This window comes from Struthio camelus, chromosome W, assembly GCF_040807025.1.
Source record: "Struthio camelus isolate bStrCam1 chromosome W, bStrCam1.hap1, whole genome shotgun sequence".
Lineage (NCBI taxonomy): Eukaryota > Metazoa > Chordata > Aves > Struthioniformes > Struthionidae > Struthio > Struthio camelus.
The window spans coordinates 11,507,598-11,571,608 of NC_090981.1; positions in this window are offsets into that span (position 1 = coordinate 11,507,598).

A 64,011-nucleotide genomic window follows, 5' to 3' on the forward strand; every position below is an offset into this window, starting at 1 on the left:
GGCGAGAGAGGGCGAAGGCGAGAGAGAAGGGGGCGAAGGCGAGAGAGAAGGGGGCGAAGGGAGCGAAGGCGAGAGCGAAGGTGGCGAAGGCGGCGAAGGTAAGAGAGAAGGGGGCGAAGGCGAGAGAGAAGGGGGCGAAGGGGGCGAAGGCGAGAGAGAAGGGGGCGAAGGCAGCGAAGGCAAGAGAGAGGAGGGGGCGAAGGCGAGAGAGGAGGGGGCGAAGGCAGCGAAGGCGAGAGAGGGCGAAGGCGAGAGAGAAGGGGGCCAAGGGGGCGAAGGCGAGAGAGGAGGGGGGGAAGGGAGCGAAGGCGAGAGAGAAGGGGCGAAGGGGGTGAAGGCGAGAGCGAAGGGGGCGAAGGCGAGAGAGAAGGGGGGGAAGGGGGCGAAGGCGAGAGAGGAGGGGGCGAAGGGGAGAGAGGAGGGGGCGAAGGCGAGAGAGAAGGGGGCGAAGGCAGCGAAGGCGAGAGGGGGCGAAGGCGAGAGAGAAGGGGGCGAAGGCGAGAGAGAAGGGGGCGAAGGCAGCGAAGGCGAGAGGCGGCGAAGGCGAGAGAGAAGGGGGCGAAGGCGATAGAGGAGGGGGCGAAGGGGGCGAAGGCGAGAGGGGGCGAAGGCGAGAGAGAAGGGGGCGAAGGCGGCGAAGGCAGCGAAGGCGAGAGAGGGGAGATAGATGAGTGCGAAGGGAGCAAAGGCCAGAGAGGGCGAAGGCGACAGAGAAGAGAGCGAAGGCGAGAGAGAAGAGAGCGAAGGGAGCGAAGGCGAGAGAGGGCGAAGGCGAGAGCGAAGGGAGCGAAGGGAGAGAAGGCGAGAGAGGGAGAAGGCGAGAGAGAAGAGGGCGAAGGCGAGAAAGAAGAGAGCGAAGGGAGCAAAGGCCAGAGAGGGCGAAGGCGAGAGCGAAGGGAGCAAAGGCCAGAGAGGGCGAAGGCGAGAGCGAAGGGGGCGAAGGCGAGAGAAAAGGGGGCGAAGGCGAGAGTGAAGAGGGCGAAGGGAGCGAAGGCGAGAGAGTACCAAGGCGAGAGAGAATGGAGAGAAGGCGAGAAAGAAGAGAGCGAAGGGAGCAAAGGAAGAGAGGGCGAAGGCGAGAGCGAAGGGAGCAAAGGCCAGAGAGGGCGAAGGCGAGAGCGAAGGGGGCGAAGGCGAGGGCGAAGGGGGCGGCGAAGGCGAGGGCGAAGTGGGCGGCGAAGGCGAGGGCGAAGGGGGCGGCGAGGGCGAGGGCGAAGTGGGCGGCGAAGGGGAGGGCGAAGGCGGCGGCGAAGGGGAGGGCGAAGGGGAGAGCGAAGGGGGCGAAGGCGAGGGCGAAGGGGGCGAAGGCGAGGGCGAAGGGGGGAGCGAAGGGGGCGAAGGGGGCGAGGGCGAAGGGGGCAAAGGGGAGAGCGAAGGGGGCGAAGGGGAGGGTGAAGGGGGCGAAGGCGAGAGAGGAGGGGGAGAAGGGGGCGAAGGTGAGAGAGAATGGGGCGAAGGCGAGAGAGAAGGGGGCGAAGGGGGCGAAGGCGAGAGAGGAGGGGGCGAAGGCGAGAGCGAAGGGGGCGAAGGGGGCGAAGGCGAGAGAGGAGGGGGCGAAGGCGAGAGCGAAGGGGGCGAAGGGGGCGAAGGTGAGAGCGAAGGGGCAAAGGCGAGAGAGAAGGGGGCGAAGGGGGCGAAGGCGAGAGAGAAGGGGCGAAGGGGGTGAAGGCGAGAGAGGAGGGGCGAAGGCGAGAGAGAAGGGGGGGAAGGGGGAGAAGGCGAGAGAGGAGGGGGCGAAGGGGAGAGAGGAGGGGGCGAAGGGGGCGAAGGGGAGAGAGGAGGGGGCGAAGGGGGCGAAGGCGAGGGCGAAGGGGGCGAAGGGGGCGAAGGCGAGGGCGAAGGGGGCGAAGGGGGCGAAGGCGAGAGCGAAGAGGGCGAAGGGGGCGAAGGCAAGAGCGAAGGGGGCGAAGGCGAGAGCGAAGGGGGCGAAGACAGCGAAGGCGAGAGAGAAGGGGTGAAGGGGAGAGAGAAGGGGGCGAAGGCAGCGAAGGCGAGAGAGAAGGGGGCGAAGGCGAGAGAGAAGGGGGCGAAGCGGGCGAAGGCGAGAGAGAAGGGGGCGAAGGCGAGAGAGAAGGGGGCGAAGGGAGCGAAGGCGAGAGCGAAGGGGGCGAAGGCGAGAGAGGAGGGGGCGAAGGGGGCGAAGGCGAGAGCGAAGAGGGCGAAGGCAAGGGCGAAGGGGGTGAAGGCGAGAGCGAAGGGGGCGAAGGCGAGAGCGAAGGGGGCGAAGTGGGCGAAGGCGAGAGAGAAGGGGGCGAAGGCGGCGAAGGCAAGAAAGAAGGGGGCGAAGGCGGGAGAGAAGGGGGCGAAGGCGGCGAAGGCAAGAAAGAAGGGGGCGAAGGCGGGAGAGAAGGGGGCGAAGGCGGCGAAGGCAAGAAAGAAGGGGGCGAAGGCGGGAGAGAAGGGGGCGAAGGGGGCGAAGGCGAGAGAGAAGGGGGCGAAGGCGGCGAAGGCAAGAGAGAAGGGGGCAAAGGCGAGAGGGAAGGGGGCGAAGGGGGCGAAGGCGAGAGAGAAGGGGCCGAAGGCGGCGAAGGCCAGTTAGAGGAGGGGGCGAAGGCGAGAGGAGGGGGCGAAGGCGAGAGAGAACGGGGCGAAGGCGGCGAAGGCGAGAGAGAAGGGGGCGAAGGCAGCGAAGGCGAGAGAGGGCGAAGGCGAGAGAGAAGGGGGCGAAGGCGAGAGAGAAGGGGGGGAAGGGAGCGAAGGCGAGAGAGAAGGGACGAAGGGGGTGAAGGCGAGAGCGAAGGGGGCGAAGGCGAGAGAGAAGGGGGCGAAGGGGGAGAAGGCGAGAGAGGAGGGGGCGAAGGGGAGAGAGGAGGGGGCGAAGGGGGCGAAGGGGAGAGAGGAGGGGGCGAAGGGGGCGAAGGCGAGGGCGAAGGGGGCGAAGGGGGCGAAGGTGAGAGCGAAGGGGGCGAAGGCGAGAGCGAAGGGGGCGAAGGGGGCGAAGGTGAGAGCGAAGGGGCGAAGGCGAGAGAGAAGGGGGCGAAGGCAGCGAAGGCGAGAGAGAAGGGGGCGAAGGCGAGAGAGAAGGGGGCGAAGGGGGCGAAGGCGAGAGAGGAGGGGGCAAAGGCGAGAGAGAAGGGGGCGAAGGCGAGAGAGAAGGGGGCGAAGGCAGCGAAGGCGAGAGAGGGCGAAGGCGAGAGAGAAGGGGGCGAAGGCGAGAGAGAAGGGGGCGAAGGCAAGAGAGAAGGGGGTGAAGGCGAGAGCGAAGGGGGCGAAGGCAGCAAAGGCGAGAGAGGGCGAAGGCGAGAGAGAAGGGGGCGAAGGCAGCGAAGGCGAGAGAGGGCGAAGGCGAGAGAGAAGGGGGCGAAGGCGAGAGAGGAGGGGGCGAAGGGGGCGAAGGCGAGAGAGGAGGGGGCGAAGGCGAGAGAGGAGGGGGCGAAGGGGGCGAAGGCGAGAGAGAAGGGGGCGAAGGCGAGAGGGAAGGGGGCGAAGGCAGCGAAGGCGAGAGAGAAGGGGGCGAAGGCGAGAGAGAAGGGGGCGAAGGCGAGAGAGAAGGGGGTGAAGGGGAGAGGGAAGGGTGCGAAGGCGAGAGAGAAGGGGGCGAAGGCGAGAGAGAAGGGGGCGAAGGCAGCGAAGGCGAGAGAGAAGGGGGCGAAGGCGAGAGAGAAGGGGGCGAAGGGAGCGAAGGCGAGAGCGAAGGGGGCGAAGGCGAGAGAGGAGGGGGCGAAGGGGGCGAAGGCGAGAGCGAAGAGGGCGAAGGCAAGGGCGAAGGGGGTGAAGGCGAGAGCGAAGGGGGCGAAGGCGAGAGCGAAGGGGGCGAAGTGGGCGAAGGCGAGAGAGAAGGGGGCGAAGGGGGCGAAGGCAAGAAAGAAGGGGGCGAAGGCGAGAGAGAAGGGGGCCAAGGGGGCGAAGGCGAGAGAGGAGGGGGCGAAGGCGGCGAAGGCGAGATAGGAGGGGGCGAAGGCGGCGAAGGCGAGAGAGAAGGGGGCGAAGGCGAGAGAGAAGGGGGCGAAGGCGAGAGAGAACGGGGCGAAGGGGGCGAAGGCGAGAGAGGAGGGGGCGAAGGGGAGAGAGGAGGGGGCGAAGGCGAGAGAGAAGGGGGCGAAGGCAGCGAAGGCGAGAGGGGGCGAAGGCGAGAGAGAAGGGGGCGAAGGCGAGAGAGAAGGGGGCGAAGGCAGCGAAGGCGAGAGGCGGCGAAGGCGAGAGAGAAGGGGGCGAAGGCGAGAGAGGAGGGGGCGAAGGGGGCGAAGGCGAGAGGGGGCGAAGGCGAGAGAGAAGGGGGCGAAGGCGGCGAAGGCAGCGAAGGCGAGAGAGGGGAGATAGATGAGTGCGAAGGGAGCAAAGGCCAGAGAGGGCGAAGGCGACAGAGAAGAGAGCGAAGGCGAGAGAGAAGAGAGCGAAGGGAGCGAAGGCGAGAGAGGGCGAAGGCGAGAGCGAAGGGAGCGAAGGGAGAGAAGGCGAGAGAGGGAGAAGGCGAGAGAGAAGAGGGCGAAGGCGAGAAAGAAGAGAGCGAAGGGAGCAAAGGCCAGAGAGGGCGAAGGCGAGAGCGAAGGGAGCAAAGGCCAGAGAGGGCGAAGGCGAGAGCGAAGGGGGCGAAGGCGAGAGAAAAGGGGGCGAAGGCGAGAGTGAAGAGGGCGAAGGGAGCGAAGGCGAGAGAGTACCAAGGCGAGAGAGAATGGAGAGAAGGCGAGAAAGAAGAGAGCGAAGGGAGCAAAGGAAGAGAGGGCGAAGGCGAGAGCGAAGGGAGCAAAGGCCAGAGAGGGCGAAGGCGAGAGCGAAGGGGGCGAAGGCGAGGGCGAAGGGGGCGGCGAAGGCGAGGGCGAAGTGGGCGGCGAAGGCGAGGGCGAAGGGGGCGGCGAGGGCGAGGGCGAAGTGGGCGGCGAAGGGGAGGGCGAAGGCGGCGGCGAAGGGGAGGGCGAAGGGGAGAGCGAAGGGGTCGAAGGCGAGGGCGAAGGGGGCGAAGGCGAGGGCGAAGGGGGGAGCGAAGGGGGCGAAGGGGGCGAGGGCGAAGGGGGCAAAGGGGAGAGCGAAGGGGGCGAAGGGGAGGGTGAAGGGGGCGAAGGCGAGAGAGGAGGGGGAGAAGGGGGCGAAGGTGAGAGAGAATGGGGCGAAGGCGAGAGAGAAGGGGGCGAAGGGGGCGAAGGCGAGAGAGGAGGGGGCGAAGGGGGCGAAGGCGAGAGCGGAGGGGGCGAAGGCGAGAGAGAAGGGGGCGAAGGCGAGAGAGAAGGGGGCGAAGGGAGCGAAGGCGAGAGCGAAGGTGGCGAAGGCGAGAGAGGAGGGGGCGAAGGGGGCGAAGGCGAGAGCGAAGCGGGCGAAGGCGAGGGCGAAGGGGGCGAAGGCGAGAGCGAAGGGGGCGAAGGGGGCGAAGGTGAGAGAGAAGGGGGCGAAGGTGAGAGAGAAGGGGGCGAAGGCAAGGGCGAAGGGGGCGAAGGGGGCGAAGGCGAGAGAGAAGGGGGCGAAGGTGGCGAAGGCAAGAGAGAAGGGGGCGAAGGCGAGAGAGGAGGGGGCGAAGGGGGCGAAGGCGAGAGAGAAGGGGCCGGAGGCGGCGAAGGCGAGAGAGAAGGGGGCGAAGGGAGCGAAGGCGAGAGAGGGCGAAGGCAAGAGAGAAGGGGGCGAAGGCGAGAGAGCAGGGGGCGAAGGGGGCGAAGGCGAGAGAGGGCGAAGGCGAGAGCGAAGGGGCCGAAGGCGAGAGAGAAGGGGTGAAGGGGAGAGAGAAGGGGACGAAGGGGGCGAAGGCGAGAGAGGAGGGGGCGAAGGCGAGAGAGAAGGGGGCGAAGGCGAGAGAGGAGGGGGCGAAGGCAGCGAAGGCGAGAGAGAAGGGGGCGAAGGCGAGAGAGAAGGGGGCGAAGGGAGCGAAGGCGAGAGAGAAGGGGGCGAAGGCGAGAGAGAAGGGGGCGAAGGGGGCGAAGGCGAGAGAGGAGGGGGCGAAGGCGAGAGAGAAGGGGGCGAAGGCGAGAGAGAAGGGGGCGAAGCGGGCGAAGGCGAGAGAGGAGGGGGCGAAGGGGGCGAAGGCAAGAGAGAAGGGGGCGAAGGCGAGAGAGAAGGGGGCGAAGGCAGCGAAGGCGAGAGGGGGCGAAGGCGAGAGAGAAGGGGGCGAAGGCGAGAGCAAAGGGGGTGAAGGGGGCGAAGGTGAGAGCGAAGGGGCGAAGGCGAGAGAGAAGGGGGCGAAGGCGAGAGAGAAGGGGGCGAAGGGAGCGAAGGCGAGAGCGAAGGTGGCGAAGGCGAGAGAGGAGGGGGCGAAGGGGGCGAAGGCGAGAGCGAAGCGGGCGAAGGGGAGGGCGAAGGGGGCGAAGGCGAGAGCGAAGGGGGCGAAGGCGAGAGCGAAGGGGGCGAAGTGGGCGAAGGTGAGAGAGAAGGGGGCGAAGGCGGCGAAGGCAAGAAAGAAGGGGGCGAAGGCGAGAGAGAAGGAAGCGAAGGCGGCGAAGGCAAGAGAGAAGGGGGCAAAGGCGAGAGGGAAGGGGGCGAAGGGGGCGAAGGCGAGAGAGAAGGGGCCGAAGGCGGCGAAGGCGAGAGAGAGGAGGGGGCGAAGGCGAGAGAGGAGGGGGCGAATGCGAGAGAGAACGGGGCGAAGGGGGCGAAGGCGAGAGAGGGCGAAGGCGAGAGAGAACGGGGCGAAGGCGAGAGAGAAGGGGGCGAAGGCGAGAGCAAAGGGGGCGAAGGGGGCGAAGGTGAGAGCGAAGGGGCGAAGGCGAGAGAGAAGGGTGCGAGGGCGAGAGAGAAGGGGGCGAAGGGAGCGAAGGCGAGAGCGAAGGTGGCGAAGGCGAGAGAGGAGGGGGCGAAGGGGGCGAAGGCGAGAGCGAAGCGGGCGAAGGCGAGGGCGAAGGGGGCGAAGGCGAGAGAGGAGGGGGCGAAGGCGAGAGCGAAGGGTGCGAAGGGGACGAAGGCGAGAGAGAAGGGGGCGAAGGCGGCGAAGGCAAGAAAGAAGGGGGCAAAGGCGAGAGAGAAGGGGGCGAAGGCAGCGAAGGCAAGAGAGAAGGGGGCAAAGGCGAGAGGGAAGGGGGCGAAGGGGGCGAAGGCGAGAGAGAAGGGGCCGAAGGCGAGAGAGGAGGGGGCGAAGGGGGCGAAGGCGAGAGCGAAGCGGGCGAAGGCGAGGGCGAAGGGGGCGAAGGCGAGAGAGGAGGGGGCGAAGGCGAGAGCGAAGGGTGCGAAGGGGGCGAAGGCGAGAGAGAAGGGGGCGAAGGCGGCGAAGGCAAGAAAGAAGGGGGCAAAGGCGAGAGAGAAGGAAGCGAAGGCGGCGAAGGCAAGAGAGAAGGGGGCAAAGGCGAGAGGGAAGGGGGCGAAGGGGGCGAAGGCGAGAGAGAAGGGGCCGAAGGCGAGAGAGGAGGGGGCGAAGGGGGCGAAGGCGAGAGCGAAGCGGGCGAAGGCGAGGGCGAAGGGGGCGAAGGCGAGAGTGAAGGGGGCGAAGGGGGCGAAGGTGAGAGAGAAGGGGGCGAAGGTGAGAGAGAAGGGGGCGAAGGCAAGGGCGAAGGGGGCGAAGGGGGCGAAGGCGAGAGAGAAGGGGGCGAAGGTGGCGAAGGCAAGAGAGAAGGGGGCGAAGGCGAGAGAGGAGGGGGCGAAGGGGGCGAAGGCGAGAGAGAAGGGGCCGAAGGCGGCGAAGGCGAGAGAGAAGGGGGCGAAGGGAGCGAAGGCGAGAGAGGGCGAAGGCGAGAGCGAAGGGGGCGAAGGCGAGAGAGCAGGGGGCGAAGGGGGCGAAGGCGAGAGAGAAGGGGGCGAAGGCAGCGAAGGCGAGAGAGGGCGAAGGCGAGAGCGAAGGGGCCGAAGGCGAGAGAGAAGGGGTGAAGGGGAGAGAGAAGGGGACGAAGGGGGCGAAGGCGAGAGAGGAGGGGGCGAAGGCGAGAGAGAAGGGGGCGAAGGCGAGAGAGGAGGGGGCGAAGGGGGCGAAGGCGAGAGAGGAGGGGGCGAAGGCGAGAGAGAAGGGGGCGAAGGCGAGAGAGGAGGGGGCGAAGGGAGCGAAGGCGAGAGAGAAGGGGGCGAAGGCGAGAGAGAAGGGGGCGAAGGGGGCGAAGGCGAGAGCGAAGGGGGCGAAGGCGAGGGCGAAGGGGGCGAAGGCGAGAGAGGAGGGTGCGAAGGCGGCGAAGGCAAGAGAGAAGGGGGCGAAGGCGAGAGAGAAGGGGGCGAAGGCAGCGAAGGCGAGAGGGGGCGAAGGCGAGAGAGAAGGGGGCGAAGGCAGCGAAGGCGAGAGAGGGCGAAGGCGAGAGAGAAGGGGGCGAAGGCAGCGAAGGCGAGAGAGGGCGAAGGCGAGAGAGAAGGGGGCGAAGGCGAGAGCGAAGGGGGCGAAGGGGGCGAAGGTGAGAGCGAAGGGGCGAAGGCGAGAGAGAAGGGGGCGAAGGCGAGAGAGAAGGGGGCGAAGGCAGCAAAGGCGAGAGCGAAGGTGGCGAAGGCGAGGGCGAAGGGGGCGAAGGCGAGAGCGAAGGGGGCGAAGGGGGCGAAGGTGAGAGAGAAGGGGGCGAAGGTGAGAGAGAAGGGGGCGAAGGCAAGGGCGAAGGGGGCGAAGGCGAGAGAGGAGGGGGCGAAGGGGGCGAAGGCGAGAGAGAAGGGGCCGAAGGCGGCGAAGGCGAGAGAGAAGTGGGCGAAGGGAGCGAAGGCGAGAGAGGGCGAAGGCGAGAGCGAAGGGGGCGAAGGCGAGAGAGCAGGGGGCGAAGGGGGCGAAGGTGAGAGAGAAGGGGGCGAAGGCGGCGAAGGCGAGAGAGGGCGAAGGCGAGAGCGAAGGGGCCGAAGGCGAGAGAGAAGGGGTGAAGGGGAGAGAGAAGGGGGCGAAGGGGGCGAAGGCGAGAGAGGAGGGGGCGAAGGCGAGAGAGAAGGGGGCGAAGGCGAGAGAGGAGGGGGCGAAGGCAGCGAAGGCGAGAGAGAAGGGGGCGAAGGCGAGAGAGAAGGGGGCGAAGGGAGCGAAGGCGAGAGAGAAGGGGGCGAAGGCGAGAGAGAAGGGGGCGAAGGGGGCGAAGGCGAGAGCGAAGGGGGCGAAGGCGAGGTCGAAGGGGGCGAAGGCGAGAGAGAAGAGGGCGAAGGCGAGAGAGAAGGGGGTGAAGGCAGCGAAGGCGAGAGGCGACGAAGGCGAGAGAGAAGGGGGTGAAGGCGAGAGAGAAGGGGGCGAAGGCAGCGAAGGCGAGAGGGTGCGAAGGCGAGAGAGAAGGGGGCGAAGGCGAGAGAGAAGGGGGCGAAGGGGAGAGCGAAGGGCGCGAAGGGGGCGAAGGCGAGAGCGAAGGGGGCGAAGGTGAGAGAGAAGGGGGCGAAGGCGCGAGAGAAGGGGGCGAAGGCAGCGAAGGCGAGAGAGAAGGGGCCGAAGGCGAGAGAGAAGGGGGCGAAGGGAGCGAAGGGTGCGAAGGCGAGAGAGGAGGGGGCGAAGGGGGCGAAGGCGAGAGCGAAGGGGGCGAAGGGGGCGAAGGCGAGAGAGAAGGAAGCGAAGGCGGCAAAGGCGAGAGAGAGGAGGGGGCGAAGGCGAGAGAGGAGGGGGCGAAGGCGAGAGAGAAGGGGGCGAAGGGGGCGAAGGCGAGAGAGGAGGGGGCGAAGGGGGCGAAGGCGAGAGCGCAGAGGGCGAAGGGGGCGAAGGCGAGAGCGAAGGGGGCGAAGGGGGCGAAGGCGAGAGAGGAGGGTGCGAAGGCGAGAGAGAAGGGGGCGAAGGCGGCGAAGGCGAGAGAGAAGGGGGGGAAGGGGGCGAAGGCGAGAGTGAAGGGGCGAAGGGGGCGAAGGCGAGAGCGAAGGGGGCGAAGGCAAGAGAGGAGGGGGCGAAGGGGGCGAAGGCGAGAGAGGAGGGGGCGAAGGCGAGAGAGGAGGGGGCGAAGGGGGCGAAGGTGAGAGCGGAGGGGGCGAAGGCGAGAGAGGAGGGGGCGAAGGGGGCGAAGGTGAGAGCGGAGGGGGCGAAGGCGAGAGAGGAGGGGGCGAAGGGGGCGAAGACGAGAGAGGAGGGGGCGAGGGCAAGAGAGGAGGGGGGGAAAGCAAGAGAGAAGGGGGCGAAGGGAGCGAAGGCGAGAGAGGGCGAAGGCGAGAGAGAAGGGAGCGAAGGCGAGAGAGGAGGGGGCGAAGGCGAGGGCGAAGGGGGCGAAGGCAGCGAAGGTGAGAGCGAAGAGGGCGAAGGGGGGCAATGTGAGGGCGAAGGGGGCGTAGGGGGCGAAGGCGAGAGCGAAGAGGGCGAAAGGGGCGAAGGCGAGAGCGAAGGGGGTGAAGGGGGCGAAGGCGAGAGAGGGCGAAGGCGAGAGAGAAGGGGGCGAAGGCGAGAGAGAAGGGGGCGAAGGCGAGAGCAAAGGGGGCGAAGGGGGCGAAGGTGAGAGCGAAGGGGCGAAGGCGAGAGAGAAGGGGGCGAGGGCGAGATAGAAGGGGGCGAAGGGAGCGAAGGCGAGAGCGAAGGTGGCGAAGGCGAGAGAGGAGGGGGCGAAGGGGGCGAAGGCGAGAGCGAAGCGGGCGAAGGCGAGGGCGAAGGGGGCGAAGGCGAGAGAGGAGGGGGCGAAGGCGAGAGCGAAGGGGGCGAAGTGGGCGAAGGCGAGAGAGAAGGGGGCGAAGGGGGCGAAGGCGAGAGCGAAGCGGGCGAAGGCGAGGGCGAAGGGGGCGAAGGCGAGAGAGGAGGGGGCGAAGGCGAGAGCGAAGGGGGCGAAGTGGGCGAAGGCGAGAGAGAAGGGGGCGAAGGCGGCGAAGGCAAGAAAGAAGGGGGCGAAGGCGAGAGAGAAGGAAGCGAAGGCGGCGAAGGCAAGAGAGAAGGGGGCAAAGGCGAGAGGGAAGGGGGCGAAGGGGGCGAAGGCGAGAGAGAAGGGGCCGAAGGCGGCGAAGGCGAGACAGAGGAGGGGGCGAAGGCGAGAGAGGAGGGGGCGAAGGCGAGAGAGAACGGGGCGAAGGGGGCGAAGGCGAGATAGGAGGGGGCGAAGGCGGCGAAGGCGAGAGAGAAGGGGGCGAAGGCGAGAGAGAAGGGGGCGAAGGGGGCGAAGGCGAGAGAGGAGGGGGCGAAGGCGAGAGAGGAGGGGACGAAGGCGGCGAAGGCGAGAGGGGGCGAAGGCGAGAGAGAAGGGGGCGAAGGCGAGAGAGAAGGGGGCGAAGGGGGCGAAGGTGAGAGTGAAGGGGCGAAGGCGAGAGAGAAGGGGGCGAAGGCAGCGAAGGCGAGAGAGAAGGGGGCGAAGGCGAGAGCGAACGTGGCGAAGGCGAGAGAGGAGGGGGCGAAGGGGGCGAAGGCGAGAGCGAAGCGGGAGAAGGCGAGGGCGAAGGGGGCGAAGGCGAGAGCGAAGCGGGCGAAGGGGGCGAAGGTGAGAGAGAAGGGGGCGAAGGCAAGGGCGAAGGGGGCAAAGGGGGCGAAGGCGAGAGAGGGCGAAGGCGAGAGCGAAGGGGGCGAAGGCGAGAGAGGAGGGGGCGAAGGGGGCGAAGGCGAGAGAGGAGGGGGCGAAGGGGCCGAAGGCGAGAGAGAAGGGGGCGAAGGCAGCGAAGGCGAGAGAGGGCGAAGGCGAGAGCGAAGGGGCCGAAGGCGAGAGAGAAGGGGTGAAGGGGAGAGAGAAGGGGGCGAAGGGGGCGAAGGCGAGAGAGGAGGGGGCGAAGGCGAGAGAGAAGGGGGCGAAGGCGAGAGAGGAGGGGGCGAAGGCAGCGAAGGCGAGAGAGAAGGGGCCGAAGGCGAGAGAGAAGGGGGCGAAGGGAGCGAAGGCGAGAGAGAAGGGGGCGAAGGCGAGAGAGAAGGGGGCGAAGGGGGCGAAGGCGAGAGCGAAGGGGGCGAAGGCGAGAGAGAAGGGGGCGAAGGCGAGAGAGAAGGGGGCGAAGGGGGCGAAGGCAAGAGTGGAGGGGGCGAAGGCGGCGAAGGCAAGAGAGAAGGGGGCGAAGGCGAGAGAGAAGGGGGCGAAGGCAGCGAAGGCGAGAGGGGGCGAAGGCGAGAGAGAAGGGGGCGAAGGCAGCGAAGGCGAGAGAGGGCGAAGGCGAGAGAGAAGGGGGCGAAGGCGAGAGAGAAGGGGGCGAAGGCGAGAGCGAAGGGGGCGAAGGGGGCGAAGGTGAGAGCGAAGGGGCGAAGGCGAGAGAGAAGGGGGCGAGGGCGAGAGAGAAGGGGGCGAAGGGAGCGAAGGCGAGAGCGAAGGTGGCGAAGGCGAGAGAGGAGGGGGCGAAGGGGGCGAAGGCGAGAGCGAAGCGGGCAAAGGCGAGGGTGAAGGGGGCGAAGGCGAGAGAGGAGGGGGCGAAGGCGAGAGCGAAGGGTGCGAAGTGGGCGAAGGCGAGAGAGAAGGGGGCGAAGGCGGCGAAGGCAAGAAAGAAGGGGGCGAAGGCGAGAGAGAAGGAAGCGAAGGCGGCGAAGGCAAGAGAGAAGGGGGCAAAGGCGAGAGGGAAGGGGGCGAAGGCGAGAGAGAAGGGGCCGAAGGCGGCGAAGGCGAGATAGAGGAGGGGGCGAAGGCGAGAGAGGAGGGGGCGAAGGCGAGAGAGAACGGGGCGAAGGGGGCGAAGGCGAGATAGGAGGGGGCGAAGGCGGCGAAGACGAGAGAGAAGGGGGCGAAGGCGAGAGAGAAGGGGGCGAAGGGGGCAAAGGCGAGAGAGGAGGGGGCGAAGGCGAGAGAGGAGGGGGCGAAGGCGGCGAAGGCAAGAGAGAAGGGGGCGAAGGCGAGAGCGAAGGGGGCGAAGGCAGCGAAGGCGAGAGGGGGCGAAGGCGAGAGAGAAGGGGGCGAAGGCAGCGAAGGTGAGAGAGGGCGAAGGCGAGAGAGAAGGGGGCGAAGGCGAGAGAGAAGGGGGCGAAGGCGAGAGCGAAGGGGGCGAAGGGGGCGAAGGTGAGAGCGAAGGGGTGAAGGCGAGAGAGAAGGGGGCGAAGGCGAGAGAGAAGGGGGCGAAGGGAGCGAAGGGGAGAGCGAAGGTGGCGAAGGCGAGAGAGGAGGGGGCGAAGGGGGCGAAGGCGAGAGCGTAGCGGGCGAAGGCGAGGGCGAAGGGGGCGAAGGCGAGAGTGAAGGGGGTGAAGGGGGCGAAGGTGAGAGAGAAGGGGGCGAAGGCAAGGGCGAAGGGGGCGAAGGGGGCGAAGGCGAGAGAGAAGGGGGCGAAGGTGGCGAAGGCAAGAGAGAAGGGGGCGAAGGCGAGAGAGGAGGGGGCGAAGGGGGCGAAGGCGAGAGAGAAGGGGCCGAAGGCGGCGAAGGCGAGAGAGAAGGGGGCGAAGGGAGCGAAGGCGAGAGAGGGCGAAGGCGAGAGCGAAGGGGGCGAAGGCGAGAGAGGAGGGGGCGAAGGGGGCGAAGGCGAGAGAGCAGGGGGCGAAGGGAGCGAAGGCGAGAGAGGGCGAAGGCGAGAGAGAAGGGGTGAAGGGGAGAGAGAAGGGGACGAAGGGGCCGAAGGCGAGAGAGGAGGGGGCGAAGGCGAGAGAGAAGGGGGCGAAGGCGAGAGAGGAGGGGGCGAAGGCAGCGAAGGCGAGAGAGAAGGGGGCGAAGGCGAGAGAGAAGGGGGCGAAGGGAGCGAAGGCGAGAGAGAAGGGGGCGAAGGCGAGAGAGAAGGGGGCGAAGGGGGCGAAGGCGAGATAGGAGGGGGCGAAGGCGAGAGAGAAGGGGGCGAAGGCGAGAGAGAAGGGGACGAAGGGGGCGAAGGCAAGAGTGGAGGGGGCGAAGGCGGCGAAGGCAAGAGAGAAGGGGGCGAAGGCGAGAGAGAAGGGGGCGAAGGCAGAGAAGGCGAGAGGGGGCGAAGGCGAGAGAGAAGGGGGCGAAGGCAGCGAAGGCGAGAGAGGGCGAAGGCGAGAGAGAAGGGGGCGAAGGCGAGAGAGAAGGGGGCGAAGGCGAGAGCAAAGGGGGCGAAGGGGGCGAAGGTGAGAGCGAAGGGGCGAAGGCGAGAGAGAAGGGGGCGAGGGCGAGAGAGAAGGGGGCGAAGGGAGCGAAGGCGAGAGCAAAGGTGGCGAAGGCGAGAGAGGAGGGGGCGAAGGGGGCGAAGGCGAGAGCGAAGCGGGCGAAGGCGAGGGCGAAGGGGGCGAAGGCGAGAGAGGAGGGGGCGAAGGCGAGAGCGAAGGGTGCGAAGTGGGCGAAGGCGAGAGAGAAGGGGGCGAAGGCGGCGAAGGCAAGAAAGAAGGGGGCGAAGGCGAGAGAGGAGGGGGCGAAGGGGGCGAAGGCGAGAGAGAAGGGGCCGAAGGCGGCGAAGGCGAGAGAGAAGGGGGCGAAGGGAGCGAAGGCGAGAGAGGGCGAAGGCGAGAGCGAAGGGGGCGAAGGCGAGAGAGGAGGGGGCGAAGGGGGCGAAGGCGAGAGAGCAGGGGGCGAAGGGGGCGAAGGCGAGAGAGAAGGGGGCGAAGGCAGCGAAGGCGAGAGAGGGCGAAGGTGAGAGCGAAGGGGCCGAAGGCGAGAGAGAAGGGGTGAAGGGGAGAGAGAAGGGGACGAAGGGGCCGAAGGCGAGAGAGGAGGGGGCGAAGGCGAGAGAGAAGGGGGCGAAGGCGAGAGAGGAGGGGGCGAAGGCAGCGAAGGCGAGAGAGAAGGGGGCGAAGGCGAGAGAGAAGGGGGCGAAGGGAGCGAAGGCGAGAGAGAAGGGGGCGAAGGCGAGAGAGAAGGGGGCGAAGGGGGCGAAGGCGAGATAGGAGGGGGCGAAGGCGAGAGAGAAGGGGGCGAAGGGGGCGAAGGCAAGAGTGGAGGGGGCGAAGGCGGCGAAGGCAAGAGAGAAGGGGGCGAAGGCGAGAGAGAAGGGGGCGAAGGCAGAGAAGGCGAGAGGGGGCGAAGGCGAGAGAGAAGGGGGCGAAGGCAGCGAAGGCGAGAGAGGGCGAAGGCGAGAGAGAAGGGGGCGAAGGCGAGAGAGAAGGGGGCGAAGGCGAGAGCAAAGGGGGCGAAGGGGGCGAAGGTGAGAGCGAAGGGGCGAAGGCGAGAGAGAAGGGGGCGAGGGCGAGAGAGAAGGGGGCGAAGGGAGCGAAGGCGAGAGCAAAGGTGGCGAAGGCGAGAGAGGAGGGGGCGAAGGGGGCGAAGGCGAGAGCGAAGCGGGCGAAGGCGAGGGCGAAGGGGGCGAAGGCGAGAGAGGAGGGGGCGAAGGCGAGAGCGAAGGGTGCGAAGTGGGCGAAGGCGAGAGAGAAGGGGGCGAAGGCGGCGAAGGCAAGAAAGAAGGGGGCGAAGGCGAGAGAGAAGGAAGCGAAGGCGGCGAAGGCAAGAGAGAAGGGGGCAAAGGCGAGAGGGAAGGGGGCGAAGGGGGCGAAGGCGAGAGAGAAGGGGCCGAAGGCGGCGAAGGCGAGATAGAGGAGGGGGCGAAGGCGAGAGAGGAGGGGGCGAAGGCGAGAGAGAACGGGGCGAAGGGGGCGAAGGCGAGATAGGAGGGGTCGAAGGCGGCGAAGACGAGAGAGAAGGGGGCGAAGGCGAGAGAGAAGGGGGCGAAGGGGGCGAAGGCGAGAGAGGAGGGGGCGAAGGCGAGAGAGGAGGGGGCGAAGGCGGCGAAGGCAAGAGAGAAGGGGGCGAAGGCGAGAGCGAAGGGGGCGAAGGCAGCGAAGGCGAGAGGGGGCGAAGGCGAGAGAGAAGGGGGCGAAGGCAGCGAAGGCGAGAGAGGGCGAAGGCGAGAGCGAAGGGGCCGAAGGCGAGAGAGAAGGGGTGAAGGGGAGAGAGAAGGGGACGAAGGGGGCGAAGGCGAGAGAGGAGGGGGCGAAGGCGAGAGAGAAGGGGGCGAAGGCGAGAGAGGAGGGGGCGAAGGCAGCGAAGGCGAGAGAGAAGGGGGCGAAGGCGAGAGAGAAGGGGGCGAAGGGAGCGAAGGCGAGAGAGAAGGGGGCGAAGGCGAGAGAGAAGGGGGCGAAGGGGGCGAAGGCGAGAGAGAAGGGGGCGAAGGCGAGGGCGAAGGGGGCGAAGGCGAGAGAGAAGGGGGCGAAGGGGGCGAAGGCGAGAGAGGAGGGGGCGAAGGCGAGAGAGGAGGGGGCGAAGGCGGCGAAGGCAAGAGAGAAGGGGGTGAAGGCGAGAGAGAAGGGGGCGAAGGCAGCGAAGGCGAGAGGGGGCGAAGGCGAGAGAGAAGGGGGCGAAGGCGAGAGCGAAGGGGGCGAAGGGGGCGAAGGTGAGAGCGAAGGGGCGAAGGCGAGAGAGAAGGGGGCGAAGGCGAGAGAGAAGGGGGCGAAGGGAGCAAAGGCGAGAGAGAAGGTGGCGAAGACGAGAGAGGAGGGGGCGAAGGGGGCGAAGGCGAGAGCGAAGCGGGCGAAGGCGAGGGCGAAGGGGGCGAAGGCGAGAGCGAAGGGGGCGAAGGGGGCGAAGGTGAGAGAGAAGGGGGCGAAGGTGAGAGAGAAGGGGGCGAAGGCAAGGGCGAAGGGGGCGAAGGGGGCGAAGGCGAGAAAGAAGGGGGCGAAGGTGGCGAAGGCAAGAGAGAAGGGGGCGAAGGCGAGAGAGGAGGGGGCGAAGGGGGCGAAGGCGAGAGAGAAGGGGCCGAAGGCGGCGAAGGCGAGAGAGAAGGGGGCGAAGGGAGCGAAGGCGAGAGAGGGCGAAGGCGAGAGCGAAGGGGGCGAAGGCGAGAGAGCAGGGGGCGAAGGGGGCGAAGGTGAGAGAGAAGGGGGCGAAGGCGGCGAAGGCGAGAGAGGGCGAAGGCGAGAGCGAAGGGGCCGAAGGCGAGAGAGAAGGGGTGAAGGGGAGAGAGAAGGGGGCGAAGGCGAGAGAGGAGGGGGCGAAGGCAGCGAAGGCGAGAGAGAAGGGGGCGAAGGCGAGAGAGAAGGGGGCGAAGGGAGCGAAGGCGAGAGAGAAGGGGGCGAAGGCGAGAGAGGAGGGGGCGAAGGCAGCGAAGGCGAGAGAGAAGGGGGCGAAGGCGAGAGAGAAGGGGGCGAAGGCGAGAGAGAAGAGGGCGAAGGCGAGAGAGAAGGGGGTGAAGGCAGCGAAGGCGAGAGGCGATGAAGGCGAGAGAGAAGGGGGTGAAGGCGAGAGAGAAGGGGGCGAAGGCAGCGAAGGCGAGAGGGTGCGAAGGCGAGAGAGAAGGGGGCGAAGGCGAGAGAGAAGGGGGCGAAGGGGAGAGCGAAGGGCGCGAAGGGGGCGAAGGCGAGAGCGAAGGGGGCGAAGGCGAGAGAGAAGGGGGCGAAGGCGCGAGAGAAGGGGGCGAAGGCAGCGAAGGCGAGAGAGAAGGGGCCGAAGGCGAGAGAGAAGGGGGCGAAGGGAGCGAAGGGGGCGAAGGCGAGAGAGGAGGGGGCGAAGGGGGCGAAGGCGAGAGCGAAGGGGGCGAAGGGGGCGAAGGCGAGAGAGAAGGAAGCGAAGGCGGCGAAGGTGAGAGAGAGGAGGGGGCGAAGGCGAGAGAGGAGGGGGCGAAGGCGAGAGAGAAGGGGGCGAAGGGGGCGAAGGCGAGAGAGGAGGGGGCGAAGGGGGCGAAGGCGAGAGAGAAGGGGGCGAAGGCGAGAGCGAAGGGGGCGAAGGGGGTGAAGGCGAGAGAGGAGGGTGCGAAGGCGAGAGAGAAGGGGGCGAAGGGGGTGAAGGCGAGAGAGAAGGGGGGAAGGGGGCGAAGGCGAGAGTGAAGGGGCGAAGGGGGCGAAGGCGAGAGCGAAGGGGGCGAAGGCGAGAGAGGATGGGGTGAAGGGGGCGAAGGCGAGGGAGGAGGGGGCGAAGGGGGCGAAGGCGAGAGAGGAGGGGACGAAGGCAAGAGAGGAGGGGGCGAAGGGGGCGAAGGCGAGAGAGGAGGGGGCGAAGGGGGTGAAGGTGAGAGCGGAGGGGGCGAAGGCGAGAGAGGAGGGGGCGAAGGGGGCGAAGACGAGAGAGGAGGGGGCGAAGGCAAGAGAGGAGGGGGGGAAAGCAAGAGAGAAGGGGGCGAAGGGAGCGAAGGCGAGAGAGGGCGAAGGCGAGGGCGAAGGGGGCGAAGGGGGCGAAGGTGAGAGCGAAGAGGGCGAAGGGGGGCAAGGCGAGGGCGAAGGGGGCGAAGGGGGCGAAGGCGAGAGCGAAGAGGGCGAAGGGGGCGAAGGCGAGAGCAAAGGGGGCGAAGGGGGCGAAGGCGAGAGAGGGCGAAGGCGAGAGAGAAGGGGGCGAAGGCGAGAGAGAAGGGGGCGAAGGCGAGAGCAAAGGGGGCGAAGGGGGCGAAGGTGAGAGCGAAGGGGCGAAGGCGAGAGAGAAGGGGGCGAGGGCGAGAGAGAAGGGGGCGAAGGGAGCGAAGGCGAGAGCGAAGGTGGCGAAGGCGAGAGAGGAGGGGGCGAAGGGGGCGAAGGCGAGAGCGAAGCGGGCGAAGGCGAGGGCGAAGGCGGCGAAGGCAAGAAAGAAGGGGGCGAAGGCGAGAGAGAAGGGGGCGAAGTGGGCGAAGGCGAGAGAGAAGGGGGCGAAGGCGAGAGGGAAGGGGGCGAAGGGGGCGAAGGCGAGAGAGAAGGGGCCGAAGGCGGCGAAGGCGAGATAGAGGAGGGGGCGAAGGCGAGAGAGGAGGGGGCGAAGGCGAGAGAGAACGGGGCGAAGGGGGCGAAGGCGAGATAGGAGGGGGCGAAGGCGGCGAAGGCGAGAGAGAAGGGGGCGAAGGCGAGAGAGAAGGGGGCGAAGGGGGCGAAGGCGAGAGAGGAGGGGGCGAAGGCGAGAGAGGAGGGGACGAAGGCGGCGAAGGCAAGAGAGAAGGGGGCGAAGGCGAGAGAGAAGGGGGCGAAGGCAGCGAAGGCGAGAGGGGGCGAAGGCGAGAGAGAAGGGGGCGAAGGCGAGAGCGAAGGGGGCGAAGGGGGCGAAGGTGAGAGTGAAGGGGCGAAGGCGAGAGAGAAGGGGGCGAAGGGAGCGAAGGCGAGAGCGAAGGTGGCGAAGGCGAGAGAGGAGGGGGCGAAGGGGGCGAAGGCGAGAGCGAAGGGGGCGAAGGCGGGGGCGAAGGCAAGGGCGAAGGGGGCGAGAGAGGGCGAAGGCGAGAGCGAAGGGGGCGAAGGCGAGAGAGGAGGGGGCGAAGGGGGCGAAGGCGAGAGAGAAGGGGGCGAAGGCAGCGAAGGCGAGAGAGGGCGAAGGTGAGAGCGAAGGGGCCGAAGGCGAGAGAGAAGGGGTGAAGGGGAGAGAGAAGGGGGCGAAGGGGGCGAAGGCGAGAGAGGAGGGGGCGAAGGCGAGAGAGAAGGGGGCGAAGGCGAGAGAGGAGGGGGCGAAGGCAGCGAAGGCGAGAGAGAAGGGGGCGAAGGCGAGAGAGAAGGGGGCGAAGGGAGCGAAGGCGAGAGAGAAGGGGGCGAAGGCGAGAGAGAAGGGGGCGAAGGGGGTGAAGGCGAGAGAGGAGGGTGCGAAGGCGAGAGAGAAGGGGGCGAAGGCGGCGAAGGCGAGAGAGGAGGGGGCGAAGGCGAGAGAGGAGGGGGCGAAGGGGGCGAAGGTGAGAGCGGAGGGGGCGAAGGCGAGAGAGAAGGGGGCGAAGGGGGCGAAGGCGAGGGAGGAGGGGGCGAAGGGGGCGAAGGCGAGAGAGGAGGGGACGAAGGCAAGAGAGGAGGGGGCGAAGGGGGCGAAGGCGAGAGAGGAGGGGGCGAAGGCGAGAGAGGAGGGGGCGAAGGGGGCGAAGGTGAGAGCGGAGGGGGCGAAGGCGAGAGAGGAGGGGGCGAAGGGGGCGAAGACGAGAGAGGAGGGGGCGAAGGCAAGAGAGGAGGGGGGGAAAGCAAGAGAGAAGGGGGCGAAGGGAGCGAAGGCGAGAGAGGGCGAAGGCGAGAGAGAAGGGAGCGAAGGCGAGAGAGGAGGGGGCGAAGGCGAGGGCGAAGGGGGCGAAGGGGGCGAAGGTGAGAGCGAAGAGGGCGAAGGGGGGCAAGGCGAGGGCGAAGGGGGCGAAGGGGGCGAAGGCGAGAGCGAAGAGGGCGAAGGGGGCGAAGGCGAGAGCGAAGGGGGCGAAGGGGGCGAAGGCGAGAGAGGGCGAAGGCGAGAGAGAAGGGGGCGAAGGCGAGAGCAAAGGGGGCGAAGGGGGCGAAGGTGAGAGCGAAGGGGCGAAGGCGAGAGAGAAGGGGGCGAGGGCGAGAGAGAAGGGGGCGAAGGGAGCGAAGGCGAGTGCGAAGGTGGCGAAGGCGAGAGAAGAGGGGGCGAAGGGGGCGAAGGCGAGAGCGAAGCGGGCGAAGGCGAGGGCGAAGGGGGCGAAGGCGAGAGAGGAGGGGGCGAAGGCGAGAGCGAAGGGGGCGAAGTGGGCGAAGGCGAGAGAGAAGGGGGCGAAGGCGGCGCAGGCAAGAAAGAAGGGGGCGAAGGCGAGAGAGAAGGAAGCGAAGGCGGCGAAGGCAAGAGAGAAGGGGGCAAAGGCGAGAGGGAAGGGGGCGAAGGGGGCGAAGGCGAGAGAGAAGGGGCCGAAGGCGGCGAAGGCGAGATAGAGGAGGGGGCGAAGGCGAGAGAGGAGGGGGCGAAGGCGAGAGAGAACGGGGCGAAGGGGGCGAAGGCGAGATAGGAGGGGGCGAAGGCGGCGAAGGCGAGAGAGAAGGGGGCGAAGGCGAGAGAGAAGGGGGTGAAGGGGGCGAAGGCGAGAGAGGAGGGGGCGAAGGCGAGAGAGGAGGGGGCGAAGGCGGCGAAGGCAAGAGAGAAGGGGGCGAAGGCGAGAGAGAAGGGGGCGAAGGCAGCGTAGGCGAGAGGGGGCGAAGGCGAGAGAGAAGGGGGCGAAGGCGAGAGCGAAGGGGGCGAAGGGGGCGAAGGTGAGAGTGAAGGGGCGAAGGCGAGAGAGAAGGGGGCGAAGGGAGCGAAGGCGAGAGCGAAGGTGGCGAAGGCGAGAGAGGAGGGGGCGAAGGGGGCGAAGGCGAGAGCGAAGCGGGCGAAGGCGAGGGCGAAGGGGGCGAAGGCGAGAGCGAAGGGGGCGAAGGGGGCGAAGGTGAGAGAGAAGGGGGCGAAGGCAAGGGCGAAGGGGGCGAAGGGGGCGAAGGCGAGAGAGGGCGAAGGCGAGAGCGAAGGGGGCGAAGGCGAGAGAGCAGGGGGCGAAGGGGGCGAAGGCGAGAGAGAAGGGGGCGAAGGCAGCGAAGGCGAGAGAGGGCGAAGGCGAGAGCGAAGGGGCCGAAGGCGAGAGAGAAGGGGTGAGGGGGAGAGAGAAGGGGGCGAAGGGGGCGAAGGCGAGAGAGGAGGGGGCGAAGGCGAGAGAGGAGGGGGCGAAGGCGAGAGAGAAGGGGGCGAAGGCGAGAGAGGAGGGGGCGAAGGCAGCGAAGGCGAGAGAGAAGGGGGCGAAGGCGAGAGAGAAGGGGGCGAAGGGAGCGAAGGCGAGAGAGAAGGGGGCGAAGGCGAGAGAGAAGGGGGCGAAGGGGGCGAAGGCGAGAGCGAAGGGGGCGAAGGCGAGAGAGGAGGGGGCGAAGGCGAGAGAGAAGGGGGCGAAGGCGAGAGAGAAGGGGGCGAAGGGGGCGAAGGCGAGAGCGAAGGGGGCGAAGGCGAGAGAGGAGGGGGCGATCGGGGCTAAGGCAAGAGTGGAGGGGGCGAAGGCGGCGAAGGCAAGAGAGAAGGGGGCGAAGGCGAGAGAGAAGGGGGCGAAGGCAGAGAAGGCGAGAGGGGGCGAAGGCGAGAGAGAAGGGGGCGAAGGCAGCGAAGGCGAGAGAGGGCGAAGGCGAGAGAGAAGGGGGCGAAGGCGAGAGAGAAGGGGGCGAAGGCGAGAGCAAAGGGGGCGAAGGGGGCGAAGGTGAGAGCGAAGGGGCGAAGGCGAGAGAGAAGGGGGCGAGGGCGAGAGAGAAGGGGGCGAAGGGAGCGAAGGCGAGAGCGAAGGTGGCGAAGGTGAGAGAGGAGGGGGCGAAGGGGGTGAAGGCGAGAGCGAAGCGGGCGAAGGCGAGGGCGAAGGGGGCGAAGGCGAGAGCGAAGGGGGCGAAGGCGAGAGCGAAGGGTGCGAAGTGGGCGAAGGCGAGAGAGAAGGGGGCGAAGGCGGCGAAGGCAAGAAAGAAGGGGGCGAAGGCGAGAGAGAAGGAAGCGAAGGCGGCGAAGGCAAGAGAGAAGGGGGCAAAGGCGAGAGGGAAGGGGGCGAAGGGGGCGAAGGCGAGAGAGAAGGGGCCGAAGGCGGCGAAGGCGAGATAGAGGAGGGGGCGAAGGCGAGAGAGGAGGGGGCGAAGGCGAGAGAGAACGGGGCGAAGGGGGCGAAGGCGAGATAGGAGGGGGCGAAGGCGGCGAAGACGAGAGAGAAGGGGGCGAAGGCGAGAGAGAAGGGGGTGAAGGGGGCGAAGGCGAGAGAGGAGGGGGCGAAGGCGAGAGAGGAGGGGGCGAAGGCGGCGAAGGCAAGAGAGAAGGGGGTGAAGGCGAGAGAGAAGGGGGTGAAGGCAGCGAAGGCGAGAGGGGGCGAAGGCGAGAGAGAAGGGGGCGAAGGCAGCGAAGGTGAGAGAGGGCGAAGGCGAGAGAGAAGGGGGCGAAGGCGAGAGAGAAGGGGGCGAAGGTGAGAGCGAAGGGGGCGAAGGGGGCGAAGGTGAGAGCGAAGGGGCGAAGGCGAGAGAGAAGGGGGCGAAGGCGAGAGAGAAGGGGGCGAAGGGAGCGAAGGCGAGAGCGAAGGGGGCGAAGGTGAGAGCGAAGGGGGCGAAGGGGGCGAAGGCGAGAGAGAAGGGGGCGAAGGTGGCGAAGGCAAGAGAGAAGGGGGTGAAGGCGAGAGAGGAGGGGGCGAAGGGGGCGAAGGCGAGAGAGAAGGGGCCGAAGGCGGCGAAGGCGAGAGAGAAGGGGGCGAAGGGAGCGAAGGCGAGAGAGGGCGAAGGCGAGAGCGAAGGGGGCGAAGGCGAGAGAGGAGGGGGCGAAGGCAGCGAAGGCGAGAGAGGGCGAAGGCGAGAGCGAAGGGGCCGAAGGCGAGAGAGAAGGGGTGAAGGGGAGAGAGAAGGGGACGAAGGGGGCGAAGGCGAGAGAGGAGGGGGCGAAGGCGAGAGAGAAGGGGGCGAAGGCGAGAGAGGAGGGGGCGAAGGCAGCGAAGGCGAGAGAGAAGGGGGCGAAGGCGAGAGAGAAGGGGGCGAAGGGAGCGAAGGCGAGAGAGAAGGGGGCGAAGGCGAGAGAGAAGGGGGCGAAGGGGGCGAAGGCGAGAGAGGAGGGGGCGAAGGCGAGAGAGAAGGGGGCGAAGGCGAGAGAGAAGGGGGCGAAGCGGGCGAAGGCGAGAGAGGAGGGGGCGAAGGGGGCGAAGGCAAGAGAGAAGGGGGCGAAGGCGAGAGAGAAGGGGGCGAAGGCAGCGAAGGCGAGAGGGGGCGAAGGCGAGAGAGAAGGGGGCGAAGGCGAGAGCAAAGGGGGCGAAGGGGGCGAAGGTGAGAGCGAAGGGGCGAAGGCGAGAGAGAAGGGGGCGAAGGCGAGAGAGAAGGGGGCGAAGGGAGCGAAGGCGAGAGCGAAGGTGGTGAAGACGAGAGAGGAGGGGGCGAAGGGGGCGAAGGCGAGAGCGAAGCGGGCGAAGGCGAGGGCGAAGGGGGCGAAGGCGAGAGCGAAGGGGGCGAAGGCGAGAGCGAAGGGGGCGAAGTGGGCGAAGGTGAGAGAGAAGGGGGCGAAGGCGGCGAAGGCAAGAAAGAAGGGGGCGAAGGCGAGAGAGGAGGGGGCGAAGGGGGCGAAGGCAAGAGAGAAGGGGGCAAAGGCGAGAGGGAAGGGGGCGAAGGGGGCGAAGGCGAGAGAGAAGGGGCCGAAGGCGGCGAAGGCGAGAGAGAGGAGGGGGCGAAGGCGAGAGAGGAGGGGGCGAATGCGAGAGAGAACGGGGCGAAGGGGGCGAAGGCGAGAGAGGGCGAAGGCGAGAGAGAACGGGGCGAAGGCGAGAGAGAAGGGGGCGAAGGCGAGAGCAAAGGGGGCGAAGGGGGCGAAGGTGAGAGCGAAGGGGCGAAGGCGAGAGAGAAGGGTGCGAGGGCGAGAGAGAAGGGGGCGAAGGGAGCGAAGGCGAGAGCGAAGGTGGCGAAGGCGAGAGAGGAGGGGGCGAAGGGGGCGAAGGCGAGAGCGAAGCGGGCGAAGGCGAGGGCGAAGGGGGCGAAGGCGAGAGCGAAGGGGGCGAAGGCGAGAGCGAAGGGTGCGAAGGGGGCGAAGGCGAGAGAGAAGGGGGCGAAGGCGGCGAAGGCAAGAAGGAAGGGGGCAAAGGCGAGAGAGAAGGAAGCGAAGGCGGCGAAGGCAAGAGAGAAGGGGGCAAAGGCGAGAGGGAAGGGGGCGAAGGGGGCGAAGGCGAGAGAGAAGGGGCCGAAGGCGAGAGAGGAGGGGGCGAAGGGGGCGAAGGCGAGAGCGAAGCGGGCGAAGGCGAGGGCGAAGGGGGCGAAGGCGAGAGTGAAGGGGGCGAAGGGGGCGAAGGTGAGAGAGAAGGGGGCGAAGGTGAGAGAGAAGGGGGCGAAGGCAAGGGCGAAGGGGGCGAAGGGGGCGAAGGCGAGAGAGAAGGGGGCGAAGGTGGCGAAGGCAAGAGAGAAGGGGGCGAAGGCGAGAGAGGAGGGGGCGAAGGGGGCGAAGGCGAGAGAGAAGGGGCCGAAGGCGGCGAAGGAGAGAGAGAAGGGGGCGAAGGGAGCGAAGGCGAGAGAGGGCGAAGGCGAGAGCGAAGGGGGCGAAGGCGAGAGAGCAGGGGGCGAAGGGGGCGAAGGCGAGAGAGAAGGGGGCGAAGGCAGCGAAGGCGAGAGAGGGCGAAGGCGAGAGCGAAGGGGCCGAAGGCGAGAGAGAAGGGGTGAAGGGGAGAGAGAAGGGGGCGAAGGGGGCGAAGGCGAGAGAGGAGGGGGCGAAGGCGAGAGAGAAGGGGGCGAAGGCGAGAGAGGAGGGGGCGAAGGCAGCGAAGGCGAGAGAGAAGGGGGCGAAGGCGAGAGAGAAGGGGGCGAAGGGGGCGAAGGCGAGAGAGAAGGGGGCGAAGGCGAGAGAGAAGGGGGCGAAGGGGGCGAAGGCGAGAGCGAAGGGGGCGAAGGCGAGGGCGAAGGGGGCGAAGGCGAGAGAGAAGGGGGCGAAGGCGAGAGAGAAGGGGGCGAAGGGGGCGAAGGCGAGAGAGAAGGGGGCGAAGGCGAGAGAGGAGGGGGCGAAGGCGGCGAAGGCAAGAGAGAAGGGGGCGAAGGCAAGAGAGAAGGGGGCGAAGGCAGCGAAGGCGAGAGGGGGCGAAGGCGAGAGAGAAGGGGGCGAAGGCAGCGAAGGCGAGAGAGGGCGAAGGCGAGAGAGAAGGGGGCGAAGGCAGCGAAGGCGAGAGAGGGCGAAGGCGAGAGAGAAGGGGGCGAAGGCGAGAGAGAAGGGGGTGAAGGCAGCGAAGGCGAGAGGCGACGAAGGCGAGAGAGAAGGGGGTGAAGGCGAGAGAGAAGGGGGCGAAGGCAGCGAAGGCGAGAGGGTGCGAAGGCGAGAGAGAAGGGGGCGAAGGCGAGAGAGAAGGGGGCGAAGGGGAGAGCGAAGGGCGCGAAGGGGGCGAAGGCGAGAGCGAAGGGGGCGAAGGCGAGAGAGAAGGGGGCGAAGGCTCGAGAGAAGGGGGCGAAGGCAGCGAAGGCGAGAGAGAAGGGGCCGAAGGCGAGAGAGAAGAGGGCGAAGGGAGCGAAGGGGGCGAAGGCGAGAGAGGAGGGGGCGAAGGGGGCGAAGGCGAGAGCGAAGGGGGCGAAGGGGGCGAAGGCGAGAGAGAAGGAAGCGAAGGCGGCAAAGGCGAGAGAGAGGAGGGGGCGAAGGCGAGAGAGGAGGGGGCGAGGGCGAGAGAGAAGGGGGCGAAGGGGGCGAAGGCGAGAGAGGAGGGGGCGAAGGGGGCGAAGGCGAGAGCGCAGAGGGCGAAGGGGGCGAAGGCGAGAGAGAAGGGGGCGAAGGGGGCGAAGGCGAGAGAGGAGGGTGCGAAGGCGAGAGAGAAGGGGGCGAAGGCGGCGAAGGCGAGAGAGAAGGGAGCGAAGGCGATAGAGGAGGGGGCGAAGGGGGCGAAGGCGAGAGTGAAGGGGGCAAAGGCGAGGGCGAAGGGGGCGAAGGCGAGAGAGAGAAGGGGGCGAAGGCAGCGTAGGCGAGAGAGGGCGAAGGCGAGAGCGAAGGGGCCGAAGGCGAGAGAGAAGGGGTGAAGGGGAGAGAGAAGGGGGCGAAGGCGAGAGAGAAGGGGGCGAAGGGGGCGAAGGCGAGAGAGAAGGGGGCGAAGGCGAGAGAGAAGGGGGCGAAGGGAGCGAAGGCGAGAGAGAAGGGGGCGAAGGCGAGAGAGGAGGGGGCGAAGGGGGCGAAGGCGAGAGAGAAGGGGGCGAAGGGTCGGGCGAAGGGGGCGAAGGCGAGAGAGAAGGGGGCGAAGGCGAGAGAGAAGGGGGTGAAGGCAGCGAAGGCGAGAGGCGACGAAGGCGAGAGAGAAGGGGGTGAAGGCGAGAGAGAAGGGGGCGAAGGCAGCGAAGGGGAGAGGGGGCGAAGGCGAGAGAGAAGGGGGCGAAGGCGAGAGAGGAGGGGGCGAAGGGGAGAGAGGAGGGGGCGAAGGGGGCGTAGGCGAGAGAGGAGGGGGCGAAGGGGGCGAAGGCGAGAGAGGAGGTTGCGAAGGCGAGAGAGAAGGGGGCGAAGGCAGCGAAGGCGAGAGAGAAGGGAGCAAAGGCGATAGAGGAGGGGGCGAAGGGGGCGAAGGCGAGAGTGAAGGGGGCAAAGGCGAGGGCGAAGGGGGCGAAGGCGAGAGAGAGAAGGGGGCGAAGGCAGCGTAGGCGAGAGAGGGCGAAGGCGAGAGCGAAGGGGCCGAAGGCGAGAGAGAAGGGGTGAAGGGGAGAGAGAAGGGGGCGAAGGCGAGAGAGAAGGGGGCGAAGGGGGCGAAGGCGAGAGAGAAGGGGGCAAAGGCGAGAGAGAAGGGGGCGAGGGAGCGAAGGCGAGAGAGAAGGGGGCGAAGGCGAGAGAGGAGGGGGCGAAGGGGGCGAAGGCGAGAGAGAAGGGACGAAGGCGAGAGAGAAGGGGGCGAAGGCGAGAGAGAAGGGGGCGAAGGCGAGAGAGAAGGGGGTGAAGGCAGCGAAGGTGAGAGGCGACGAAAGCGAGAGAGAAGGGGGTGAAGGCGAGAGAGAAGGGGGCGAAGGCAGCGAAGGCGAGAGGGGGCGAAGGCGAGAGCGAAGGGGCCGAAGGCGAGAGAGAAGGGGTGAAGGGGAGAGAGAAGGGGGCGAAGGCGAGAGAGAAGGGGGCGAAGGGGGCGAAGGCGAGAGAGGAGGGGGCGAAGGCGAGAGAGAAGGGGGCGAAGGCAGCGAAGGCGAGAGAGAAGGGGGCGAAGGCGAGAGAGAAGGGGTGAAGGGGAGAGAGAAGGGGGCGAAGGCGAGAGAGAAGGGGTGAAGGGGAGAGAGAAGGGGGCGAAGGGGGCGAAGGCGAGAGAGAAGGGGGTGAAGGCGAGAGAGAAGGGGGCGAAGGCATCGAAGGCGAGAGGGGGCGAAAGCGAGAGAGAAGGGGGCGAAGGGGAGAGCGAAGGGGGCGAAGGGGGCGAAGGCGAGAGCGAAGGGGGCGAAGGCGAGAGAGGAGGGGGCGAAGGCGAGAGAGAAGGGCGCGAAGGCAGCGAAGGCGAGAGAGAAGGGGGCGAAGGCGAGAGAGAAGGGGGCGAAGGGAGCGAAGGGGGCGAAGGCGAGAGAGGAGGGGGCGAAGGGAGCGAAGGCGAGAGAGAAGGAAGCGAAGGCGGCGAAGGTAAGAGAGAAGGGGGCGAAGGCGAGAGAGAAGGGGGCGAAGGGGGCGAAGGCGAGAGAGAAGGGGCCGAAGGCGGCGAAGGCGAGAGAGAGGAGGGGGCGAAGGCGAGAGAGGAGGTGGCGAAGGCGAGAGAGGAGGGGGCGAAGGGGGCGAAGGCGAGAGAGGAGGGGGCAAAGGCGAGAGAGAAGGGGGCGAAGGGGGCGAAGGCGAGAGAGAAGGGGGCGAAGGCGAGAGAGAAGGGGGCGAAGGCAGCGAAGGCGAGAGAGGGCGAAGGCGAGAGAGAAGGGGGCGAAGGGGGCGAAGGCGAGAGAGAAGGGGGGAAGGGAGCGAAGGCGAGAGAGAAGGGGCGAAGGGGGTGAAGGCGAGAGCGAAGGGGGCGAAGGCGAGAGAGAAGGGGGGGAAGGGGGCGAAGGCGAGAGAGGAGGGGGCGAAGGGGAGAGAGGAGGGGGCGAAGGCGAGAGAGAAGGGGGCGAAGGCAGCGAAGGCGAGAGGGGGCGAAGGCGAGAGAGAAGGGGGCGAAGGCGAGAGAGAAGGGGGCGAAGGCAGCGAAGGCGAGAGGCGGCGAAGGCGAGAGAGAAGGGGGCGAAGGCGAGAGAGAAGGGGGCGAAGGGGGCGAAGGCGAGAGGGGGCGAAGGCGAGAGAGAAGGGGGCGAAGGCGGCGAAGGCAGCGAAGGCGAGAGAGGGGAGATAGATGAGTGCGAAGGGAGCAAAGGCCAGAGAGGGCGAAGGCGACAGAGAAGAGAGCGAAGGCGAGAGAGAAGAGAGCGAAGGGAGCGAAGGCGAGAGAGGGCGAAGGCGAGAGCGAAGGGAGCGAAGGGAGAGAAGGCGAGAGAGGGAGAAGGCGAGAGAGAAGAGGGCGAAAGCGAGAAAGAAGAGAGCGAAGGGAGCAAAGGAAGAGAGGGCGAAGGCGAGAGCGAAGGGAGCAAAGGCCAGAGAGGGCGAAGGCGAGAGCGAAGGGGGCGAAGGCGAGGGCGAAGGGGGCGGCGAAGGCGAGGGCGAAGGGGGCGGCGAGGGCGAGGGCGAAGTGGGCGGCGAAGGGGAGGGCGAAGGCGGCGGCGAAGGGGAGGGCGAAGGGGAGAGCGAAGGGGGCGAAGGCGAGGGCGAAGGGGGCGAAGGCGAGGGCGAAGGGGAGAGCGAAGGGGGCGAAGGGGGCGAGGGCGAAGGGGGCAAAGGGGAGAGCGAAGGGGGCGAAGGGGAGGGGGAAGGGGGCGAAGGCGAGAGAGGAGGGGGCGAAGGGGGCGAAGGTGAGAGAGAATGGGGCGAAGGTGAGAGAGAATGGGGCGAAGGCGAGAGCGAAGGGGGCGAAGGGGGCGAAGGCGAGAGAGAAGGGTGCGAAGGCGAGAGAGAAGGGGGCGAAGGCAGCAAAGGCGAGAGAGGGCGAAGGCAGGAGAGAAGGGGGCGAAGGCGAGGGCGAAGGGGGCGAAGGGGGCGAAGGCGAGAGCGAAGAGGGCGAAGGGGGCGAAGGCAAGAGCGAAGGGGGCGAAGGCAAGAGCGAAGGGGGCGAAGACAGCGAAGGTGAGAGAGAAGGGGGCGAAGGCGAGAGAGAAGGGGGCGAAGGGAGTGAAGGCGAGAGAGAAGGCGGCGAAGGCGAGAGAGAAGGGGGTGAAGGGGAGAGCGAAGGGGGCGAAGGCGAGAGCGAAGGGTGCGAAGGCGAGAGAGAAGGGTGCGAAGGCGAGAGAGAAGGGGGCGAAAGGGGCGAAGGCGAGAGAGAAGGGGGGGAAGGCAGCGAAGGCAAGAGAGAAGGGGGCAAAGGCGAGAGAGAAGGGGGCGAAGGGGGCGAAGGCGAGAGAGAAGGGGCCGAAGGCGGCGAAGGCGAGATAGAGGAGGGGGCGAAGGCGAGAGAGGAGGGGGCGAAGGTGAGAGAGAAGGGGGCGAAGGCGAGAGAGGAGGGGGCGAAGGCGGCGAAGGCGAGAGAGAAGGGGGCGAAGGCGAGAGAGAAGGGGGCGAAGGGGGCGAAGGCGAGAGAGGAGGGGGCGAAGGCGGCGAAGGCAAGAGAGAAGGGGGCGAAGGCGAGAGAGGAGGGGGCGAAGGCAGCGAAGGCGAGAGGGGGCGAAGGCGAGAGAGAAGGGGGCGAAGGCAGCGAAGGCGAGAGAGGGCGAAGGCGAGAGAGAAGGGTGCGAAGGCGAGAGAGAAGGGGGCGAAGGGAGCGAAGGCGAGAGCGAAGGGGCCGAAGGCGAGAGAGAAGGGGTGAAGGGGAGAGAGAAGGGGGCGAAGGGGGTGAAGGCGAGAGCGAAGGGGGCGAAGGTGAGAGAGAAGGGGGCGAAGGCGAGAGAGGAGGGGGCGAAGGCAGCGAAGGCGAGAGAGAAGGGGGCGAAGGCGAGAGAGAAGGGGGCGAAGGCGAGAGAGGAGGGGGCGAAGGCAGCGAAGGCGAGAGAGAAGGGGGCGAAGGCGAGAGAGAAGGGGGCGAAGGGGGCGAAGGCGAGAGAGGAGGGGGCGAAGGCGAGAGAGAAGGGGGCGAAGGCGAGAGAGAAGGGGGCGAAGGCAGCGAAGGCGAGAGAGGGCGAAGGCGAGAGAGAAGGGGGCGAAGGCGAGAGAGAAGGGGGCGAAGTCAAGAGAGAAGGGGGTGAAGGCGAGAGCGAAGGGGGCGAAGGCAGCAAAGGCGAGAGAGGGCGAAGGCGAGAGAGAAGGGGGCGAAGGCAGCGAAGGCGAGAGAGGGCGAAGGCGAGAGAGAAGGGGGCGAAGGCGAGAGAGGAGGGGGCGAAGGCGAGAGAGGAGGGGGCGAAGGCGAGAGAGGAGGGGGCGAAGGGGGCGAAGGCGAGAGAGAAGGGGGCGAAGGCGAGAGGGAAGGGGGCGAAGGCAGCGAAGGCGAGAGAGAAGGGGGCGAAGGCGAGAGAGAAGGGGGCGAAGGGGAGAGGGAAGGGTGCGAAGGCGAGAGAGAAGGGGGCGAAGGCGAGAGAGAAGGGGGCGAAGGCAGCGAAGGCGAGAGAGAAGGGGGCGAAGGCGAGAGAGAAGGGGGCGAAGGGAGCGAAGGCGAGAGCGAAGGGGGCGAAGGCGAGAGAGGAGGGGGCGAAGGGGGCGAAGGCGAGAGCGAAGAGGGCGAAGGCAAGGGCGAAGGGGGTGAAGGCGAGAGCGAAGGGGGCGAAGGCGAGAGCGAAGGGGGCGAAGTGGGCGAAGGCGAGAGAGAAGGGGGCGAAGGCGGCGAAGGCGAGAGAGGGCGAAGGCGAGAGAGAAGGGGGCCAAGGGGGCGAAGGCGAGAGAGAAGGGGCCGAAGGCGGCGAAGGCGAGATAGGAGGGGGCGAAGGCGGCGAAGGCGAGAGAGAAGGGGGCGAAGGCGAGAGAGAAGGGGGCGAAGGCGAGAGAGAACGGGGCGAAGGGGGCGAAGGCGAGATAGGAGGGGGCGAAGGCGGCGAAGGCGAGAGAGAAGGGGGCGAAGGCGAGAGAGAAGGGGGCGAAGGGTGCGAAGGCGAGAGAGGAGGGGGCGAAGGCGGCGAAGGCAAGAGAGAAGGGGGCGAATGTGAGAGAGAAGGGGGCGAAGGCAGCGAAGGCGAGAGGGGGCGAAGGCGAGAGAGAACGGGGCGAAGGCAGCGAAGGCGAGAGAGGGCGAAGGCGAGAGAGAAGGGGGCGAAGGCGAGAGAGAAGGGGGCGAAGGGGGCGAAGGTGAGAGCGAAGGGGGCGAAGGCAAGAGCGAAGGGGGCGAAGGCGAGAGAGAAGGGGGCGAAGGGAGCGAAGGTGAGAGCGAAGGTGGCGAAGGCGAGAGAGGAGGGGGCGAAGGGGGCGAAGGCGAGAGCGAAGCGGGCGAAGGCGAGGGCGAAGGGGGCGAAGGCGAGAGAGGAGGGGGCGAAGGCGGCGAAGGCGAGAGAGAAGGGGGCGAAGGGGGCGAAGGCGAGAGGGGGCAAAGGGGAGAGAGAAGGGGGCGAAGGCAGCGAAGGCGAGAGAGGGCGAAGGCGAGACAGAAGGGGGCGAAGGCGAGACAGAAGGGGGCGAAGGCAGCGAAGGCGAGAGAGAAGAGGGGGAAGGCGAGAGAGAAGGGGGCGAAGGCAGCGAAGGCGAGAGAGAAGGGAGCGAAGGCGAGAGAGGAGGGGGCGAAGGGGGCGAAGGCGAGAGTGAAGGGGGCAAAGGCGAGGGCGAAGGGGGCGAAGGCGAGAGAGAGAAGGGGGCGAAGGCAGCGAAGGCGAGAGGGGGCGAAGGCGAGAGAGAAGGGGGCGAAGGCAGCGAAGGCGAGAGAGGGCGAAGGCGAGAGAGAAGGGGGCGAAGGCGAGAGAGAAGGGGGCGAAGGCGAGAGCGAAGGGGGCGAAGGGGGCGAAGGTGAGAGCGAAGGGGCGAAGGCGAGAGAGAAGGGGGCGAAGGCGAGAGAGAAGGGGGCGAAGGGAGCGAAGGCGAGAGCGAAGGTGGCGAAGGCGAGAGAGGAGGGGGCGAAGGCAAGGGCGAAGGGGGCGAAGGGGGCGAAGGCGAGAGAGAAGGGGGCGAAGGTGGCGAAGGCAAGAGAGAAGGGGGCGAAGGCGAGAGAGGAGGGGGCGAAGGGGGCGAAGGCGAGAGAGAAGGGGCCGAAGGCGGCGAAGGCGAGAGAGAAGGGGGCGAAGGGAGCGAAGGCGAGAGAGGGCGAAGGCAAGAGAGAAGGGGGCGAAGGCGAGAGAGAAGGGGGCGAAGGGGGCGAAGGCGAGAGAGAAGGGGGCGAAGGCAGCGAAGGCGAGAGAGAAGGGGGCGAAGGCAGCGAAGGCGAGAGAGGGCGAAGGCGAGAGCGAAGGGGCCGAAGGCGAGAGAGAAGGGGTGAAGGGGAGAGAGAAGGGGGCGAAGGGGGCGAAGGCGAGAGAGGAGGGGGCGAAGGCGAGAGAGAAGGGGGCGAAGGCGAGAGAGGAGGGGGCGAAGGCAGCGAAGGCGAGAGAGAAGGGGGCGAAGGCGAGAGAGAAGGGGGCGAAGGGAGCGAAGGCGAGAGAGAAGGGGGCGAAGGCGAGAGAGAAGGGGGCGAAGGGGGCGAAGGCGAGAGCGAAGGGGGCGAAGGCGAGGGCGAAGGGGGCGAAGGCGAGAGAGAAGGGGGCGAAGGCGAGAGAGAAGGGGGCGAAGGGGGCGAAGGCGAGAGAGGAGGGGGCGAAGGCGGCGAAGGCAAGAGAGAAGGGGGCGAATGCGAGAGAGAAGGGGGCGAAGGCAGCGAAGGCGAGAGGCAGCGAAGGCGAGAGAGAAGGGGCGAAGGCAGCGAAGGCGAGAGAGGGCGAAGGCGAGAGAGAAGGGGGCGAAGGCGAGAGAGAAGGGGGCGAAGGCGAGAGCAAAGGGGGCGAAGGGGGCGAAGGTGAGAGCGAAGGGGCGAAGGCGAGAGAGAAGGGGGCGAGGGCGAGAGAGAAGGGGGCGAAGGGAGAGAAGGCGAGAGCGAAGGTGGCGAAGGCGAGAGAGGAGGGGGCGAAGGGGGCGAAGGCGAGAGCGAAGGGGGCGAAGGCGAGAGCGAAGGGTGCGAAGTGGGCGAAGGCGAGAGAGAAGGGGGCGAAGGCGGCGAAGGCAAGAAAGAAGGGGGCGAAGGCGAGAGAGAAGGAAGCGAAGGCGGCGAAGGCAAGAGAGAAGGGGGCAAAGGCGAGAGGGAAGGGGGCGAAGGGGGCGAAGGCGAGAGAGAAGGGGCCGAAGGCGGCGAAGGCGAGATAGAGGAGGGGGCGAAGGCGAGAGAGGAGGGGGCGAAGGCGAGAGAGAACGGAGCGAAGGGGGCGAAGGCGAGATAGGAGGGGGCGAAGGCGGCGAAGGCGAGAGAGAAGAGGGCGAAGGCGAGAGAGAAGGGGGCGAAGGGGGCGAAGGCGAGAGAGGAGGGGGCGAAGGCGAGAGAGGAGGGGGCGAAGGCGGCGAAGGCAAGAGAGAAGGGGGCGAAGGCGAGAGAGAAGGGGGCGAAGGCAGCGAAGGCGAGAGGGGGCGAAGGTGAGAGAGAAGGGGCCGAAGGCAGCGAAGGTGACAGAGGGCAAAGGCGAGAGAGAAGGGGGCGAAGGCGAGAGAGAAGGGGGCGAAGGCGAGAGCGAAGGGGGCGAAGGGGGCGAAGGTGAGAGCGAAGGGGCGAAGGCGAGAGAGAAGGGGGCGAGGGCGAGAGAGAAGGGGGCGAAGGGAGCGAAGGCGAGAGAGGAGGGGGCGAAGGCGGCGAAGGCAAGAGAGAAGGGGGCGAAGGCGAGAGAGAAGGGGGCGAAGGCAGCGAAGGCGAGAGGGGGCGAAGGCGAGAGAGAAGGGGGCGAAGGCAGCGAAGGCAAGAGAGGGCGAAGGCGAGAGAGAAGGGGGCGAAGGCGAGAGAGAAGGGGCGAAGGCGAGAGCGAAGGGGGCGAAGGCAGCAAAGGCGAGAGAGGGCGAAGGCGAGAGAGAAGGGGGCGAAGGCAGTGAAGGCGAGAGAGGGCGAAGGCGAGAGAGAAGGGGGCGAAGGCGAGAGAGGAGGGGGCGAAGGCGAGAGAGGAGGGGGCGAAGGGGGCGAAGGCGAGAGAGAAGGGGGCGAAGGCGAGAGGGAAGGGGGCGAAGGCAGCGAAGGCGAGAGAGAAGGGGGCGAAGGCGAGAGAGAAGGGGGCGAAGGCGAGAGAGAAGGGGGTGAAGTGGAGAGCGAAGGGGGCGAAGGCGAGAGAGAAGGGGGTGAAGTGGAGAGCGAAGGGGGCGAAGGCAAGAGCGAAGGGTGCGAAGGCGAGAGAGAAGGGGGCGAAGGCGAGAGAGAAGGGGGCGAAGGCAGCGAAGGCGAGAGAGAAGGGGGCGAAGGGGGCGAGAGAGAAGGGGGCGAAGGGAGCGAAGGCGAGAGCGAAGGGGGCGAAGGCGAGAGAGGAGGGGGCGAAGGGGGCGAAGGCGAGAGCGAAGAGGGCGAAGGCGAGGGCGAAGGGGGTGAAGGCGAGAGCGAAGGGGGCGAAGGCGAGAGCGAAGCGGGCGAAGTGGGCGAAGGCGAGAGAGAAGGGGGCGAAGGCGGCGAAGGCGAGAGAGGAGGGGGCGAAGGCGAGAGAGAAGGGGGCGAAGGGGGCGAAGGCGAGAGAGAAGGGGGCGAAGGGGAGAGCGAAGGGGGCGAAGGCGAGAGAGGAGGGGGCGAAGGCGGCGAAGGCAAGAGAGAAGGGGGCAAAGGCGAGAGGGAAGGGGGCGAAGGGGGCGAAGGCGAGAGAGAAGGGGCCGAAGGCGGCGAAGGCGAGTTAGAGGAGGGGGCGAAGGCGAGAGAGGAGGGGGCGAAGGCGAGAGAGAATGGGGCGAAGGCGGCGAAGGCGAGAGAGAAGGGGGCGAAGGCAGCGAAGGCGAGAGAGGGCGAAGGCGAGAGAGAAGGGGGCGAAGGGGGCGAAGGCGAGAGAGAAGGGGGGGAAGGGAGCGAAGGCGAGAGAGAAGGGGCGAAGGGGGTGAAGGCGAGAGCGAAGGGGGCGAAGGCGAGAGAGAAGGGGGGGAAGGGGGAGAAGGCGAGAGAGGAGGGGGCGAAGGGGAGAGAGGAGGGGGCGAAGGGGGCGAAGGGGAGAGAGGAGGGGGCGAAGGGGGCGAAGGCGAGGGCGAAGGGGGCGAAGGGGGCGAAGGCGAGGGCGAAGGGGGCGAAGGGGGCGAAGGCGAGAGCGAAGAGGGCGAAGGGGGCGAAGGCAAGAGCGAAGGGGGCGAAGGCGAGAGCAAAGGGGGCGAAGACAGCGAAGGCGAGAGAGAAGGGGGCGAAGGCGAGAGAGAAGGGGGCGAAGGCAGCGAAGGCGAGAGAGAAGGGGGCGAAGGCGAGAGAGAAGGGGGCGAAGGGGGCGAAGGCGAGAGAGGAGGGGGCAAAGGCGAGAGAGAAGGGGGCGAAGGCGAGAGAGAAGGGGGCGAAGGTGAGAGCGAAGGGGGCGAAGGCAGCAAAGGCGAGAGAGGGTGAAGGCGAGAGAGAAGGGGGCGAAGGCAGCGAAGGCGAGAGAGGGCGAAGGCGAGAGAGAAGGGGGCGAAGGCGAGAGAGGAGGGGGCGAAGGCGAGAGAGGAGGGGGCGAAGGGGGCGAAGGCGAGAGAGAAGGGGGTGAAGGTGAGAGGGAAGGGGGCGAAGGCAGCGAAGGCGAGAGAGAAGGGGGCGAAGGCGAGAGAGAAGGGGGCGAAGGTGAGAGAGAAGGGGGTGAAGGGGAGAGGGAAGGGTGCGAAGGCGAGAGAGAAGGGGGCGAAGGCGAGAGAGAAGGGGGCGAAGGCAGCGAAGGCGAGAGAGAAGGGGGCGAAGGCGAGAGAGAAGGGGGCGAAGGGAGCGAAGGCGAGAGCGAAGAGGGCGAAGGCAAGGGCGAAGGGGGTGAAGGCGAGAGCGAAGGGGGCGAAGGCGAGAGCGAAGGGGGCGAAGTGGGCGAAGGCGAGAGAGAAGGGGGCGAAGGCGGCGAAGGCAAGAAAGAAGGGGGCGAAGGCGAGAGAGAAGGGGGCCAAGGGGGCGAAGGCGAGAGAGGAGGGGGCGAAGGGGAGAGCGAAGGGGGCGAAGGGGGCGAAGGCGAGAGAGAAGGAAGCGAAGGCGGCGAAGGCAAGAGAGAAGGGGGCAAAGGCGAGAGGGAAGGGGGCGAAGGCGCGAGAGAAGGGGCCGAAGGCGGCGAAGGCGAGATAGAGGAGGGGGCGAAGGCGAGAGAGGAGGGGGCGAAGGCGAGAGAGAACGGGGCGAAGCGGGCGAAGGCGAGATAGGAGGGGGCGAAGGCGGCGAAGGCGAGAGAGAAGGGGGCGAAGGCGAGAGAGAAGGGGGCGAAGGGGGCGAAGGCGAGAGAGGAGGGGGCGAAGGCGGCGAAGGCAAGAGAGAAGGGGGCGAATGCGAGAGAGAAGGGGGCGAAGGCAGCGAAGGCGAGAGGGGGCGAAGGCGAGAGAGAAGGGGGCGAAGGCAGCGAAGGCGAGAGAGGGCGAAGGCGAGAGAGAAGGGGGCGAAGGCGAGAGAGAAGGGGGCGAAGGCGAGAGCGAAGGGGGCGAAGGGGGCGAAGGTGAGAGCGAAGGGGCGAAGGCGAGAGAGAAGGGGGCGAAGGCGAGAGAGAAGGGGGCGAAGGGAGCGAAGGCGAGAGCGAAGGTGGCGAAGGCGAGAGAGGAGGGGGCGAAGGGGGCGAAGGCGAGAGCGAAGCGGGCGAAGGGGAGGGCGAAGGGGGCGAAGGCGAGAGCGAAGGGGGCGAAGGGGGCGAAGGCGAGAGAGAAGGGGGCGAAGGGGGCGAAGGCGAGAGGGGGCGAAGGGGAGAGAGAAGGAGGCGAAGGCAGCGAAGGCGAGAGAGGGCGAAGGCGAGACAGAAGGGGGCGAAGGCGAGAGAGAAGGGGGCGAAGGCAGCGAAGGCGAGAGAGAAAGGGGCGAAGGCGAGAGAGAAGGGGGCGAAGGCAGCGAAGGCGAGAGAGAAGGGGGCGAAGGCGAGAGAGGAGGGGGCGAAGGGGGCGAAGGCGAGAGAGAAGGAAGCGAAGGCGGCGAAGGCAAGAGAGAAGGGGGCAAAGGCGAGAGAGAAGGGGGCGAAGGGGGCGAAGGCGAGAGAGAAGGGGCCGAAGGCGGCGAAGGCGAGATAGAGGAGGGGGCGAAGGCGAGAGAGGAGGGGGCGAAGGTGAGAGAGAAGGGGGCGAAGGCGAGAGAGAAGGGGGCGAAGGCAGCGAAGGCGAGAGAGGGCGAAGGCGAGAGAGAAGGGGGCGAAGGCGAGAGAGGAGGGGGCGAAGGGGGCGAAGGCGAGAGAGGAGGGGGCGAAGGCGAGAGAGGAGGGGGCGAAGGGGGCGAAGGCGAGAGAGAAGGGGGTGAAGGTGAGAGGGAAGGGGGCGAAGGCAGCGAAGGCGAGAGAGAAGGGGGCGAAGGCGAGAGAGAAGGGGGCGAAGGTGAGAGAGAAGGGGGTGAAGGGGAGAGGGAAGGGTGCGAAGGCGAGAGAGAAGGGGGCGAAGGCGAGAGAGAAGGGGGCGAAGGCAGCGAAGGCGAGAGAGAAGGGGGCGAAGGCGAGAGAGAAGGGGGCGAAGGGAGTGAAGGCGAGAGCGAAGGGGGCGAAGGCGAGAGAGGAGGGGGCGAAGGGGGCGAAGGCGAGAGCGAAGAGGGCGAAGGCAAGGGCGAAGGGGGTGAAGGCGAGAGCGAAGGGGGCGAAGGCGAGAGCGAAGGGGGCGAAGTGGGCGAAGGCGAGAGAGAAGGGGGCGAAGGCGGCGAAGGCAAGAAAGAAGGGGGCGAAGGCCAGAGAGAAGGGGGCGAAGGGGGCGAAGGCGAGAGAGGAGGGGGCGAAGGCCATAGAGGAGGGGGCGAAGGGGGCGAAGGCGAGAGAGAAGGGGGCGAAGGGGAGAGCGAAGGGGGCGAAGGGGGCGAAGGCGAGAGAGAAGGAAGCGAAGGCGGCGAAGGCAAGAGAGAAGGGGGCAAAGGCGAGAGGGAAGGGGGCGAAGGCGCGAGAGAAGGGGCCGAAGGCGGCGAAGGCGAGATAGAGGAGGGGGCGAAGGCGAGAGAGGAGGGGGCGAAGGCGAGAGAGAACGGGGCGAAGGGGGCGAAGGCGAGATAGGAGGGGGCGAAGGCGGCGAAGGCGAGAGAGAAGGGGGCGAAGGCGAGAGAGAAGGGGGCGAAGGGTGCGAAGGCGAGAGAGGAGGGGGCGAAGGCGGCGAAGGCAAGAGAGAAGGGGGCGAATGCGAGAGAGAAGGGGGCGAAGGCAGCGAAGGCGAGAGGGGGCGAAGGCGAGAGAGAAGGGGGCGAAGGCAGCGAAGGAGAGAGAGGGCGAAGGCGAGAGAGAAGGGGGCGAAGGCGAGAGAGAAGGGGGCGAAGGCGAGAGCGAAGGGGGCGAAGGGGGCGAAGGTGAGAGCGAAGGGGCGAAGGCGAGAGAGAAGGGGGCGAAGGCGAGAGAGAAGGGGGCGAAGGGAGCGAAGGCGAGAGCGAAGGTGGCGAAGGCGAGAGAGGAGGGGGCGAAGGGGGCGAAGGCGAGAGCGAAGCGGGCGAAGGGGAGGGCGAAGGGGGCGAAGGCGAGAGCGAAGGGGGCGAAGGGGGCGAAGGCGAGAGAGAAGGGGGCGAAGGGGGCGAAGGCGAGAGGGGGCGAAGGGGAGAGAGAAGGAGGCGAAGGCAGCGAAGGCGAGAGAGGGCGAAGGAGAGACAGAAGGGGGCGAAGGCGAGAGAGAAGGGGGCGAAGGCAGCGAAGGCGAGAGAGAAAGGGGCGAAGGCGAGAGAGAAGGGGGCGAAGGCAGCGAAGGCGAGAGAGAAGGGGGCGAAGGCGAGAGAGGAGGGGGCGAAGGGGCGAAGGCGAGAGAGAAGGAAGCGAAGGCGGCGAAGGCAAGAGAGAAGGGGGCAAAGGCGAGAGAGAAGGGGGCGAAGGGGGCGAAGGCGAGAGAGAAGGGGCCGAAGGCGGCGAAGGCGAGATAGAGGAGGGGGCGAAGGCGAGAGAGGAGGGGGCGAAGGTGAGAGAGAAGGGGGCGAAGGCGAGAGAGGAGGGGGCGAAGGCAGCGAAGGCAAGAGAGAAGGGGGCGAAGGCGAGAGAGAAGGGGGCGAAGGGGGCGAAGGCGAGAGAGGAGGGGGCGAAGGCGGCGAAGGCAAGAGAGAAGGGGGCGAAGGCGAGAGAGAAGGGGGCGAAGGCAGCGAAGGCGAGAGGGGGCGAAGGCGAGAGAGAAGGGGGCGAAGGCAGCGAAGGCGAGAGAGGGCGAAGGCGAGAGAGAAGGGGGCGAAGGCGAGAGAGAAGGGGGCGAAGGGAGCGAAGGCGAGAGCGAAGGTGGCGAAGGCGGCGAAGGTAAGAGAGAAGGGGGCGAAGGCGAGAGAGAAGGGGGCGAAGGGGGCGAAGGCGAGAGAGAAGGGGGCGAAGGCAGCGAAGGCGAGAGAGAGGAGGGGGCGAAGGCGAGAGAGGAGGGGGCGAAGGCGAGAGAAAAGGGGGCGAAGGGGGCGAAGGCGAGAGAGGAGGGGGCGAAGGGGGCGAAGGCGAGAGAGGAGGGGGCAAAGGCGAGAGAGAAGGGGGCGAAGGGGGCGAAGGCGAGAGAGAAGGGGGCGAAGGCGAGAGAGAAGGGGGCGAAGGCAGCGAAGGCGAGAGAGGGCGAAGGCGAGAGAGAAGGGGGCCAAGGGGGCGAAGGCGAGAGAGGAGGGGGGGAAGGGAGCGAAGGCGAGAGAGAAGGGGCGAAGGGGGTGAAGGCGAGAGCGAAGGGGGCGAAGGCGAGAGAGAAGGGGGGGAAGGGGGCGAAGGCGAGAGAGGAGGGGGCGAAGGGGAGAGAGGAGGGGGCGAAGGCGAGAGAGAAGGGGGCGAAGGCAGCGAAGGCGAGAGGGGGCGAAGGCGAGAGAGAAGGGGGCGAAGGCGAGAGAGAAGGGGGCGAAGGCAGCGAAGGCGAGAGGCGGCGAAGGCGAGAGAGAAGGGGGCGAAGGCGATAGAGGAGGGGGCGAAGGGGGCGAAGGCGAGAGGGGGCGAAGGCGAGAGAGAAGGGGGCGAAGGCGGCGAAGGCAGCGAAGGCGAGAGAGGGGAGATAGATGAGTGCGAAGGGAGCAAAGGCCAGAGAGGGCGAAGGCGACAGAGAAGAGAGCGAAGGCGAGAGAGAAGAGAGCGAAGGGAGCGAAGGCGAGAGAGGGCGAAGGCGAGAGCGAAGGGAGCGAAGGGAGAGAAGGCGAGAGAGGGAGAAGGCGAGAGAGAAGAGGGCGAAGGCGAGAAAGAAGAGAGCGAAGGGAGCAAAGGCCAGAGAGGGCGAAGGCGAGAGCGAAGGGAGCAAAGGCCAGAGAGGGCGAAGGCGAGAGCGAAGGGGGCGAAGGCGAGAGAAAAGGGGGCGAAGGCGAGAGTGAAGAGGGCGAAGGGAGCAAAGGCGAGAGAGTACCAAGGCGAGAGAGAATGGAGAGAAGGCGAGAAAGAAGAGAGCGAAGGGAGCAAAGGAAGAGAGGGCGAAGGCGAGAGCGAAGGGAGCAAAGGCCAGAGAGGGCGAAGGCGAGAGCGAAGGGGGCGAAGGCGAGGGCGAAGGGGGCGGCGAAGGCGAGGGCGAAGTGGGCGGCGAAGGCGAGGGCGAAGGGGGCGGCGAGGGCGAAGTGGGCGGCGAAGGGGAGGGCGAAGGCGGCGGCGAAGGGGAGGGCGAAGGGGAGAGCGAAGGGGGCGAAGGCGAGGGCGAAGGGGGCGAAGGCGAGGGCGAAGGGGGGAGCGAAGGGGGCGAAGGGGGCGAAGGGGGCGAGGGCGAAGGGGGCAAAGGGGAGAGCGAAGGGGGCGAAGGGGAGGGTGAAGGGGGCGAAGGCGAGAGAGGAGGGGGAGAAGGGGGCGAAGGTGAGAGAGAATGGGGCGAAGGCGAGAGAGAAGGGGGCGAAGGGGGCGAAGGCGAGAGAGGAGGGGGCGAAGGCGAGAGCGAAGGGGGCGAAGGGGGCGAAGGCGAGAGAGGAGGGGGCGAAGGCGAGAGCGAAGGGGGCGAAGGGGGCGAAGGTGAGAGCGAAGGGGCAAAGGCGAGAGAGAAGGGGGCGAAGGGGGCGAAGGCGAGAGAGAAGGGGCGAAGGGGGTGAAGGCGAGAGAGGAGGGGCGAAGGCGAGAGAGAAGGGGGGGAAGGGGGAGAAGGCGAGAGAGGAGGGGGCGAAGGGGAGAGAGGAGGGGGCGAAGGGGGCGAAGGGGAGAGAGGAGGGGGCGAAGGGGGCGAAGGCGAGGGCGAAGGGGGCGAAGGGGGCGAAGGCGAGGGCGAAGGGGGCGAAGGGGGCGAAGGCGAGAGCGAAGAGGGCGAAGGGGGCGAAGGCAAGAGCGAAGGGGGCGAAGGCGAGAGCGAAGGGGGCGAAGACAGCGAAGGCGAGAGAGAAGGGGTGAAGGGGAGAGAGAAGGGGGCGAAGGCAGCGAAGGCGAGAGAGAAGGGGGCGAAGGCGAGAGAGAAGGGGGCGAAGCGGGCGAAGGCGAGAGAGAAGGGGGCGAAGGCGAGAGAGAAGGGGGCGAAGGGAGCGAAGGCGAGAGCGAAGGGGGCGAAGGCGAGAGAGGAGGGGGCGAAGTGGGCGAAGGCGAGAGAGAAGGGGGCGAAGGCGGCGAAGGCAAGAAAGAAGGGGGCGAAGGCGGGAGAGAAGGGGGCGAAGGGGGCGAAGGCGAGAGAGGAGGGGGCGAAGGCGAGAGAGAAGGGGGCGAAGGGGGCGAAGGCGAGAGAGAAGGGGGCGAAGGGGAGAGCGAAGGGGGCGAAGGGGGCGAAGGCGAGAGAGAAGGAAGCGAAGGCGGCGAAGGCAAGAGAGAAGGGGGCAAAGGCGAGAGGGAAGGGGGCGAAGGGGGCGAAGGCGAGAGAGAAGGGGCCGAAGGCGGCGAAGGCGAGTTAGAGGAGGGGGCGAAGGCGAGAGGAGGGGGCGAAGGCGAGAGAGAACGGGGCGAAGGCGGCGAAGGCGAGAGAGAAGGGGGCGAAGGCAGCGAAGGCGAGAGAGGGCGAAGGCGAGAGAGAAGGGGGCGAAGGCGAGAGAGAAGGGGGGGAAGGGAGCGAAGGCGAGAGAGAAGGGACGAAGGGGGTGAAGGCGAGAGCGAAGGGGGCGAAGGCGAGAGAGAAGGGGGCGAAGGGGGAGAAGGCGAGAGAGGAGGGGGCGAAGGGGAGAGAGGAGGGGGCGAAGGGGGCGAAGGGGAGAGAGGAGGGGGCGAAGGGGGCGAAGGCGAGGGCGAAGGGGGCGAAGGGGGCGAAGGTGAGAGCGAAGGGGGCGAAGGCGAGAGCGAAGGGGGCGAAGGGGGCGAAGGTGAGAGCGAAGGGGCGAAGGCGAGAGAGAAGGGGGCGAAGGCAGCGAAGGCGAGAGAGAAGGGGGCGAAGGCGAGAGAGAAGGGGGCGAAGGGGGCGAAGGCGAGAGAGGAGGGGGCAAAGGCGAGAGAGAAGGGGGCGAAGGCGAGAGAGAAGGGGGCGAAGGCAGCGAAGGCGAGAGAGGGCGAAGGCGAGAGAGAAGGGGGCGAAGGCGAGAGAGAAGGGGGCGAAGGCAAGAGAGAAGGGGGTGAAGGCGAGAGCGAAGGGGGCGAAGGCAGCAAAGGCGAGAGAGGGCGAAGGCGAGAGAGAAGGGGGCGAAGGCAGCGAAGGCGAGAGAGGGCGAAGGCGAGAGAGAAGGGGGCGAAGGCGAGAGAGGAGGGGGCGAAGGGGGCGAAGGCGAGAGAGGAGGGGGCGAAGGCGAGAGAGGAGGGGGCGAAGGGGGCGAAGGCGAGAGAGAAGGGGGCGAAGGCGAGAGGGAAGGGGGCGAAGGCAGCGAAGGCGAGAGAGAAGGGGGCGAAGGCGAGAGAGAAGGGGGCGAAGGCGAGAGAGAAGGGGGTGAAGGGGAGAGGGAAGGGTGCGAAGGCGAGAGAGAAGGGGGCGAAGGCGAGAGAGAAGGGGGCGAAGGCAGCGAAGGCGAGAGAGAAGGGGGCGAAGGCGAGAGAGAAGGGGGCGAAGGGAGCGAAGGCGAGAGCGAAGGGGGCGAAGGCGAGAGAGGAGGGGGCGAAGGGGGCGAAGGCGAGAGCGAAGAGGGCGAAGGCAAGGGCGAAGGGGGTGAAGGCGAGAGCGAAGGGGGCGAAGGCGAGAGCGAAGGGGGCGAAGTGGGCGAAGGCGAGAGAGAAGGGGGCGAAGGGGGCGAAGGCAAGAAAGAAGGGGGCGAAGGCGAGAGAGAAGGGGGCCAAGGGGGCGAAGGCGAGAGAGGAGGGGGCGAAGGCGGCGAAGGCGAGATAGGAGGGGGCGAAGGCGGCGAAGGCGAGAGAGAAGGGGGCGAAGGCGAGAGAGAAGGGGGCGAAGGCGAGAGAGAACGGGGCGAAGGGGGCGAAGGCGAGAGAGGAGGGGGCGAAGGGGAGAGAGGAGGGGGCGAAGGCGAGAGAGAAGGGGGCGAAGGCAGCGAAGGCGAGAGGGGGCGAAGGCGAGAGAGAAGGGGGCGAAGGCGAGAGAGAAGGGGGCGAAGGCAGCGAAGGCGAGAGGCGGCGAAGGCGAGAGAGAAGGGGGCGAAGGCGAGAGAGGAGGGGGCGAAGGGGGCGAAGGCGAGAGGGGGCGAAGGCGAGAGAGAAGGGGGCGAAGGCGGCGAAGGCAGCGAAGGCGAGAGAGGGGAGATAGATGAGTGCGAAGGGAGCAAAGGCCAGAGAGGGCGAAGGCGACAGAGAAGAGAGCGAAGGCGAGAGAGAAGAGAGCGAAGGGAGCGAAGGCGAGAGAGGGCGAAGGCGAGAGCGAAGGGAGCGAAGGGAGAGAAGGCGAGAGAGGGAGAAGGCGAGAGAGAAGAGGGCGAAGGCGAGAAAGAAGAGAGCGAAGGGAGCAAAGGCCAGAGAGGGCGAAGGCGAGAGCGAAGGGAGCAAAGGCCAGAGAGGGCGAAGGCGAGAGCGAAGGGGGCGAAGGCGAGAGAAAAGGGGGCGAAGGCGAGAGTGAAGAGGGCGAAGGGAGCGAAGGCGAGAGAGTACCAAGGCGAGAGAGAATGGAGAGAAGGCGAGAAAGAAGAGAGCGAAGGGAGCAAAGGAAGAGAGGGCGAAGGCGAGAGCGAAGGGAGCAAAGGCCAGAGAGGGCGAAGGCGAGAGCGAAGGGGGCGAAGGCGAGGGCGAAGGGGGCGGCGAAGGCGAGGGCGAAGTGGGCGGCGAAGGCGAGGGCGAAGGGGGCGGCGAGGGCGAGGGCGAAGGGGGCGGCGAAGGGGAGGGCGAAGGCGGCGGCGAAGGGGAGGGCGAAGGGGAGAGCGAAGGGGGCGAAGGCGAGGGCGAAGGGGGCGAAGGCGAGGGCGAAGGGGGGAGCGAAGGGGGCGAAGGGGGCGAGGGCGAAGGGGGCAAAGGGGAGAGCGAAGGGGGCGAAGGGGAGGGTGAAGGGGGCGAAGGCGAGAGAGGAGGGGGAGAAGGGGGCGAAGGTGAGAGAGAATGGGGCGAAGGCGAGAGAGAAGGGGGCGAAGGGGGCGAAGGCGAGAGAGGAGGGGGCGAAGGGGGCGAAGGCGAGAGCGGAGGGGGCGAAGGCGAGAGAGAAGGGGGCGAAGGCGAGAGAGAAGGGGGCGAAGGGAGCGAAGGCGAGAGCGAAGGTGGCGAAGGCGAGAGAGGAGGGGGCGAAGGGGGCGAAGGCGAGAGCGAAGCGGGCGAAGGCGAGGGCGAAGGGGGCGAAGGCGAGAGCGAAGGGGGCGAAGGGGGCGAAGGTGAGAGAGAAGGGGGCGAAGGTGAGAGAGAAGGGGGCGAAGGCAAGGGCGAAGGGGGCGAAGGGGGCGAAGGCGAGAGAGAAGGGGGCGAAGGTGGCGAAGGCAAGAGAGAAGGGGGCGAAGGCGAGAGAGGAGGGGGCGAAGGGGGCGAAGGCGAGAGAGAAGGGGCCGGAGGCGGCGAAGGCGAGAGAGAAGGGGGCGAAGGGAGCGAAGGCGAGAGAGGGCGAAGGCAAGAGAGAAGGGGGCGAAGGCGAGAGAGCAGGGGGCGAAGGGGGCGAAGGCGAGAGAGGGCGAAGGCGAGAGCGAAGGGGCCGAAGGCGAGAGAGAAGGGGTGAAGGGGAGAGAGAAGGGGACGAAGGGGGCGAAGGCGAGAGAGGAGGGGGCGAAGGCGAGAGAGAAGGGGGCGAAGGCGAGAGAGGAGGGGGCGAAGGCAGCGAAGGCGAGAGAGAAGGGGGCGAAGGCGAGAGAGAAGGGGGCGAAGGGAGCGAAGGCGAGAGAGAAGGGGGCGAAGGCGAGAGAGAAGGGGGCGAAGGGGGCGAAGGCGAGAGAGGAGGGGGCGAAGGCGAGAGAGAAGGGGGCGAAGGCGAGAGAGAAGGGGGCGAAGCGGGCGAAGGCGAGAGAGGAGGGGGCGAAGGGGTCGAAGGCAAGAGAGAAGGGGGCGAAGGCGAGAGAGAAGGGGGCGAAGGCAGCGAAGGCGAGAGGGGGCGAAGGCGAGAGAGAAGGGGGCGAAGGCGAGAGCAAAGGGGGTGAAGGGGGCGAAGGTGAGAGCGAAGGGGCGAAGGCGAGAGAGAAGGGGGCGAAGGCGAGAGAGAAGGGGGCGAAGGGAGCGAAGGCGAGAGCGAAGGTGGCGAAGGCGAGAGAGGAGGGGGCGAAGGGGGCGAAGGCGAGAGCGAAGCGGGCGAAGGCGAGGGCGAAGGGGGCGAAGGCGAGAGCGAAGGGGGCGAAGGCGAGAGCGAAGGGGGCGAAGTGGGCGAAAGTGAGAGAGAAGGGGGCGAAGGCGGCGCAGGCAAGAAAGAAGGGGGCGAAGGCGAGAGAGAAGGAAGCGAAGGCGGCGAAGGCAAGAGAGAAGGGGGCAAAGGCGAGAGGGAAGGGGGCGAAGGGGGCGAAGGCGAGAGAGAAGGGGCCGAAGGCGGCGAAGGCGAGAGAGAGGAGGGGGCGAAGGCGAGAGAGGAGGGGGCGAATGCGAGAGAGAACGGGGCGAAGGGGGCGAAGGCGAGAGAGGGCGAAGGCGAGAGAGAAGGGGGCGAAGGCGAGAGAGAAGGGGGCGAAGGCGAGAGCAAAGGGGGCGAAGGGGGCGAAGGTGAGAGCGAAGGGGCGAAGGCGAGAGAGAAGGGTGCGAGGGCGAGAGAGAAGGGGGCGAAGGGAGCGAAGGCGAGAGCGAAGGTGGCGAAGGCGAGAGAGGAGGGGGCGAAGGGGGCGAAGGCGAGAGCGAAGCGGGCGAAGGCGAGGGCGAAGGGGGCGAAGGCGAGAGAGGAGGGGGCGAAGGCGAGAGTGAAGGGTGCGAAGGGGACGAAGGCGAGAGAGAAGGGGGCGAAGGTGGCGAAGGCAAGAAAGAAGGGGGCAAAGGCGAGAGAGAAGGAAGCGAAGGCGGCGAAGGCAAGAGAGAAGGGGGCAAAGGCGAGAGGGAAGGGGGCGAAGGGGGCGAAGGCGAGAGAGAAGGGGCCGAAGGCGAGAGAGGAGGGGGCGAAGGGGGCGAAGGCGAGAGCGAAGCGGGCGAAGGCGAGGGCGAAGGGGGCGAAGGCGAGAGAGGAGGGGGCGAAGGCGAGAGCGAAGGGTGCGAAGGGGGCGAAGGCGAGAGAGAAGGGGGCGAAGGCGGCGAAGGCAAGAAAGAAGGGGGCAAAGGCGAGAGAGAAGGAAGCGAAGGCGGCGAAGGCAAGAGAGAAGGGGGCAAAGGCGAGAGGGAAGGGGGCGAAGGGGGCGAAGGCGAGAGAGAAGGGGCCGAAGGCGAGAGAGGAGGGGGCGAAGGGGGCGAAGGCGAGAGCGAAGCGGGCGAAGGCGAGGGCGAAGGGGGCGAAGGCGAGAGTGAAGGGGGCGAAGGGGGCGAAGGTGAGAGAGAAGGGGGCGAAGGTGAGAGAGAAGGGGGCGAAGGCAAGGGCGAAGGGGGCGAAGGGGGCGAAGGCGAGAGAGAAGGGGGCGAAGGTGGCGAAGGCAAGAGAGAAGGGGGCGAAGGCGAGAGAGGAGGGGGCGAAGGGGGCGAAGGCGAGAGAGAAGGGGCCGAAGGCGGCGAAGGCGAGAGAGAAGGGGGCGAAGGGAGCGAAGGCGAGAGAGGGCGAAGGCGAGAGCGAAGGGGGCGAAGGCGAGAGAGCAGGGGGCGAAGGGGGCGAAGGCGAGAGAGAAGGGGGCGAAGGCAGCGAAGGCGAGAGAGGGCGAAGGCGAGAGCGAAGGGGCCGAAGGCGAGAGAGAAGGGGTGAAGGGGAGAGAGAAGGGGACGAAGGGGGCGAAGGCGAGAGAGGAGGGGGCGAAGGCGAGAGAGAAGGGGGCGAAGGCGAGAGAGGAGGGGGCGAAGGGGGCGAAGGCGAGAGAGGAGGGGGCGAAGGCGAGAGAGAAGGGGGCGAAGGCGAGAGAGGAGGGGGCGAAGGGAGCGAAGGCGAGAGAGAAGGGGGCGAAGGCGAGAGAGAAGGGGGCGAAGGGGGCGAAGGCGAGAGCGAAGGGGGCGAAGGCGAGGGCGAAGGGGGCGAAGGCGAGAGAGGAGGGTGCGAAGGCGGCGAAGGCAAGAGAGAAGGGGGCGAAGGCGAGAGAGAAGGGGGCGAAGGCAGCGAAGGCGAGAGGGGGCGAAGGCGAGAGAGAAGGGGGCGAAGGCAGCGAAGGCGAGAGAGGGCGAAGGCGAGAGAGAAGGGGGCGAAGGCAGCGAAGGCGAGAGAGGGCGAAGGCGAGAGAGAAGGGGGCGAAGGCGAGAGCGAAGGGGGCGAAGGGGGCGAAGGTGAGAGCGAAGGGGCGAAGGCGAGAGAGAAGGGGGCGAAGGCGAGAGAGAAGGGGGCGAAGGCAGCAAAGGCGAGAGCGAAGGTGGCGAAGGCGAGGGCGAAGGGGGCGAAGGCGAGGGCGAAGGGGGCGAAGGGGGCGAAGGTGAGAGAGAAGGCGGCGAAGGTGAGAGAGAAGGGGGCGAAGGCAAGGGCGAAGGGGGCGAAGGCGAGAGAGGAGGGGGCGAAGGGGGCGAAGGCGAGAGAGAAGGGGCCGAAGGCGGCGAAGGCGAGAGAGAAGTGGGCGAAGGGAGCGAAGGCGAGAGAGGGCGAAGGCGAGAGCGAAGGGGGCGAAGGCGAGAGAGCAGGGGGCGAAGGGGGCGAAGGTGAGAGAGAAGGGGGCGAAGGCGGCGAAGGCGAGAGAGGGCGAAGGCGAGAGCGAAGGGGCCGAAGGCGAGAGAGAAGGGGTGAAGGGGAGAGAGAAGGGGGCGAAGGGGGCGAAGGCGAGAGAGGAGGGGGCGAAGGCGAGAGAGAAGGGGGCGAAGGCGAGAGAGGAGGGGGCGAAGGCAGCGAAGGCGAGAGAGAAGGGGGCGAAGGCGAGAGAGAAGGGGGCGAAGGGAGCGAAGGCGAGAGAGAAGGGGTCGAAGGCGAGAGAGAAGGGGGCGAAGGGGGCGAAGGCGAGAGCGAAGGGGGCGAAGGCGAGAGAGAAGAGGGCGAAGGCGAGAGAGAAGGGGGTGAAGGCAGCGAAGGCGAGAGGCGACGAAGGCGAGAGAGAAGGGGGTGAAGGCGAGAGAGAAGGGGGCGAAGGCAGCGAAGGCGAGAGGGTGCGAAGGCGAGAGAGAAGGGGGCGAAGGCGAGAGAGAAGGGGGCGAAGGGGAGAGCGAAGGGCGCGAAGGGGGCGAAGGCGAGAGCGAAGGGGGCGAAGGCGAGAGAGAAGGGGGTGAAGGCGCGAGAGAAGGGGGCGAAGGCAGCGAAGGCGAGAGAGAAGGGGCCGAAGGCGAGAGAGAAGGGGGCGAAGGGAGCGAAGGGTGCGAAGGCGAGAGAGGAGGGGGCGAAGGGGGCGAAGGCGAGAGCGAAGGGGGCGAAGGGGGCGAAGGCGAGAGAGAAGGAAGCGAAGGCGGCAAAGGCGAGAGAGAGGAGGGGGCGAAGGCGAGAGAGGAGGGGGCGAAGGCGAGAGAGAAGGGGGCGAAGGGGGCGAAGGCGAGAGAGGAGGGGGCGAAGGGGGCGAAGGCGAGAGCGCAGAGGGCGAAGGGGGCGAAGGCGAGAGCGAAGGGGGCGAAGGGGGCGAAGGCGAGAGAGGAGGGTGCGAAGGCGAGAGAGAAGGGGGCGAAGGCGGCGAAGGCGAGAGAGAAGGGGGGGAAGGGGGCGAAGGCGAGAGTGAAGGGGCGAAGGGGGCGAAGGCGAGAGCGAAGGGGGCGAAGGCAAGAGAGGAGGGGGCGAAGGGGGCGAAGGCGAGAGAGGAGGGGGCGAAGGCGAGAGAGGAGGGGGCGAAGGGGGCGAAGGTGAGAGCGGAGGGGGCGAAGGCGAGAGAGGAGGGGGCGAAGGGGGCGAAGACGAGAGAGGAGGGGGCGAGGGCAAGAGAGGAGGGGGGGAAAGCAAGAGAGAAGGGGGCGAAGGGAGCGAAGGCGAGAGAGGGCGAAGGCGAGAGAGAAGGGAGCGAAGGCGAGAGAGGAGGGGGCGAAGGCGAGGGCGAAGGGGGCGAAGGCAGCGAAGGTGAGAGCGAAGAGGGCGAAGGGGGGCAAGGCGAGGGCGAAGGGGGCGTAGGGGGCGAAGGCGAGAGCGAAGAGGGCGAAAGGGGCGAAGGCGAGAGCGAAGGGGGTGAAGGGGGCGAAGGCGAGAGAGAAGGGGGCGAAGGCGAGAGAGAAGGGGGCGAAGGCGAGAGCAAAGGGGGCGAAGGGGGCGAAGGTGAGAGCGAAGGGGCGAAGGCGAGAGAGAAGGGGGCGAGGGCGAGATAGAAGGGGGCGAAGGGAGCGAAGGCGAGAGCGAAGGTGGCGAAGGCGAGAGAGGAGGGGGCGAAGGGGGCGAAGGCGAGAGCGAAGCGGGCGAAGGCGAGGGCGAAGGGGGCGAAGGCGAGAGAGGAGGGGGCGAAGGGGTGAAGGCGAGAGCGAAGGGGGCGAAGTGGGCGAAGGCGAGAGAGAAGGGGGCGAAGGGGGCGAAGGCGAGAGCGAAGCGGGCGAAGGCGAGGGCGAAGGGGGCGAAGGCGAGAGAGGAGGGGGCGAAGGCGAGAGCGAAGGGGGCGAAGTGGGCGAAGGCGAGAGAGAAGGGGGCGAAGGCGGCGAAGGCAAGAAAGAAGGGGGCGAAGGCGAGAGAGAAGGAAGCGAAGGCGGCGAAGGCAAGAGAGAAGGGGGCAAAGGCGAGAGGGAAGGGGGCGAAGGGGGCGAAGGCGAGAGAGAAGGGGCCGAAGGCGGCGAAGGCGAGATAGAGGAGGGGGCGAAGGCGAGAGAGGAGGGGGCGAAGGCGAGAGAGAACGGGGCGAAGGGGGCGAAGGCGAGATAGGAGGGGGCGAAGGCGGCGAAGGCGAGAGAGAAGGGGGCGAAGGCGAGAGAGAAGGGGGCGAAGGGGGCGAAGGCGAGAGAGGAGGGGGCGAAGGCGAGAGAGGAGGGGACGAAGGCGGCGAAGGCGAGAGGGGGCGAAGGCGAGAGAGAAGGGGGCGAAGGCGAGAGAGAAGGGGGCGAAGGGGGCGAAGGTGAGAGTGAAGGGGCGAAGGCGAGAGAGAAGGGGGCGAAGGCGAGAGAGAAGGGGGCGAAGGGAGCGAAGGCGAGAGCGAAGGTGGCAAAGGCGAGAGCGAACGTGGCGAAGGCGAGAGAGGAGGGGGCGAAGGGGGCGAAGGCGAGAGCGAAGCGGGAGAAGGCGAGGGCGAAGGGGGCGAAGGCGAGAGCGAAGCGGGCGAAGGGGGCGAAGGTGAGAGAGAAGGGGGCGAAGGCAAGGGCGAAGGGGGCAAAGGGGGCGAAGGCGAGAGAGGGCGAAGGCGAGAGCGAAGGGGGCGAAGGCGAGAGAGGAGGGGGCGAAGGGGGCGAAGGCGAGAGAGGAGGGGGCGAAGGGGGCGAAGGCGAGAGAGAAGGGGGCGAAGGCAGCGAAGGCGAGAGAGGGCGAAGGCGAGAGCGAAGGGGCCGAAGGCGAGAGAGAAGGGGTGAAGGGGAGAGAGAAGGGGGCGAAGGGGGCGAAGGCGAGAGAGGAGGGGGCGAAGGCGAGAGAGAAGGGGGCGAAGGCGAGAGAGGAGGGGGCGAAGGCAGCGAAGGCGAGAGAGAAGGGGCCGAAGGCGAGAGAGAAGGGGGCGAAGGGAGCGAAGGCGAGAGAGAAGGGGGCGAAGGCGAGAGAGAAGGGGGCGAAGGGGGCGAAGGCGAGAGCGAAGGGGGCGAAGGCGAGAGAGAAGGGGGCGAAGGCGAGAGAGAAGGGGGCGAAGGGGGCGAAGGCAAGAGTGGAGGGGGCGAAGGCGGCGAAGGCAAGAGAGAAGGGGGCGAAGGCGAGAGAGAAGGGGGCGAAGGCAGCGAAGGCGAGAGGGGGCGAAGGCGAGAGAGAAGGGGGCGAAGGCAGCGAAGGCGAGAGAGGGCGAAGGCGAGAGAGAAGGGGGCGAAGGCGAGAGAGAAGGGGGCGAAGGCGAGAGCGAAGGGGGCGAAGGGGGCGAAGGTGAGAGCGAAGGGGCGAAGGCGAGAGAGAAGGGGGCGAGGGCGAGAGAGAAGGGGGCGAAGGGAGCGAAGGCGAGAGCGAAGGTGGCGAAGGCGAGAGAGGAGGGGGCGAAGGGGGCGAAGGCGAGAGCGAAGCGGGCGAAGGCGAGGGTGAAGGGGGCGAAGGCGAGAGAGGAGGGGGCGAAGGCGAGAGCGAAGGGTGCGAAGTGGGCGAAGGCGAGAGAGAAGGGGGCAAAGGCGGCGAAGGCAAGAAAGAAGGGGGCGAAGGCGAGAGAGAAGGAAGCGAAGGCGGCGAAGGCAAGAGAGAAGGGGGCAAAGGTGAGAGGGAAGGGGGCGAAGGCGAGAGAGAAGGGGCCGAAGGCGGCGAAGGCGAGATAGAGGAGGGGGCGAAGGCGAGAGAGGAGGGGGCGAAGGCGAGAGCAAAGGGGGCGAAGGGGGCGAAGGTGAGAGAGAAGGAAGCGAAGGCGGCGAAGGCAAGAGAGAAGGGGGCAAAGGCGAGAGAGAAGGGGGCGAAGGGGGCGAAGGCGAGAGAGAAGGGGCCGAAGGCGGCGAAGGCGAGATAGAGGAGGGGGCGAAGGCGAGAGAGGAGGGGGCGAAGGTGAGAGAGAAGGGGGCGAAGGCGAGAGAGGAGGGGGCGAAGGCGGCGAAGGCAAGAGAGAAGGGGGCGAAGGCGAGAGAGAAGGGGGCGAAGGGGGCGAAGGCGAGAGAGGAGGGGGCGAAGGCGGCGAAGGCAAGAGAGAAGGGGGCGAAGGCGAGAGAGAAGGGGGCGAAGGCAGCGAAGGCGAGAGGGGGCGAAGGCGAGAGAGAAGGGGGCGAAGGCAGCGAAGGCGAGAGAGGGCGAAGGCGAGAGAGAAGGGGGCGAAGGCGAGAGAGAAGGGGGCGAAGGGAGCGAAGGCGAGAGCGAAGGTGGCGAAGGCGGCGAAGGTAAGAGAGAAGGGGGCAAAGGCGAGAGAGAAGGGGGCGAAGGGGGCGAAGGCGAGAGAGAAGGGGGCGAAGGCAGCGAAGGCGAGAGAGAGGAGGGGGCGAAGGCGAGAGAGGAGGGGGCGAAGGCGAGAGAAAAGGGGGCGAAGGGGGCGAAGGCGAGAGAGGAGGGGGCGAAGGGGGCGAAGGCGAGAGAGGAGGGGGCAAAGGCGAGAGAGAAGGGGGCGAAGGGGGCGAAGGCGAGAGAGAAGGGGGCGAAGGCGAGAGAGAAGGGGGCGAAGGCAGCGAAGGCGAGAGAGGGCGAAGGCGAGAGAGAAGGGGGCCAAGGGGGCGAAGGCGAGAGAGGAGGGGGGGAAGGGAGCGAAGGCGAGAGAGAAGGGGCGAAGGGGGTGAAGGCGAGAGCGAAGGGGGCGAAGGCGAGAGAGAAGGGGGGGAAGGGGGCGAAGGCGAGAGAGGAGGGGGCGAAGGGGAGAGAGGAGGGGGCGAAGGCGAGAGAGAAGGGGGCGAAGGCAGCGAAGGCGAGAGGGGGCGAAGGCGAGAGAGAAGGGGGCGAAGGCGAGAGAGAAGGGGGCGAAGGCAGCGAAGGCGAGAGGCGGCGAAGGCGAGAGAGAAGGGGGCGAAGGCGATAGAGGAGGGGGCGAAGGGGGCGAAGGCGAGAGGGGGCAAAGGCGAGAGAGAAGGGGGCGAAGGCGGCGAAGGCAGCGAAGGCGAGAGAGGGGAGATAGATGAGTGCGAAGGGAGCAAAGGCCAGAGAGGGCGAAGGCGACAGAGAAGAGAGCGAAGGCGAGAGAGAAGAGAGCGAAGGGAGCGAAGGCGAGAGAGGGCGAAGGCGAGAGCGAAGGGAGCGAAGGGAGAGAAGGCGAGAGAGGGAGAAGGCGAGAGAGAAGAGGGCGAAGGCGAGAAAGAAGAGAGCGAAGGGAGCAAAGGCCAGAGAGGGCGAAGGCGAGAGCGAAGGGAGCAAAGGCCAGAGAGGGCGAAGGCGAGAGCGAAGGGGGCGAAGGCGAGAGAAAAGGGGGCGAAGGCGAGAGTGAAGAGGGCGAAGGGAGCGAAGGCGAGAGAGTACCAAGGCGAGAGAGAATGGAGAGAAGGCGAGAAAGAAGAGAGCGAAGGGAGCAAAGGAAGAGAGGGCGAAGGCGAGAGCGAAGGGAGCAAAGGCCAGAGAGGGCGAAGGCGAGAGCGAAGGGGGCGAAGGCGAGGGCGAAGGGGGCGGCGAAGGCGAGGGCGAAGTGGGCGGCGAAGGCGAGGGCGAAGGGGGCGGCGAGGGCGAGGGCGAAGTGGGCGGCGAAGGGGAGGGCGAAGGCGGCGGCGAAGGGGAGGGCGAAGGGGAGAGCGAAGGGGGCGAAGGCGAGGGCGAAGGGGGCGAAGGCGAGGGCGAAGGGGGGAGCGAAGGGGGCGAAGGGGGCGAAGGGGGCGAGGGCGAAGGGGGCAAAGGGGAGAGCGAAGGGGGCGAAGGGGAGGGTGAAGGGGGCGAAGGCGAGAGAGGAGGGGGAGAAGGGGGCGAAGGTGAGAGAGAATGGGGCGAAGGCGAGAGAGAAGGGGGCGAAGGGGGCGAAGGCGAGAGAGGAGGGGGCGAAGGCGAGAGCGAAGGGGGCGAAGGGGGCGAAGGCGAGAGAGGAGGGGGCGAAGGCGAGAGCGAAGGGGGCGAAGGGGGCGAAGGTGAGAGCGAAGGGGCAAAGGCGAGAGAGAAGGGGGCGAAGGGGGCGAAGGCGAGAGAGAAGGGGCGAAGGGGGTGAAGGCGAGAGAGGAGGGGCGAAGGCGAGAGAGAAGGGGGGGAAGGGGGAGAAGGCGAGAGAGGAGGGGGCGAAGGGGAGAGAGGAGGGGGCGAAGGGGGCGAAGGGGAGAGAGGAGGGGGCGAAGGGGGCGAAGGCGAGGGCGAAGGGGGCGAAGGGGGCGAAGGCGAGGGCGAAGGGGGCGAAGGGGGCGAAGGCGAGAGCGAAGAGGGCGAAGGGGGCGAAGGCAAGAGCGAAGGGGGCGAAGGCGAGAGCGAAGGGGGCGAAGACAGCGAAGGCGAGAGAGAAGGGGTGAAGGGGAGAGAGAAGGGGGCGAAGGCAGCGAAGGCGAGAGAGAAGGGGGCGAAGGCGAGAGAGAAGGGGGCGAAGCGGGCGAAGGCGAGAGAGAAGGGGGCGAAGGCGAGAGAGAAGGGGGCGAAGGGAGCGAAGGCGAGAGCGAAGGGGGCGAAGGCGAGAGAGGAGGGGGCGAAGGGGGCGAAGGCGAGAGCGAAGAGGGCGAAGGCAAGGGCGAAGGGGGTGAAGGCGAGAGCGAAGGGGGCGAAGGCGAGAGCGAAGGGGGCGAAGTGGGCGAAGGCGAGAGAGAAGGGGGCGAAGGCGGCGAAGGCAAGAAAGAAGGGGGCGAAGGCGGGAGAGGAGGGGGCGAAGGGGGCGAAGGCGAGAGAGGAGGGGGCGAAGGCGAGAGAGAAGGGGGCGAAGGGGGCGAAGGCGAGAGAGAAGGGGGCGAAGGGGAGAGCGAAGGGGGCGAAGGGGGCGAAGGCGAGAGAGAAGGAAGCGAAGGCGGCGAAGGCAAGAGAGAAGGGGGCAAAGGCGAGAGGGAAGGGGGCGAAGGGGGCGAAGGCGAGAGAGAAGGGGCCGAAGGCGGCGAAGGCGAGTTAGAGGAGGGGGCGAAGGCGAGAGGAGGGGGCGAAGGCGAGAGAGAACGGGGCGAAGGCGGCGAAGGCGAGAGAGAAGGGGGCGAAGGCAGCGAAGGCGAGAGAGGGCGAAGGCGAGAGAGAAGGGGGCGAAGGCGAGAGAGAAGGGGGGGAAGGGAGCGAAGGCGAGAGAGAAGGGACGAAGGGGGTGAAGGCGAGAGCGAAGGGGGCGAAGGCGAGAGAGAAGGGGGCGAAGGGGGAGAAGGCGAGAGAGGAGGGGGCGAAGGGGAGAGAGGAGGGGGCGAAGGGGGCGAAGGGGAGAGAGGAGGGGGCGAAGGGGGCGAAGGCGAGGGCGAAGGGGGCGAAGGGGGCGAAGGTGAGAGCGAAGGGGGCGAAGGCGAGAGCGAAGGGGGCGAAGGGGGCGAAGGTGAGAGCGAAGGGGCGAAGGCGAGAGAGAAGGGGGCGAAGGCAGCGAAGGCGAGAGAGAAGGGGGCGAAGGCGAGAGAGAAGGGGGCGAAGGGGGCGAAGGCGAGAGAGGAGGGGGCAAAGGCGAGAGAGAAGGGGGCGAAGGCGAGAGAGAAGGGGGCGAAGGCAGCGAAGGCGAGAGAGGGCGAAGGCGAGAGAGAAGGGGGCGAAGGCGAGAGAGAAGGGGGCGAAGGCAAGAGAGAAGGGGGTGAAGGCGAGAGCGAAGGGGGCGAAGGCAGCAAAGGCGAGAGAGGGCGAAGGCGAGAGAGAAGGGGGCGAAGGCAGCGAAGGCGAGAGAGGGCGAAGGCGAGAGAGAAGGGGGCGAAGGCGAGAGAGGAGGGGGCGAAGGGGGCGAAGGCGAGAGAGGAGGGGGCGAAGGCGAGAGAGGAGGGGGCGAAGGGGGCGAAGGCGAGAGAGAAGGGGGCGAAGGCGAGAGGGAAGGGGGCGAAGGCAGCGAAGGCGAGAGAGAAGGGGGCGAAGGCGAGAGAGAAGGGGGTGAAGGGGAGAGGGAAGGGTGCGAAGGCGAGAGAGAAGGGGGCGAAGGCGAGAGAGAAGGGGGCGAAGGCAGCGAAGGCGAGAGAGAAGGGGGCGAAGGCGAGAGAGAAGGGGGCGAAGGGAGCGAAGGCGAGAGCGAAGGGGGCGAAGGCGAGAGAGGAGGGGGCGAAGGGGGCGAAGGCGAGAGCGAAGAGGGCGAAGGCAAGGGCGAAGGGGGTGAAGGCGAGAGCGAAGGGGGCGAAGGCGAGAGCGAAGGGGGCGAAGTGGGCGAAGGCGAGAGAGAAGGGGGCGAAGGGGGCGAAGGCAAGAAAGAAGGGGGCGAAGGCGAGAGAGAAGGGGGCCAAGGGGGCGAAGGCGAGAGAGGAGGGGGCGAAGGCGGCGAAGGCGAGATAGGAGGGGGCGAAGGCGGCGAAGGCGAGAGAGAAGGGGGCGAAGGCGAGAGAGAAGGGGGCGAAGGCGAGAGAGAACGGGGCGAAGGGGGCGAAGGCGAGAGAGGAGGGGGCGAAGGGGAGAGAGGAGGGGGCGAAGGCGAGAGAGAAGGGGGCGAAGGCAGCGAAGGCGAGAGGGGGCGAAGGCGAGAGAGAAGGGGGCGAAGGCGAGAGAGAAGGGGGCGAAGGCAGCGAAGGCGAGAGGCGGCGAAGGCGAGAGAGAAGGGGGCGAAGGCGAGAGAGGAGGGGGCGAAGGGGGCGAAGGCGAGAGGGGGCGAAGGCGAGAGAGAAGGGGGCGAAGGCGGCGAAGGCAGCGAAGGCGAGAGAGGGGAGATAGATGAGTGCGAAGGGAGCAAAGGCCAGAGAGGGCGAAGGCGACAGAGAAGAGAGCGAAGGCGAGAGAGAAGAGAGCGAAGGGAGCGAAGGCGAGAGAGGGCGAAGGCGAGAGCGAAGGGAGCGAAGGGAGAGAAGGCGAGAGAGGGAGAAGGCGAGAGAGAAGAGGGCGAAGGCAAGAAAGAAGAGAGCGAAGGGAGCAAAGGCCAGAGAGGGCGAAGGCGAGAGCGAAGGGAGCAAAGGCCAGAGAGGGCGAAGGCGAGAGCGAAGGGGGCGAAGGCGAGAGAAAAGGGGGCGAAGGCGAGAGTGAAGAGGGCGAAGGGAGCGAAGGCGAGAGAGTACCAAGGCGAGAGAGAATGGAGAGAAGGCGAGAAAGAAGAGAGCGAAGGGAGCAAAGGAAGAGAGGGCGAAGGCGAGAGCGAAGGGAGCAAAGGCCAGAGAGGGCGAAGGCGAGAGCGAAGGGGGCGAAGGCGAGGGCGAAGGGGGCGGCGAAGGCGAGGGCGAAGTGGGCGGCGAAGGCGAGGGCGAAGGGGGCGGCGAGGGCGAGGGCGAAGGGGGCGGCGAAGGGGAGGGCGAAGGCGGCGGCGAAGGGGAGGGCGAAGGGGAGAGCGAAGGGGGCGAAGGCGAGGGCGAAGGGGGCGAAGGCGAGGGCGAAGGGGGGAGCGAAGGGGGCGAAGGGGGCGAGGGCGAAGGGGGCAAAGGGGAGAGCGAAGGGGGCGAAGGGGAGGGTGAAGGGGGCGAAGGCGAGAGAGGAGGGGGAGAAGGGGGCGAAGGTGAGAGAGAATGGGGCGAAGGCGAGAGAGAAGGGGGCGAAGGGGGCGAAGGCGAGAGAGGAGGGGGCGAAGGGGGCGAAGGCGAGAGCGGAGGGGGCGAAGGCGAGAGAGAAGGGGGCGAAGGCGAGAGAGAAGGGGGCGAAGGGAGCGAAGGCGAGAGCGAAGGTGGCGAAGGCGAGAGAGGAGGGGGCGAAGGGGGCGAAGGCGAGAGCGAAGCGGGCGAAGGCGAGGGCGAAGGGGGCGAAGGCGAGAGCGAAGGGGGCGAAGGGGGCGAAGGTGAGAGAGAAGGGGGCGAAGGCAAGGGCGAAGGGGGCGAAGGGGGCGAAGGCGAGAGAGAAGGGGGCGAAGGTGGCGAAGGCAAGAGAGAAGGGGGCGAAGGCGAGAGAGGAGGGGGCGAAGGGGGCGAAGGCGAGAGAGAAGGGGCCGGAGGCGGCGAAGGCGAGAGAGAAGGGGGCGAAGGGAGCGAAGGCGAGAGAGGGCGAAGGCAAGAGAGAAGGGGGCGAAGGCGAGAGAGCAGGGGGCGAAGGGGGCGAAGGCGAGAGAGGGCGAAGGCGAGAGCGAAGGGGCCGAAGGCGAGAGAGAAGGGGTGAAGGGGAGAGAGAAGGGGACGAAGGGGGCGAAGGCGAGAGAGGAGGGGGCGAAGGCGAGAGAGAAGGGGGCGAAGGCGAGAGAGGAGGGGGCGAAGGCAGCGAAGGCGAGAGAGAAGGGGGCGAAGGCGAGAGAGAAGGGGGCGAAGGGAGCGAAGGCGAGAGAGAAGGGGGCGAAGGCGAGAGAGAAGGGGGCGAAGGGGGCGAAGGCGAGAGAGGAGGGGGCGAAGGCGAGAGAGAAGGGGGCGAAGGCGAGAGAGAAGGGGGCGAAGCGGGCGAAGGCGAGAGAGGAGGGGGCGAAGGGGTCGAAGGCAAGAGAGAAGGGGGCGAAGGCGAGAGAGAAGGGGGCGAAGGCAGCGAAGGCGAGAGGGGGCGAAGGCGAGAGAGAAGGGGGCGAAGGCGAGAGCAAAGGGGGTGAAGGGGGCGAAGGTGAGAGCGAAGGGGCGAAGGCGAGAGAGAAGGGGGCGAAGGCGAGAGAGAAGGGGGCGAAGGGAGCGAAGGCGAGAGCGAAGGTGGCGAAGGCGAGAGAGGAGGGGGCGAAGGGGGCGAAGGCGAGAGCGAAGCGGGCGAAGGCGAGGGCGAAGGGGGCGAAGGCGAGAGCGAAGGGGGCGAAGGCGAGAGCGAAGGGGGCGAAGTGGGCGAAGGTGAGAGAGAAGGGGGCGAAGGCGGCGCAGGCAAGAAAGAAGGGGGCGAAGGCGAGAGAGAAGGAAGCGAAGGCGGCGAAGGCAAGAGAGAAGGGGGCAAAGGCGAGAGGGAAGGGGGCGAAGGGGGCGAAGGCGAGAGAGAAGGGGCCGAAGGCGGCGAAGGCGAGAGAGAGGAGGGGGCGAAGGCGAGAGAGGAGGGGGCGAATGCGAGAGAGAACGGGGCGAAGGGGGCGAAGGCGAGAGAGGGCGAAGGCGAGAGAGAAGGGGGCGAAGGCGAGAGAGAAGGGGGCGAAGGCGAGAGCAAAGGGGGCGAAGGGGGCGAAGGTGAGAGCGAAGGGGCGAAGGCGAGAGAGAAGGGTGCGAGGGCGAGAGAGAAGGGGGCGAAGGGAGCGAAGGCGAGAGCGAAGGTGGCGAAGGCGAGAGAGGAGGGGGCGAAGGGGGCGAAGGCGAGAGCGAAGCGGGCGAAGGCGAGGGCGAAGGGGGCGAAGGCGAGAGAGGAGGGGGCGAAGGCGAGAGTGAAGGGTGCGAAGGGGACGAAGGCGAGAGAGAAGGGGGCGAAGGTGGCGAAGGCAAGAAAGAAGGGGGCAAAGGCGAGAGAGAAGGAAGCGAAGGCGGCGAAGGCAAGAGAGAAGGGGGCAAAGGCGAGAGGGAAGGGGGCGAAGGGGGCGAAGGCGAGAGAGAAGGGGCCGAAGGCGAGAGAGGAGGGGGCGAAGGGGGCGAAGGCGAGAGCGAAGCGGGCGAAGGCGAGGGCGAAGGGGGCGAAGGCGAGAGAGGAGGGGGCGAAGGCGAGAGCGAAGGGTGCGAAGGGGGCGAAGGCGAGAGAGAAGGGGGCGAAGGCGGCGAAGGCAAGAAAGAAGGGGGCAAAGGCGAGAGAGAAGGAAGCGAAGGCGGCGAAGGCAAGAGAGAAGGGGGCAAAGGCGAGAGGGAAGGGGGCGAAGGGGGCGAAGGCGAGAGAGAAGGGGCCGAAGGCGAGAGAGGAGGGGGCGAAGGGGGCGAAGGCGAGAGCGAAGCGGGCGAAGGCGAGGGCGAAGGGGGCGAAGGCGAGAGTGAAGGGGGCGAAGGGGGCGAAGGTGAGAGAGAAGGGGGCGAAGGTGAGAGAGAAGGGGGCGAAGGCAAGGGCGAAGGGGGCGAAGGGGGCGAAGGCGAGAGAGAAGGGGGCGAAGGTGGCGAAGGCAAGAGAGAAGGGGGCGAAGGCGAGAGAGGAGGGGGCGAAGGGGGCGAAGGCGAGAGAGAAGGGGCCGAAGGCGGCGAAGGCGAGAGAGAAGGGGGCGAAGGGAGCGAAGGCGAGAGAGGGCGAAGGCGAGAGCGAAGGGGGCGAAGGCGAGAGAGCAGGGGGCGAAGGGGGCGAAGGCGAGAGAGAAGGGGGCGAAGGCAGCGAAGGCGAGAGAGGGCGAAGGCGAGAGCGAAGGGGCCGAAGGCGAGAGAGAAGGGGTGAAGGGGAGAGAGAAGGGGACGAAGGGGGCGAAGGCGAGAGAGGAGGGGGCGAAGGCGAGAGAGAAGGGGGCGAAGGCGAGAGAGGAGGGGGCGAAGGGGGCGAAGGCGAGAGAGGAGGGGGCGAAGGCGAGAGAGAAGGGGGCGAAGGCGAGAGAGGAGGGGGCGAAGGGAGCGAAGGCGAGAGAGAAGGGGGCGAAGGCGAGAGAGAAGGGGGCGAAGGGGGCGAAGGCGAGAGCGAAGGGGGCGAAGGCGAGGGCGAAGGGGGCGAAGGCGAGAGAGGAGGGTGCGAAGGCGGCGAAGGCAAGAGAGAAGGGGGCGAAGGCGAGAGAGAAGGGGGCGAAGGCAGCGAAGGCGAGAGGGGGCGAAGGCGAGAGAGAAGGGGGCGAAGGCAGCGAAGGCGAGAGAGGGCGAAGGCGAGAGAGAAGGGGGCGAAGGTAGCGAAGGCGAGAGAGGGCGAAGGCGAGAGAGAAGGGGGCGAAGGCGAGAGCGAAGGGGGCGAAGGGGGCGAAGGTGAGAGCGAAGGGGCGAAGGCGAGAGAGAAGGGGGCGAAGGCGAGAGAGAAGGGGGCGAAGGCAGCAAAGGCGAGAGCGAAGGTGGCGAAGGCGAGGGCGAAGGGGGCGAAGGCGAGGGCGAAGGGGGCGAAGGGGGCGAAGGTGAGAGAGAAGGGGGCGAAGGTGAGAGAGAAGGGGGCGAAGGCAAGGGCGAAGGGGGCGAAGGCGAGAGAGGAGGGGGCGAAGGGGGCGAAGGCGAGAGAGAAGGGGCCGAAGGCGGCGAAGGCGAGAGAGAAGTGGGCGAAGGGAGCGAAGGCGAGAGAGGGCGAAGGCGAGAGCGAAGGGGGCGAAGGCGAGAGAGCAGGGGGCGAAGGGGGCGAAGGTGAGAGAGAAGGGGGCGAAGGCGGCGAAGGCGAGAGAGGGCGAAGGCGAGAGCGAAGGTGCCGAAGGCGAGAGAGAAGGGGTGAAGGGGAGAGAGAAGGGGGCGAAGGGGGCGAAGGCGAGAGAGGAGGGGGCGAAGGCGAGAGAGAAGGGGGCGAAGGCGAGAGAGGAGGGGGCGAAGGCAGCGAAGGCGAGAGAGAAGGGGGCGAAGGCGAGAGAGAAGGGGGCGAAGGGAGCGAAGGCGAGAGAGAAGGGGTCGAAGGCGAGAGAGAAGGGGGCGAAGGGGGCGAAGGCGAGAGCGAAGGGGGCGAAGGCGAGAGAGAAGAGGGCGAAGGCGAGAGAGAAGGGGGTGAAGGCAGCGAAGGCGAGAGGCGACGAAGGCGAGAGAGAAGGGGGTGAAGGCGAGAGAGAAGGGGGCGAAGGCAGCGAAGGCGAGAGGGTGCGAAGGCGAGAGAGAAGGGGGCGAAGGCGAGAGAGAAGGGGGCGAAGGGGAGAGCGAAGGGCGCGAAGGGGGCGAAGGCGAGAGCGAAGGGGGCGAAGGCGAGAGAGAAGGGGGCGAAGGCGCGAGAGAAGGGGGCGAAGGCAGCGAAGGCGAGAGAGAAGGGGCCGAAGGCGAGAGAGAAGGGGGCGAAGGGAGCGAAGGGTGCGAAGGCGAGAGAGGAGGGGGCGAAGGGGGCGAAGGCGAGAGCGAAGGGGGCGAAGGGGGCGAAGGCGAGAGAGAAGGAAGCGAAGGCGGCAAAGGCGAGAGAGAGGAGGGGGCGAAGGCGAGAGAGGAGGGGGCGAAGGCGAGAGAGAAGGGGGCGAAGGGGGCGAAGGCGAGAGAGGAGGGGGCGAAGGGGGCGAAGGCGAGAGCGCAGAGGGCGAAGGGGGCGAAGGCGAGAGCGAAGGGGGCGAAGGGGGCGAAGGCGAGAGAGGAGGGTGCGAAGGCGAGAGAGAAGGGGGCGAAGGCGGCGAAGGCGAGAGAGAAGGGGGGGAAGGGGGCGAAGGCGAGAGTGAAGGGGCGAAGGGGGCGAAGGCGAGAGCGAAGGGGGCGAAGGCAAGAGAGGAGGGGGCGAAGGGGGCGAAGGCGAGAGAGGAGGGGGCGAAGGCGAGAGAGGAGGGGGCGAAGGGGGCGAAGGTGAGAGCGGAGGGGGCGAAGGCGAGAGAGGAGGGGGCGAAGGGGGCGAAGACGAGAGAGGAGGGGGCGAGGGCAAGAGAGGAGGGGGGGAAAGCAAGAGAGAAGGGGGCGAAGGGAGCGAAGGCGAGAGAGGGCGAAGGCGAGAGAGAAGGGAGCGAAGGCGAGAGAGGAGGGGGCGAAGGCGAGGGCGAAGGGGGCGAAGGCAGCGAAGGTGAGAGCGAAGAGGGCGAAGGGGGGCAAGGCGAGGGCGAAGGGGGCGTAGGGGGCGAAGGCGAGAGCGAAGAGGGCGAAAGGGGCGAAGGCGAGAGCGAAGGGGGTGAAGGGGGCGAAGGCGAGAGAGAAGGGGGCGAAGGCGAGAGAGAAGGGGGCGAAGGCGAGAGCAAAGGGGGCGAAGGGGGCGAAGGTGAGAGCGAAGGGGCGAAGGCGAGAGAGAAGGGGGCGAGGGCGAGATAGAAGGGGGCGAAGGGAGCGAAGGCGAGAGCGAAGGTGGCGAAGGCGAGAGAGGAGGGGGCGAAGGGGGCGAAGGCGAGAGCGAAGCGGGCGAAGGCGAGGGCGAAGGGGGCGAAGGCGAGAGAGGAGGGGGCGAAGGGGTGAAGGCGAGAGCGAAGGGGGCGAAGTGGGCGAAGGCGAGAGAGAAGGGGGCGAAGGGGGCGAAGGCGAGAGCGAAGCGGGCGAAGGCGAGGGCGAAGGGGGCGAAGGCGAGAGAGGAGGGGGCGAAGGCGAGAGCGAAGGGGGCGAAGTGGGCGAAGGCGAGAGAGAAGGGGGCGAAGGCGGCGAAGGCAAGAAAGAAGGGGGCGAAGGCGAGAGAGAAGGAAGCGAAGGCGGCGAAGGCAAGAGAGAAGGGGGCAAAGGCGAGAGGGAAGGGGGCGAAGGGGGCGAAGGCGAGAGAGAAGGGGGCGAAGGTGGCGAAGGCGAGATAGAGGAGGGGGCGAAGGCGAGAGAGGAGGGGGCGAAGGGGGCGAAGGCGAGAGAGAAGGGGCCGAAGGCGGCGAAGGCGAGAGAGAAGGGGGCGAAGGGAGCGAAGGCGAGAGAGGGCGAAGGCGAGAGCGAAGGGGGCGAAGGCGAGAGAGCAGGGGGCGAAGGGGGCGAAGGCGAGAGAGAAGGGGGCGAAGGCAGCGAAGGCGAGAGAGGGCGAAGGCGAGAGCGAAGGGGCCGAAGGCGAGAGAGAAGGGGTGAAGGGGAGAGAGAAGGGGACGAAGGGGGCGAAGGCGAGAGAGGAGGGGGCGAAGGCGAGAGAGAAGGGGGCGAAGGCGAGAGAGGAGGGGGCGAAGGGGGCGAAGGCGAGAGAGGAGGGGGCGAAGGCGAGAGAGAAGGGGGCGAAGGCGAGAGAGGAGGGGGCGAAGGGAGCGAAGGCGAGAGAGAAGGGGGCGAAGGCGAGAGAGAAGGGGGCGAAGGGGGCGAAGGCGAGAGCGAAGGGGGCGAAGGCGAGGGCGAAGGGGGCGAAGGCGAGAGAGGAGGGTGCGAAGGCGGCGAAGGCAAGAGAGAAGGGGGCGAAGGCGAGAGAGAAGGGGGCGAAGGCAGCGAAGGCGAGAGGGGGCGAAGGCGAGAGAGAAGGGGGCGAAGGCAGCGAAGGCGAGAGAGGGCGAAGGCGAGAGAGAAGGGGGCGAAGGTAGCGAAGGCGAGAGAGGGCGAAGGCGAGAGAGAAGGGGGCGAAGGCGAGAGCGAAGGGGGCGAAGGGGGCGAAGGTGAGAGCGAAGGGGCGAAGGCGAGAGAGAAGGGGGCGAAGGCGAGAGAGAAGGGGGCGAAGGCAGCAAAGGCGAGAGAGAAGGGGGCGAAGGCGAGGGCGAAGGGGGCGAAGGCGAGGGCGAAGGGGGCGAAGGGGGCGAAGGTGAGAGAGAAGGGGGCGAAGGTGAGAGAGAAGGGGGCGAAGGCAAGGGCGAAGGGGGCGAAGGCGAGAGAGGAGGGGGCGAAGGGTGCGAAGGCGAGAGAGAAGGGGCCGAAGGCGGCGAAGGCGAGAGAGAAGTGGGCGAAGGGAGCGAAGGCGAGAGAGGGCGAAGGCGAGAGCGAAGGGGGCGAAGGCGAGAGAGCAGGGGGCGAAGGGGGCGAAGGTGAGAGAGAAGGGGGCGAAGGCAGCGAAGGCGAGAGAGGGCGAAGGCGAGAGCGAAGGGGCCGAAGGCGAGAGAGAAGGGGTGAAGGGGAGAGAGAAGGGGGCGAAGGGGGCGAAGGCGAGAGAGGAGGGGGCGAAGGCGAGAGAGAAGGGGGCGAAGGCGAGAGAGGAGGGGGCGAAGGCAGCGAAGGCGAGAGAGAAGGGGGCGAAGGCGAGAGAGAAGGGGGCGAAGGGAGCGAAGGCGAGAGAGAAGGGGTCGAAGGCGAGAGAGAAGGGGGCGAAGGGGGCGAAGGCGAGAGCGAAGGGGGCGAAGGCGAGAGAGAAGAGGGCGAAGGCGAGAGAGAAGGGGGTGAAGGCAGCGAAGGCGAGAGGCGACGAAGGCGAGAGAGAAGGGGGTGAAGGCGAGAGAGAAGGGGGCGAAGGCAGCGAAGGCGAGAGGGTGCGAAGGCGAGAGAGAAGGGGGCGAAGGCGAGAGAGAAGGGGGCGAAGGGGAGAGCGAAGGGCGCGAAGGGGGCGAAGGCGAGAGCGAAGGGGGCGAAGGCGAGAGAGAAGGGGGCGAAGGCGCGAGAGAAGGGGGCGAAGGCAGCGAAGGCGAGAGAGAAGGGGCCGAAGGCGAGAGAGAAGGGGGCGAAGGGAGCGAAGGGTGCGAAGGCGAGAGAGGAGGGGGCGAAGGGGGCGAAGGCGAGAGCGAAGGGGGCGAAGGGGGCGAAGGCGAGAGAGAAGGAAGCGAAGGCGGCAAAGGCGAGAGAGAGGAGGGGGCGAAGGCGAGAGAGGAGGGGGCGAAGGCGAGAGAGAAGGGGGCGAAGGGGGCGAAGGCGAGAGAGGAGGGGGCGAAGGGGGCGAAGGCGAGAGCGCA